This window comes from Cavia porcellus, unplaced genomic scaffold (genome assembly GCF_034190915.1).
Source record: "Cavia porcellus strain 051 isolate PalLab524CR breed Dunkin Hartley unplaced genomic scaffold, mCavPor4.1 scaffold_15, whole genome shotgun sequence".
In the NCBI taxonomy this organism is placed as follows: domain Eukaryota; kingdom Metazoa; phylum Chordata; class Mammalia; order Rodentia; family Caviidae; genus Cavia; species Cavia porcellus.
This window is the reverse complement of record NW_026947498.1, coordinates 3,020,420-3,092,508: the sequence shown is the minus strand read 5'-3', so window position 1 is coordinate 3,092,508 and position 72,089 is coordinate 3,020,420. Positions and strand designations below refer to the sequence as shown.

The window sequence follows — 72,089 nt, the reverse complement described above, 5'->3', positions numbered from 1 at the left end:
TCCCAGGACCTGCAGAAGTCCTCGCAGTGTCTCTAGCCCTCCTGCAAAAGAAAAACACTTCTGTCTCTGGAGAAGAACATGTATAGAGACAGTAACCCCCGTCTTTAACTTTCATATTGTAAAGAGACGCATTTTGACATTGATCAAAAAGGAAAACCCTGAGCTTTCTCCCTCCATTCAAAGTAGCTGCATTGAAATGTTGATGCCGTGAAGTCCCAGATCCATGCTCTCACAGTTCCTTTTAAGAATGTTCAGCAAGTCAAGAAAAAAAATTTACAAATAAATATAGAGCCTGTATCATTATACCCTTAGAAGGCTTCTGCAAGAAATGCTTAAAACATAGCCTTTGAGCTATATAGGTAAATAAAAGGAGAGAGAGACACGGAATGTGTTGACTGTGTATGGTTTGGGTCTTCCAGGAATACACATAGATCAGACACATTAGAGATTCCTTGGAGGACACACTTTAGAAGAAGCCACAGGTGGGAGAGCTACCAGACCACAGCATAGGTCTGACCCTGAGAAGGAAAGAGGGAAGTAGGCATGGGTAAGCAGACTCACCCCACAGCATGGTTTCAGGAGGTTCCAGCTAAGATCAGAAGGAATCCCTCATCTCTGTAATGGGCTGTCCTCATGATCCTATCATGCTCAACACCACCCACGTGTAGCTGTGGCAAGTGTGGTCTCCATGCAAACCCACTGCTCAGTACTTGTGCTGGCTGTGAACATGTGCCATGAGGCCAGATACATTCTAAATGTTCTCTTGAAATAACACACATGGCTTTTGGGGTTATGATTGGTATTATGAACGTATTTTACAGATGAAGAAATACATTTTGAGAAAGTTGAAAGACTCATAGTTTACTACTATCCAAGCAGGGACTTATTGTAATTGGATCCCAAGACTCTGCTATGTCTTGGACATGGCTTGACTGTGTCTCCAAAGGTTGTTGGTGTTGAGGTGATAGAACCCTAAAGATGTAAGACCTTCTGTGAGGTTATACCTTACAATAGATTATAAGAGCTCTGACCTGAATCAAGATGCATGTCGTTCTCATGGGACTCAGTTAGGTGCCAGGAGAGTGATCATCACAAAAAGAGCGAATATGCCTCTTTCTTTCTGTCCTGCTGCGTAAGCACTCCCTCCATGGCGATTCCATCTGCCCTACACCTCTCACCAGAGACCAAATTGATGAGGCCACCCAGTCTTCAAAGGCCCAGCCTATACAGTGTGAGATAAATTTATTTTCTTAATAAAGCACCCAGTGTTAAGCATTTTGTTACAATAAAACTTATTAAGATAATAAGCTACTCTCCCTGGTCATCAGAATCCTATATTGAAAATGAGAGCTGGAGTTGTCTTGATCCAGTGAGGTCAGAGTGTCAGACTCAGAGTAGTCAAGCAAGAAGAAATGACAGGAAATGCTCTCACAGTTAAGAGTTTCTAAGTGACACATTTACCAGAAGATGCAGCAGCTGAGGCCCCAACCCTTCACAGCCCTTCTGTCTGACACCTCCTGCCCACTCCTGACTCAATACTCAGATAAGGACCACCCAGCATCATGAGAAGTGTTGCAGAGAATGTTGCTCAAATGCAGCTCCTGTGGCAGAGGAAGAAATGCAGACTCCAACCCTGTGCCATGTGCAGACTGCAGAAAGCAGATTTCAGAGGCCCCTCCTGGTCTCAGCTCAGCGCCGCTAAGGAACCCATGTGTTTCCACGTTTGCGCTGCTGGATGGAAGCGCGTTATACTCACACGGCCCCTCTAAGACAATGAGATGCTCAAGGTGGCTGCTGAAAAATGAGAGCTTGTTCTTGCAAACTTGTGTTTGGCAAGCAAAGGAAGCTCTCTCTCCCCAACGTTAGGGAGAAATGGGAAGTACATTGGAAGTGCTGGCTGCCTGTTGCCTCTGGGAGAGATGAGGAAACGGTGAAAGCCACACAGTTTCAGCACACTGACTGACTCTCAGTTAAGGACAATTAAACACTAAAGAAACTGAAGCTACTTTGCAAACGCTTTTCCCAGATACCTTTAAGTGCTGTTAAAATAACAAGCAAAGGACAAAGGGGCTATGACTCTCTCCATGTGCAATTAGCTCACCTCCAAGTAATAAACCTATGGTGCCCAGTGATTGCCCTTCAACCCCAACTCTAATGAGAAGAGACAGGGCCAAGAAGGGACTTTGCAAACCAAGCCCCAGGACCATTCATCTCCACAGTCTCAGTTTCCATTGTACTCTTAAATTAACTACTGGAGCCTCAGCAGACTTGGCTCTCAGTGGGCAGCTGGCGGGTGGTGCAGAGTTCACAGTGTGTGGAGCACAGACAAGGTTGACCCTCACAGTCTTCACCTGAGAGTACCAGGTGCGTGCACAGGTGTGAAAGGGATGATGTCTACCCTGAAAATGCCAGGTATCGTGGTGACACAGATGTCCAGGGAGGAAGGGTCCTCTCCAGGGACAGAAGGGCACAGATGGTGAACAGGCTATGTGCAGGTGTCCAAATCATTCCTTTCTATTCAGGAGACAAAATAGGAATAATAGTTCTTTTAATTCTCTTTCCTAAGCAAATGAATATTCAAACTAAACTACAATGCAGTTGGGGGAAAATAAAGCCCTGTGACGGAGGCTGTGGGGCTGTGACAGCCTCGGGGGGAGCATCTGGGAGCCAGTGAACAAAAGCAACCCACACGCTCCTCAACCCTGTTGTCCATCTTCTGGGAATCAGTCCTGCATGGACACTGAGGAGGCAACACGTGTGCTGATGACTCACACACTTCACTGGTGGTGGCCGACAACAGGAAACACATTCAGATGTCCACCCAGAAAGGATCAGTTAAGTAAACTATTATGCAGCCATAAAGAGGAATGAGGAAGCTCCCTGCATACCAGCGTGAACAAGTTCCAGGACATTTTGTTAAGGGACTAAAAGTCAAGGGACAGAAGAGTGCGTGTAGAACATTACCTTTTCAGTAATGAGCAGAGATAAGAATTGTGTCATATTTGCTTGTGTTGAGATATATGTATTCTAGAAAGATACATAAAAATCTGTAAACAAAGATGTTATCTGTGGGCCAGGAGGAACCGGGTTGATGGGAAGGAGATAGAAGAAACAAAAACCTCTCCACTTTTATACTAGAAGCAAAGTGAATTTTTAGCATGCTAAAAATTTTGTTTTAACATGACTTCGCTGTCTTACATGATATTATACTGAATAAACAAATCCATAAAGACAAAAAGCAGATTCCTGGCCTCTAAGGGTTATATGAGAAGAGAGAAATGGAAAGCGACTAGTTAGTGGGTCAGGGTCTCCTTTTGGGGGACAATGTTTAGAACTAGAGAGTGCTGGTGGTCACACAGCATTGTGCATGAACTAAGTATCACTCCTGGTCAATTTTATGTTATGTGTATTTTACCACAATAAAAGAAAAGACGTGTGCTCCTTGCTAGCTTTCAAATTTCACAGACTTTCATTTGGGATCACTGTTAAGAATTTTGTCTTCTGCCCTTGAAATACATTCAGGAAGAAGCTCTGAATTCAGACGGGAGCCTCTAGAGAGTATTTCCAAGTCCTACTCATTCAAGAAGGCAGGAGTACAAATATTTGTTTCTGCTCCACGCATGAAGCTGCTTCCTAAAACTTGAAAGAGCAAGCTCCCAGGAATTCCCATTTCAAACCAGTTCATTAAAAGATAAAGGCCAGTGGTGAACGGTCACCACAGTTGCATGGGGGACCACAGGCTAAGGCACAAGGTTCCTGAGATACCAGATGCCAGACAAGGCAAGTGTATGAAGCTGTGACTGTCTCTGGTTCCCCAAGCCACCTGCTGCAGTGGCTGCTGGGAGAGGCCGAGGAAAATGTGATGCCACCGAGTGGATCCTAGGCAACCAAACACAGCCCCAGAGACAAGACATCTTTATTTTTAGGCCTTCCAACATCCATCTGTCAGAGCACGGAGCAGGTCCAAGTCTGTGTCACCGTGCTTGCTCTCCAAAAGGTTCCATTCCATACGAGACTGGGGGTTCACTGACTAGTTACCAGGTCATTGGCTAGACAGATGATTATCATTTGCTAAGCTATCTGAGGGATTAGGAGCAGAATCAGTCCATTTCAAAGGGAAAGGGAGTTGGATCAGATTCTAAGGGCTGGACCTATATCCTGGACTTACCAGCAACAATTAGTTTCTGGATATGAGTAGTGGAGAGGTTAGATTATAGAGAAAAACTTTTCAATATGTTATCTCATTATCCATCCTGTGAAGAAGGAATTCTTTCTATCTCATTGGCCAGGTACCAAATTCTAAGGATTTAGCTTCTCCAAGTTGTTGAGACTCCCTTTTCAGATATTAGCTTGAAATGCCTAACTCTTTTCAAGATGGAATTTCATCCCCTACAAGGGCATGAATGTGAGTGTGCATGTGTGTTTGTGTGTTTTCACCCTTTTCATGATGCTATCTGTCCTCTCTGTGATTCAGCCTGCTCACCCATAAAAGAGATGATAATGCTTACCTCATAGGATCACTGTCAGTCTCACATGAATAATGAATTTGAAGCCACAGCCCAGTGTCTAAAACTATCTTAGATCCATGTCAGCTAGTATTATTTCCCAAAACAATAATTGCTGCAAATTTCCAGGATGGTTAAATCAATAAATAAGTTGGATAGGTAAATTTAACCCATAAATGACACATTATTATATTTCAAATATTGAAGCACAATAAATAACCAGAAGCTGAATCCTCAACTAGATGATTTTTGTAGACAATCAGAAGCCCATTGGGGACTCTGCAGGCACCTGGTTAGGATCACCAATGTAGCGTTCACAGAAAGTGATCACAGAGAATTGACTGTTGCAATATGAACTTCCCCACCTCACCCCTCAGCTCACTGGGTGCTCAGAAGCCAGGCCTGCTCTCTCCATGAGGTACACATTCATGATTCAGTCTTCCGTTGCCATTTGCTGTTTGCTGAACTCTCTTCAAAGTTCAGAATCAGCTTGAAGCTCTTCTTTTAAAAGAACAGCTCGGCCCGAGGAGGCTGCCGAAGTGACATGTCAGGCTGTCCTGGGAGCGCTGTTTCCCAACTGCCTGAGTCATGCCAAATTGCTGGAGGCTTATACTGAAGTGAGCTCTGAAAATATTTCTTCTTGCCCTCACTACTGGACAGAAGTTTACAGAGTTGGTTACTAAGCACTGGGTCTAAGGTCAGCCATCCACTGCCTTCAGAGACTTTATTGGATCCTCAAGTGAATGGGGGAATTCAGTGACATAACTTCTCGTAAGAGAGGACAGAACTCTCCTCTATCCTGACCTGTCTCCTTACTGTTTCTAGAGCTCACCAGGCAGGCCTGTTCCCACCATCTGATTGCTAACAGTCTCCCCTTATTAATTTCCCAACCTTCCCTTTGCAGCCAAAATGTCCCAAGTTCACACTACCCTTGGTGTCCCTGTCAGAGTCAGCCAGTCGGTCATATTCTGTCTTACGTCTCAACGTAAGCTTGCATTTTCAATGCTGTGAGTCTCTGTCCTCTGTGAAGGAAAGAGCTATGTCCAATCTGCTCTTCAGATCCTAATGGTGCCCAATAGGAGAATGGGCCCTCAAGAATAAATGTGTGAGTGACTAAAAGAATCAAGTGTGATAGAAATCACTGCTCAGCATACAATCTTCTTTATATAAAAGATGATGAATTCTGAATTATTCCTCTAAAGTTTGACTTGGCATACCATAGATGATAGTTCTCAAACTCTCCCAAGCATCTACATTCCCTAGAGGACTTGAAAAAGTACATATTGTAAAGTTTCTCACTCAGTAATAAGACGTAATAGAGGTTTTTTGTTTCTAACAAGTTTCCAAACAGGGCTGATGCTGCTGGCCTAAGGACCACATTTCTGAGAACCCTGCTTTGATCCACGGTCATCAAATATGAATCAAGAGGTTAGAATAGTAACTCCAGCTCAGCAAAGGGATCTGGAATAAGTAGTTTAAGCTGTCTGGCTTCTTTGGCTGAAATTTGTCTTGTATGATTGTTAATTTCACTCTTATCTGTAAAGTTATCTGAGTACGAAAGTTCTAAAAGATCCTTCCTGTGTCATCTTCACTGCTGTAACCTTGATGAAATCTTAGGCAGTAAAGGAACTAATCAGAACAATGACCTCTCTTCAGTTCTTAGGCTCACAGAGTGGAGTTCCAGGTGATGCTGGTCCCTGAAAAAGGAATAAGGTACAGAAGAGGAAACTAAGGGCAGATAGCCCAGTGATTCAGGCAGCTGAAGCAGGTGGGCCAGATCTGAGTACAGAAGAGGAGACATCTGGGTTGTGATGCTATCCCTGGGCTCAAAGTCCTGGAGGTTTTTCAACAAGTGAGAGTGGCAGGACCTCGAGAACTCAGTGTTTGGCTCCACATCCAATGTCCCAAGAGAGCTGATCACCAGACCTCACAGCTGGTTATCATTCCCTGCCCTGCCTTTATGATGGTTCAAAATACTTTTTTAGATAGGTGGTGCATTTTGTTCTTTAACATCACTAAGCAGGGGTTTTCACTCAATAATGGAAGTTCCACTTATGATCAAGTAGGTGAAGAGGCTCCCACTTTCTTCACATAGGAGAGTTGCCAGGATTGGTTTTCTCCCTTCAGATGCTGACAAGCACCCATGTTCCCTGTGGCTACTTTCAGGAGAAAATGGTGCTTAAAATAAGCTATGCACTGAAAGACAGATACTTCATGACCTCACTCATATATGGAACCTAAAGCTGATCTCAAAGAGGATGAGAATAGAATTGTGGTTCCCAGAGTCTGAGGAGGAGAAATAAAAGGAAATAAAGCAAGATTGGTCCACACATACAAAGTTATTGTTAGGTGGAAGAAATTCTAGTATTCCCTTCCACACAATGGAAGTTAACAATAAAAGTAATTAACAATATTGTACTGGATACAATTTTCTCAATACATAGAAGAGAAGATTATGAATGTTTTCATCATAAAGATAAGTTATGAGGTAACAGGTAATCTGATTTCGTGTATCAAAACTTGAACTTGTACCCTATGAATATGTACATTTATTGTATGTTGTTATGGCTGTGTCTAGATGTCCCCTCAAAGTCTCATGTCGTCATTGATGGGTCTTTTTTAGAGCGGCTAGATCTAGAGTGTGTGACACTGAAATTGATTCATGGTGCAGTGCTAGGATCAAGGCAGTAGGATGAAGATGTGAGTGCTCCCTGCCCTAAATAGCCTGAATAAGATATAAAGGATACAAAGAGATGAGGGCATGTCTTACTGCTCTGCTGCCTTCTGCTCCCATGAACTGTTTTTTCTCTGCAATACCTATCTGCTGTGCTACCCTGCCTTCGAGCCACGTGACTATGGACTGAAATCTCTACAAACTGTTAGCTATATTAACCTTCCCTCTTTTGACTTTGAGTGTCAGATATTTTGTCTCAGCAATGAGAAAAGTAACCAAGACATGTGGCAATTAAAAATGTTTAAAAATTAGGACTTTGAAATCATTGATACTAACAATGTTTCATGCAAAAATTTCTCTTCCCTTTTGGGTAAAGACAAAATTCTAGAGCTTCAGCTGCTTTTTCTTTTCCAACCACTGCCAACCACTGAGACCAAAGCCCTGCTAGTTCTTAGGACAGTGTCTACCTGTCTTAGTTGCTTTTTACTTGTCACTGAGACAAAATACCTGATGCCCAAAGTTGGAAAAGGAAAAGTTTATTTCTTACAGTTTTGGGAGGTTTCAGTCCATACTCAGTTGGCTCCCAGGCAGGGTGGCAGGGCGGGGCCACAGTTCAGGGTGGTTGCTAACAGCAAGGCAGAAACTGGCAAGAGAGAGAGATACACCTTTTTCCTGCCATTACGTTGTATGTTGGTTCCACCCCTAAGCAGGTGTAGCACCGACACCAAGTGCTAGACAATGAACCAGTCACAAAAGCACATTGCAAATGCATGAAGCCTGGGGGCCACTGACATAAACCATGACACCAGCCAAGAGTCTTCCCTTCTTACTGTGTACCTTGGGACCTAGTGTCCTCAGCACATACCTTTTAAAAAACATATTCTTGAAAAATGCATCTGTGACAGTCATTGAGAGCCACCCAGATGAGTGGCAAAGCACACTTCTGTGTGTGACTGTGTGTGACTCTGGCTTGTGGAGGTACAGCCTGAATACGGGGTCTGGTTCCTGATCTTTTCCTCTGCTCACTTTCCCAGTCTCCATGAAGTAAACCACTTTCTTCCATTGTGCCCTTCCATCACAATGTTCCTGGGCCATACCGAATCCCTGAAACCATGAGCAAAACCAAACTCTTCTTCCTTTAAGTTACCGGTACTGTGTATTTGTTTCCAACAACATACAGCAGGCTAATACACTGTTTCTGGGAGGCGATTGTGTTGTTACTGTGAACTGTAAGTGAGCAAGTTAAAAGGAAGGTGGTTCCTCTTTTCTTAAAATGTTTTGTTAGGAACTTCTCATCTCTCTTCTGGAGCTTGAAAAGTTTCTCCACAAAGTAATGGAGAAAGTTAGTGGCTAACCAGATAACCGTCAACACAGGAGGATCTGCATCCCGCTTTGCTCTCCACTGTGTTCTCTCATATAATCCCAGGGTTTGTAGTGTGATTTCTCTCTGTGTTTATGGTCATTTTTAAGAGTGGCTCACAATGTAGATGAAAAACCAGCAATGCTAAAGGTGTGGAGACAGAAATAAGGCTTATGCTTTGCAAGGCCCTTCCCATGCTTTCCCAGCCAGAGGAAGTGAATCAGACTGTAATTGGGGCCCTGTGTCCAGGCTTGCTTGTGGCTTCAGAAGTGACCTGGCCCAGAGAGAACATCCACCCAGGCTTCCAGGTCAAGGGGCATTCATTGAGACAATTTCTCAGGCACAAAGGGCATCCAGGGGCAGAGTGGGATAACATTCAAAAGGTATTGGAGCAATACAGTTCCTCCTTAATGCTGTCTTGTTTTGTTTGTGGTACTGGGGATTGACTGCAGGCCCTTCACATTGAGCTACAGCCCCAGTTCATTTTTTTTTTTTTCATTTTTTATTTTGAGACAGGGTCTTACTAAGTTGCTAAATTGCCCAGGATGAGTTGCAACTTGCAGTCTTCCTGCCTCTGCCTCTCAGAGTACTGGAATTACAGGTGTATGACCAAACCCAGCTAACATTAGTTTTGTTTGTTTGACATGATCAAGATGACTTCACTTTCAGATCATCTTGCAGTCTCAAAAAGCCAGGTGTGATTCTGATTGTCTTAAAGAGCGCACATGGCTTGTTCCAGGTGTTCCTACCAGCACAATACCCAGATTTCCCATCCAGCTCCCTGCCCATCAGGCAAGCTGCTCTCAGAGATCTATTTCTCTGTCTTTCAAGAGGGCTGACCAGTTGCCATTCTTATTCCTGTGGGTAGAACTGTCTATGGTGCCAGTTGTTTCTGATAGAAAACATTTATTGACTCAAAAACCTAGACCCATTACCAGGGAGAATGCCTGATAAGCCTATTTGACCTAGTTTTTCTTTTTCTAAAAGTATAGTTACGTACATGCTTATCACAGTTCCAAGAACTGAGTAATAAAAAGCCCTTCAAAGATAGCCAATTGAGATTCAACAAAGTCATATGGGGACTTGCTCAAGGCCACATGGCTTTTTGCCTAGTGATCTTGAGTCACAATTAATGAAAATAACTGCCCCTACAGAAAGGAACTGCAGACCAGCCATGAGCTGATGAGAAAGGAAAAGTCAAGCTGTGGGGTTGGTCGTGAAGAAAGATCTACGCTGGTTGATCATCTCCACACTCATGAGGACCACCCTCATACACTCACCTGAATAAACCCCCCAGCTTCAGAAAATGTTTGAAAATCAGGGGAATGTTCTATCCCTGAATAACACTATTATTTTAAAAGTTCACTGGAAACAACAAACACTGTGGGACTACTGTCCCCAATAATTAATTGTCCAAATTAGTCCAAAATGTCCTGCAATGACTCCTTGGGCAAGTCAAGACAGTGCCAAGGCAGACCAATAGCTCATGTTTGCAGAACTAAGGCAATCACTATGTACACTTCCCCTTCGGTGCCCTATGGATTGCTCTGTTTATGAAATCTCCACTGCTTTCTGTTTTGCGTTTTTATTTTCTGCCCCACAAAGGCTATATTGTTCTTTCCTGCGATCCCTTGATTAAAATGCCAGGGATTGAGTAATCTTGCTGCTCTTAGCATGCTCAATCCTCCCCCGTTTCTTGAGCTCATCTACTTCAGCCTCTTTCTCCATTGCTCCTCAGAAGAGTACGTTGGAAGCCCAGGTCTGTGTGATACTTCTGATATTGCCGGACACATGTTAGGCGCATGAATGGTCTCCCGAAGACCTCAGGATGGATAGAGGGTGTTGAGTGCTGGATAGTCAGGAACTGTCATGGATAGTATGTATGTGGCTCCACAAAAATTAGCTTCAGGCATTAAAATTTAACCACACTGGGGCTGGGGATTTAGCTCAGCGGCTTAAGCGCCTGCCTTGCAAGCAGGGAGTTGTGAGTTCGATCCCTGGTACCGATAAAAAGGAAAAGGAAAAAAAGACAAAAAAAAAAAAAAAATTTAACCACACTGAGTCCTAGATATAAAGTTCTGCATTAGTTGTCAGACAGTGTGAGTGACAGCCAACCCCGTCAGCCTCCACCAAATAAGCCAGGAAGTCCTCTTGGTAGCCCAGAGGATGAGGACCACATATCTCAGGGTGGTAAATCACTTTTATGCTGCTCAGCCCAAAATGATTAGGGAAAGCCACAGGGTTTCACTGTAACAGGAAAGTCCAGTCTGGTGCTAAACACCCTTGAGCTGGTGCTAAGGCCTTGGGCCCTCAAAGGTAACATTTCTAACTTTACCTGTAAGTTTCAGTGCAATTCAGAAATGTCTCCTCTTTCAAATGGAAATGAACCTTCAGATTCCTCCAAAACACCTTCTTCACAGGAAAGTGGTATTGGCTGCCAGACAAGGCTACCCAAAGATGTCTCTAAGAGATGAAATGCATCCTTTAGCAAGGTATGGGGAGGGTCTGTCACACCTCCTCCATGTCGCCCATGGCAGAGTAAAGTGACCAGTGTTCTCTGCAGAGGGCTTCATGAACCAATTCAAATGCATCCTGCACTCACCAAGACTGTGTTGGATCTGGTTCCTAGGACAAGACAGGAGCATGCTCTTCTCTGCAGAATGCATAATAGGGAACCCCAAGCTCTGACAACTGTTCTCATTCATAAAGACCGAAATCATCTCATCTGTGAAGACATTGTGGCTGAAACTATAGATTCATTTCTCACCAAGGAAACTGCTCTCTCATTCAACCTTACCAAATGAAATAGCTCCTGAGAATAAAGTCAGTGAGCCTTGATTTATCTGTCTCAAAATAAAACAGGAACATCATTTTGTTCCCAGGATTTAAAAACCCAAGAATTGGAAAGAATAATGATATTACGTTATTTAACATCTCTCACTAGGACATGGTTTCCTGGAGAAATCCAGCAAACAAACCCAAATCTGAAAGGTGGTTCCCCCTCTAGCACTTTGCAGCATGAGATACTTATGATTTACTCAGAAGTGGCCTTGTAAGAAAGCCAGGGATCATGGTGTAGTTACCCAGGCTGCACAGAGAACTGAGTGCCAAGAAGAAGAGGACTTTGCTGTTAAAAAAAAATATATATCAAGCTACTCCCTTGGCTGAGAAGTCTGAGGCTTGAGGGCTAGATTTCTGGCTTTCTGTTATCTACTATGGGGCTGTCCACTGTGCAAAATAAGGCTTCATTTGGTCCTTGGTGACAAGTCCAGTGGTACATTTTTGCTTTCATTCCACTACTCAGTGTTCCTATTTTGATAATGATTTCACTTTCTCATGGTTTGAAATTCATGAGTCTAGGATTCCTGAGTGTCCCAAAATATAACTAAGAGAAATCAAAGATATCGTTCTAGCATCTCTTGCCACTTGGAAGACTATGGTAGGTTTGTATGGATTATCTAAGAAAATGCACGACCAAAACCTGGACAATAAAAGCCACATCAAGACATGAAACTGCCCAGGAGACACTGACAGTCATGCGAACTGAAAGGCAAAGAGAATAGGAAAGAGTTGAGGTGCTTTGTTTTGTTTTTCTAACCCCCACGCATCTTCTCTCAGAATACTTCTTTCTGTTTTACCCCAAAGATACCTTTTCTATCACAGGAAAAATATTGACCTTTCTTGTTATGAATTTGTGCAATTACATTTTGGGCTGAATGCACAGAAGGCCAATGGGGAGACATCTGGCCATCTGTCCAATGAGGAGCAAAACCGTAACAATGTCCTTCATTGACCACCAACAAAAGAATACTTCTTTATGCCCCACCCTGTCTTCCCACCCTTTGGCAAAGCCTGAGTAAATAGGTACATTTGCTGCCAGGGCTTGACGGTCAACAAACACTTGCTTGTCAGTAGAACCTGGGAACTGAGTCAAGTGGACTTCTCAGAAACACCATACCTTCCTGCTCTACCATGTTTGATCCTTGGGATTAGGAGTGAAATTGTCTTCAGGACGCTTGCCAAGAAAATAGGTAGCAAATAGTCAACGCTGTAGTATGGCTTGTGCCACCTAGTGCCTTGATGATAGCATGGAGGGGACTTCCTTTGGAATGACCTGGCTCATCCATGACAGGAGAACTCTTAAGTTGGCTCCTACTACACCCGGGCCTTGATGTAATGCTGCATAATCCCCAAATCTTTAGGGTGATTAGGACCTATGAGTAGATAAAATATTACTAATATAATTAAACTATATTATATGGCAAAAAAAAGGAAAAAGATTTCAGATATGTAATTAAAGTTTCCAATCAGTAGACTTTACTTTAAGGGCTTTACCTTGTATAGCTCTGACTTTGTCAATTGACTTTTAGTTGATCAAAGAGGCAAATATCCCGGTCAGAGGAGGGAGAATGCAGAAAGACAGCTCAGACATTCTCCTACTGTCCTTGAAGAGGGAAACTGTCAAGAATGGAGACAGCCATGTGGCAGGGAAGGACAGGTCACCTCAGAACTGAAAGCCTTCATCTTACAATCATACGAAAGTGAATTCTATAGCAACCAGTGACCTATGGAGCAAACCTAGAGCCTTACATGAGAATCGCAGTCTGGAAGACCCTGAACAAGAAGTATAGAGTGGAATGTGAGACTCCAGATTCCTGGAACCCCAGGTAATAAACACATGTTGTGTTGAGTCAGAAAGTTTGTGGTCATTTGTTACACAGCATAGAAAACAAATACATTATCCTAGGAATTACAGAGAGGAAACATGTTTATATTTTCCCCCATAGTTGCTTCATGTCCATGTTCTCTATACACAGTTCTCCTTCTCGAGGTGGATGCAACAAGCCAGGCTTGCTTTATAGATAGATGCAACAGTCCATGGCATGGATGAAGGGAGGTAGGTGAAAGTTCCTCTGAAAGCTCCTAAAATCTTCTCTTCTGGCTGTTGGAATTAAACACTTAATCATGTGGCAATGTCATATGTATTCTTCACAAAAGAAACCCATCATACCTGTCCTGAGTGATTAATCTTTGCTTCACATTAGATGGTTAGAGAATTATACATTGCTGATTTAGTTACAGGCTGCACAGACATCTTTGATATGTGAATGGCTCCATCAGAAAACAAAATATCCTCCCAAATCCCTAACGAAGATGGCAAAGGATGTCTGAACTCAGAATAAGACCCAGATCACAGGTATATTTCTGCACAGGGAGACAATAAGTATTGCTACTGGGGCCACACCTGCCTCTCTGGCTCAAATTGTAGAACCTAGTTGAGAACTACATGGAAGATTATGTCAGGCAATCCCTAAGCATTTGAGATGCAGAAATTGAGGTCCAAGGGGGTCAGCTGCCTTTCCCAAGGCCACCTAGATAGATGTGACAGAAGAATGATCAAAACCCAAGTCTTTCAACCACTACCCACCTGGTTACTTTTCCTTTAGTGCAAAATGAGCCAAGTCCTGCCTGTTGGTTAAATTACCAACTCCTGCAGGACACCAGGCTTAGGTCTTGTCCCAGCCGAAACCCAGCGTCCCTGCTCTGCCCAGCATGGCACAAACCTGCCCAGATGCCTTGATTTTCTTCTCATTTTAGTCGTGCCATCACCTCTAGCGTCTCCTATTGCTCAAAGCTGCATGACTCAGACATTCTGAGATACAAACCTCACCGAGTGTCTTAGTTTCCTGTGGCTGCAGTACAAAAATACCACAAACGGGGTGGCTTACAACAATAGCAATTTATTATTCTGTCACTATTCTGGACACCAGAAGTCTCAAATCAAGATGTCAGCCGGACCAGACTTCCCAGGGGTGGCCAGAAATCCCTGCATTCCGTGGCTTGCCACTGAATCCCTCCTGTCTCTTACTCTGTCTTCACAAGGCCTCTTACCTGTGTGTGCCTGTGGCTTTTCTTTTAATGAAGTTGGCACGCTCATATTGGATTTTGTCCACCTTTATCCCATTTGACATCATTTGAGTTTTAACTAAATACATTACAAAGACCTTATTACCAAACCAAGTCACATCCCAAGACTCTGAGTGGTGATGAAACTTGAGGGGACACTGTTTGACCCGCAACATTGGGTTTTATGTGTACACTCACAGCTAACTTACCCAACTTCTTCAGGAGTAGAGCAATTTGTATACACAGTTCTGTCCAAACCTCCTCTTCCCTAATGCTACTGTAACCAGGACCTAGAAATTAAAATTAAGCTAGAAATAATATTGGAAAGTCTCTAGCTAGTGGCTGTTTACAGTTCCTGCTGTACAAGAGAATCACCTGGGATGACTTCAAAACCACCAGTGTCCAAGCCCAAGGCCAGACGCCGTGATGTGGTCAGTCAAAGTTATGGCCTGGAAATTGGTCGATTCCAAACTTCTCAGGTGGTTCTCTTGAAATCCCACAAACCAGGCCAAACCCTCAGTGTTCAGATGAAAGACACGGGGCAGAAAAGCGTGACCTCAGCCCCGCCCCTCCACTGACAGCCACCTCCTCCTCCCAGTCGTAAGCTGCCAGCTCTCTGAATGTTCTTCTTTCCTCACATGATGGACGCCCCCAAAGTCCTCAGAATGAAGTCCTCAGGGGGCTTACAACCTCCCCAAATGGGGGAGAAGTAAGTGCTCAGTGACCACAGAGCAGTAGCGCATGTGGGAAGACACTCCACGGCTGTCCCACCCTGCTGGTGAACCACTGACATATGCCAGGACCTCTGAGATGACCGGCCTTGGGCAGGCTCTGTAAACTGCGCAGTGCTGTGCAGATGTGTGTTACCGCTTTTCTGGTAGTGTCTTGGGCAACTTTGTAAAATCCCCGAAGTGCGTATGTTACCCATTTGCCCATTTGGTTTTCATTGTATGAAGTTTTCGGGGTCTCTCCAGCCACTGCTCTATTTTCCCACTGAAAGTAACACTTTTAAAAAGCAGAAACATTTTTGTTTACTTCTAATGGATCTGGGTATATATCATATTGAATATAACAAATTCTTTCAAGCCAACAAACAATGCCCACATATTCACCAGAGAGGACAGCCCTGATGCCTGAGCCACCACTAAACGATCCCTAAATTTTCTTTCAAACAATGCTCTGCTTTGCAACCAACGAGTCGTTTTGAGCTCAAAACAAACAAGCACACACTAGAGAAAGGTAGAAGCAAGAGAGGCCCTGCCACTCAGGACTTCCTTAGTTTTAGACAGCTTCTCCTTCCTCTGGGCTCTGCAAGCACAGGAGAGCCCAAGACCACAGGGAGAGGGAATCATGTGACCTGCCTGGGCCTGTACCACCCCAGCCCATGACAGATTTAGAAATCGAGCAACTAAGGACCTTGTTAAAATAACTTGCAGTGTGGTTCAATGAAAAAGGCCTGGGACTCAGTTCCCAGAATCCCTCAAAACAAACAAATAAGAAAATTAAAAGAAAACTCCCAGTTTTCTTGGACTTTTAATTCAGCCCACACTTTCAGGAAAATGTCCAAATAATAAGAGAACTGCTCCAGGCATTTTGAATACTTGGGCACATAAAATGGCAGGAGAAGGACGGCTGGGCAGTACTACCCAGGGGCACAGGTGAGCCTGGAAGCCTCTCATCTCCTCCCTTGCGCCAACCCCAAGCAAGACAAGCGGTAATTTCCTAAAAAGTCCGCTGGGTTGCATACCTGTGGCCAGCACCATCACCATCCCCACTCCTGCCCCAGGCTCTCCTTCTCTCCCTGCATGCACAAATGTGCACACACACCTCCAGTCCTGTTCCTGGAGCCTCCCAAGTCTGCCTCTTTCTTGTTTAGTTTAGCTAGTTCATTTCCCGGACAGGAAAATGTGCACAGAGCCTCCCTGGTCATGCCACCTAGTCCAGGCCGTTCCAAACCTGAAGACAGGTAGTGAGGTGCCCTTCTTCAGCAAGAATGCATTCAAGAAGTCAGCCCTGCAGCAGCCAGCCAGGAGCCTGCAGACAGCTGGGCTTCAATTAATAGAAGCTGAGTGTGACGCTGTGACAACCCAGTCACAGATGGTCACAATACAGTTATTACGCTCTCTTCTCAGTCAGCGAAGTAGCCTAGCTGCGAAATGGGTGATTGTGGCCTGGCTGGCTAGAAACACCCAATGTCCAGCTGCCTGACTACCTGGAATACAGTCACAGGGTACAGTCTAATGGATGGCTTTGTTAACTGGCAATAGATTTGGGAACAGTACAGTCAGCAGAGGGACTGGGTTCCAGACCCATGGGTGTCCAATAAATAGGATATTTGTTCCCCCATCAGCAGGAGCCTCGTTCCCCTTCTCAAACCTCACAGTCTGTGCCTCCTTTCTTATGTAAGGAGCAAGCCAAAGGTTCCTTGCAATTCCTGGACTCTATGAAGCAGGGCCCATCTGCACCCCCTTCACCCACGCACATACCTCTCTCTCCTTTTGCAAACAGAAAATGGGTCAGAGCATAGCTAGAGCGAGCTGTGTTCATGTTTGAAGTGACAAGGAGCTTCTTGTCCTCGAAGGTGCTTCTAGGGCAAGACTGACAGTCCTAGGACAGAGCAGGGTCTCTCTCCCTTGAGGGAGGAAACACGACCCAGTACCTGGCTGTGGTCTTCCTGGAAGCCAGGGCTGAGTCCAGGGCTTAGCCCGGGCTAGGATCCATTTCACACTTTGCTTCTCTGACCCTGCAAGGCCACCTTTGACATGTAAGTGAGGTACCCCAGGATGTCACCCTGAGGGCTGGGTTAGGTTTGGATGAAATCCTCAGCCTGAGTCTGCGTCGGACTAGATGCATCAACCCGACTGTTGGGGTGTAGGTCCAAAATGGCCCCCAAAACCTCAAGAGTTTGAGGGGCAATGAAATTACAGAGGTGATGTAGCTGGCTTGCTGCTAAGAAATGGGGTCATTTGGAAAAATTAGGTCACTGGATGGGGCGACCAGTGCCACCCACTCTCCTGACTACCTTGATGTGAGCAGCTCTTCCTCCTTATGCCCCTCCTTTAAGCTGTGGGCGTTTGGTAATGCATGTTAGTGATGAAAAAGGTGACTAAGAGACCAGTGAACAAGCACTTCAAGTTCTGTTTTCTTAAGTGCAGAGTAGCAGAAGGTGATTTGAGGCTCATCCCGTTCCAAAGGGGTGGGAGGGAGCGCCACCTAGTGGTAAAAAGGAGGAACTTCCCTAGGTGCACCAGGGGTGGTTTTAGAGACGCGCATGCTTGATCTGCTTTTCCAGTTCTCAGGGTCTCCTGTAAACATTGTACAACCGAAAACGGCGACTCCGACCAGATGAACGGGGCCCAGGATAACGCTGTTGATCCAGCACGGAGTTGCCAAACTCGGTGTACTGGACAGACACCTGGATCATCCCTGGAGACCTGGACAGCCCACGGAGACTGCCTAGAGGGCATAGTTGAATGGTCCTGACCACCATATCAAGGAGAGTGTTTTATTGTAGGGAATCAGGAATTCAGAGTGTAACTCCCTCCCACCACTGCAAGAAACACTGAAGTCTTTACAAGTTCATGAACACACACCCTGTCCATTTTAATAACTTATGTTTACAATTGTTATGCAATAAAAAGAGTAAATACCAGAGAAATTCATTTGCATGAAGCCATCTACCATGCAGATTTTGCAGAGAATCTCCAAAAACACCCACCATGTTCCCATTTCCCAGATGAGAGGAGTGAGGCCAAGGGGTTAAATGATCATTCAGACAAGTCAGAGTTATGGGGCAGGGATTAGGACCCTACGTCTTCTGAAGTTATTTTTTTAGTACTGAAGGTTTGTGATACACAATGAATAGATTCATTGTGGCGAGGATGAAGGGACCATCATGTGAATTAGATCCCACTGGTAGCTCACCCCACTTTAATTCCTTAAATACATTTTGTATCTTAGTCTTTTTAAATCTCCCATTTTTCTCTTCCCTTCCTTTGTTCTCCCTCCATCCCTAAATCCTCTTCCCATCCCTCAAAGTTCTTCCTGTTTCTTATCATCTATCTTTTATTTTGTTCTGAAAGTAACTTATACTTGGGACTTCTTGTGCAGGAGAAACCATGCAATATTTAACCTTTTGTGTCTGAAGACTTTGCTGTTGTTTCCTTTTTGTTTTCTTATACATCAAACAGTTTCAAAAATTCTTTAAGTGAAGAAGTCATTGATGCATGAAATTTGTTAGTCCTTGATATCAGAAAGGAAAAGCAAAGAAAGGCAAAACCAGGAGAATCCTGAGCATGGACTCTCCCTCCGTCTGGGGCCTGCAATTACTCCACGGTAGGTATTCTGGGTATTCTGGACCCTGAGTGAATCCAAAAGATTAGTAGACTCTTACAAGGCTCCAGCAAGGGTTGATTTTGCATTATAAAAGGTGAGAGCTTCAGAAAAGGACATAAGCTAGATTTACAAGCCTTAGCCCCCTGGAGGAATGGCTTTGCAAGGAGCCCAGCAGTCCAGCGGTGGCTGCCATGGGAGGGCCACATTGTTTGTCTTCTCACCAGGAGATCAAGGACCCCGACAGAAGGGGACCAAGGGAGAGTTGAGAGCAAGAGGTGTAGTCAAGGAAAGTGACTTCTCTTTGAGAGGGTTGTTACAGCCAGCTGAAATGGCCTAATGCCTGTAAAGAGGGGACAGTGGGTTACAGCTCCCCTAAAGGATGAAGGGACCATCATGTGAATTAGATCCTACTGGTAGCTCACCCCACTTTAATTCCTTCAATACACAGCTTCTACCTCACTTGTGTGGCTCCACACTTTTGAACAGTTTCTCCTGGACCGTGATTTGACCTGGCCACCTCCACCAGCTTAGACTCAGATAAGGACAGCTATAAACACTCCTTAATAAATGACCTCTTTGAGCAAGAGTTGACAAAGATTCAGCTGGCATCTCTGCAATGGGAACAATGACTTTGCTAAATCAAGGCTACAATGGCATGTACTATCATTCCTGGTCCCTGGGCACACAGAGCAGGGGATTTCTGGTGCCCTGGACCTATAATTCCGCAGTGAACAATGCAGTCAAGCACTCTGGGATCAGGGGCCACTTACCTGTATAGCTTTGTAAAGTGGCCACATCCAGAAGTATGGTAACGCCTTGAGCCAAAATTCAAAGTTCAAATGGGAAATTGGCTGAACAGTCCAAAATTAAATCACTCTGGGGACTAAGGTCACTTTGTAATGTGAACAAACATCTCCTTAACTTATCCATTTTATGTATTTCACAGTTTCTCTTAACTGTACAATAAAAGAAAGGTTGGGATTTTCTCCTAAAAAATTAAATAAAAGTTATTCTTCTAGAATCCTTCCAAAGTTTTGCTATGAAGGTGAGGACTGAGGAGTCCAGGCAATAAAGTGAATTATTGGTCACTGCTAGAGGACAGTGAAAGGGATCCCGAGGGCAAGCCCTCGCAGGGTGTGTGTGCAGGTGTGTGGACGTGTGTGGATGCGAATCTGGCGAGTGCGCCTGTAAGTAAATTCTGTGTATGTCTGAATACGTGGGGTGTGTGTGAGTGCTGTGAATCTGTTCACCAGGGGAGTGGAGGCCTTTCACTCCTGGAGGTAGATCTGCCCACCGGAAATCATCTTTGCGACCTCTGGTCTCTACAAGTCCCTTCCCAGGCTAAATTCTGTCTCTTTGTGCCTACTTTCTGGGCAACATCCCGAAGCCTAATGGAATGCTCCCAAGTTATTTTCAGCCTGGTACGGGAGGCTGCGTAGGAGGAAAGGTTAGCACTGTTGTCCTGTTAATTTCCTAGTTATCTGGCATCTTCAGTGTTGAGAAAGCAGAAGGCACTCTTTCCCGTCCCAGAGCTTTTCACGCAGCTCCCAAAGAGATGCATCCCTGCCCATATTTGCATTCTCTATGGTGTGCTTTGAAGACCAAATATTTGTACATTGTGTTTTAAAACTGTGCTTGAATAAAGATGTTAAACAGAACAGCAGAACAGCCTCAGGGTATTTTTCACCTCCCCACACAGATGTGGCTCTTGGCAGGCTAGAAAGTGAGCTTGAGGAGGGGCCTGGGAGAGGCTGGGGTGGGACTCAGAGGGGGGTCAGGGGTTCTCGAGAGCAGGGGCAGGGCTGCGGGAACCTGTGCTCAACATGAGAAGCAGCTTCCCTATAACCACAGGTAACAGCACACAGGCGGCAGGGACACGGGCAGGTCACACATGTGTGCTCAGGCCTCTGCAAGCTTTGGTAGAGTGCTGAGCCTCAATAATGGATACTTCTAACTCAGCCGGTTCACGTCTGGCTCAAATCTGCCATTGCTATGTTAACAGCAGCCCATAGGGGTTTTTGTTGTTGTTTGTTTTCTTAGAGCTAAAATGGAAAATCCAAAGGGGAGAGAGAGATTGAGATGCTTCCACTTATATGTTTTCATAATTCATTTAATTTTTAAGGCACACAGCATTTCTGATCATTTTAACATCTAAAAATACAAAATCGGTGCTGGTAACACCTGGTTGTCTACTCATTCACCAAGTTTAAGTGTAACCTTATAAAATGAGATTTAAAAACCTGACTCTTAAACAGATGTGTCACAGCATGGACCCCAGTGAGACGGGAGAGACGACACCTCCAAACCTGCATGGTTGACAGGGCGGGAAGGCTGCGGCCATTAATCTGCAGCATCCAGGAAGTAGCAAAGAAAGCGGCACCTTATCAATGACTCTGTTTCCTGACAAGGCATTTTCACCACATTCCAGGGTTGCCGCTGTTGGTGTGTTTTACTCGCTTTCAAACCAATCGCCCATTTTGCAGATGTGTGAACAGAGAATGAGCATTTTAGCTTCATCTGACTCTGCAGAAGAAGGCTTTCTGTGAGGTGCCTGTGAATGTCAAGGACAAACCTGGGAGGTCTTGAGGAGTGGCCGAGCAGCCTCACCTCTTCTCCCGGTCTGGGGGTGGAGCCCAGCATCAGCTCCCACACACAACTGTGATGCAGGTGGGTGACACGGTTGGAGGAGAAAAAGCCACAGATAGACCAGAAACTCTTTGAGTCAATCTTTTCCATTTCCGCCCTCATGGGACCATTTACCAGAACTGCCCACGATAGTCACCATGCATTTCATCTCCCTGGGTTTTTCCAGCCCAACCACTAAATGAGATGAAAGAGCAAAGCGGCAGCGATGACTGGGCAAAGGCATCACCACCATCATCATTGTCATCGGAGAACAGCAAGACTGGACCTTCGCGAGAGCAGCCCAGAGAAAGAACCAAGGCGTGCATGGTTCACATTTCAGCGCAGGCCAGCCCTGTGGGGGGTCCCTCTGGAGGCACAGACTGCATGAGAGGGGTGGGAAAAGAGAGAGCATCAGACAGGAAGCCGGGACCAAAGGCTCAGGTGCACCCCTCCTCCGGTGCCCTTGCTGGAACCAGAGGCAGAGGCAGCTCCGAGGTGGTGACCAGGTAGGTGGCTGGCTTCATCACAGGGGCTCCCAGGGGACCCCAAGGCTCTGCACACTCTGCATGCCCCGGTCTCTTTAGAGCAGCTGTGTAGGGCTGACCATTTTTCTTTGTTTAGGTCCTCTGTGGATGGATAGCCAGGCACTACCAAGAGGTCCCTCTTCCAGTCCACTATAACATCCACACAGACGATGCAACTGGCATAGTGCAACTGTATTTGTGCTCACACAGCAGACTCAAGACTTGGAAGACATTTGCCAACCAATTACCAGTGATCAAGTGGGATAAAATTGTAGGCGATTTTTGTTTCTTGCTCTTATCTCTCTGATACTGTTTTAAAACCAGTATCTATCACTATAATTATAACAAGTGTTTACATTTTGAAAAAAAAAAAGCCTAAGCTAATATTTAAGGGTAGAAAACAGGCCATGTGTGATTATTAAACCTGTCAAAGACAGACCCAAGTTTTTTAAAATGGAAGGAACTAAACCCAAACCTAATTGGCTTTGAAGCTTAAACTGCAAACCACACACCCCAAATACCACAGACTGTGACATCAGTGAGTGTCAAAAACTCAGTTTACATACAGTAGGCAACTGGTGATAACAGATACCAGCTGAGCTGACATATGACTGGGCCATGTGTCATTTGGTATTTAATGAGGCTACTGGCGTTACTTTGCAAAAGAGGGTCGGCGCTGCAGGAGACACACAGAATGCGCTCTTTTTGCAGCTCATTTAGTTGAGAAATAAAACAGGAGCGCTCCAGCCTCACTTCATCCTTTTGGCAACATCGGAGTACGCATGCTCAATCTCCCGGTCAGCTGGACAGGTGTTTGTGAACTCATCCCTCGCATAAGCATTGTCCAAATATCTCCAGAGGCCAGTCATTTCAGGAGGAAATTCAAAATCTCTGTATTTCTTGGCCACGATCTGAAAGCGAAGAGGAAATGACCAGTGAAGGTAAAATCCACACATGCAGGCAGTCACATCAAACAATCCATTCTTTCGAGGCACACAGCTCAAGCCTGATGCCATCCTATAGTCATCTGGGCTATCCATGGTGACATTTTGACTTTGCATAAGGGTCATCATGGAGACAGAAAACAGTGATAAAGTGGCAGGACTCAAAACAGTAGTTCCACACAATCCTGCTCCCAGGTTACCCCCGATGACCCCCGGGTCCCACTGGCACAGATGTGCCCATACTCTGTGGACTTCCACATGGGTTCCTTGCAGATTTCTTTTCAGGCAGTTGTCTTTAATGCTACTGTGGATCCAGTCCATAAGGAATCAAGGTGACACTTCAGTGTAGATTCTATGGGGCTCTCTTTCCTGCTCACTGAGTCTCACCTCCCACAGCCCTGAACACTGTGCAGGTTATTCCTGCAGACTCCCATCATCCTAGCACGCTGCAGTCATGTGAATGTGGCCCTACTCTGCTGAAGGACAGACTCACAGGCAAGAAGACACTGCCTCACCAGGGTGGAGACGGCGGGTGGAAGGAAAGGGCCATGGGATGTGGACCTCAGGAGAACCTTGGCAGGTGTGCGAAGTGGCAGGGAGCAGTAGGGGAATTAGTCACGGGGGAAGGTGCATGGTGTTTGTCAGGCTGCCATGAGCAAGCATCACTACAGGATGACTTAGAACAACAGAAATGTGCTCCTCCACTGTCCTGGCAGCCAGAAATTCAAACTCCAGCTGTCAGCAGTGCCCTGGGAAGGTGCTCCGGAAGGGTGTGTCAGGCCTCCCTCCTAGCTCCTTGCAGTCCTTTGGTTTGCAGAAGCTCTGTCCATGGCACCCTTCCTGCATGCCCATTTGGTCTTGGACTCCCCCTTTTTTCACTTCATCTTACCTGTCTGCAGCTGCAAAGACCCCAGCCTCAAGTGAAGTCACACTCTGGGGTGCAGGGTGAGGACCTTCACATGCAAAACTGGGGTGCAGTAAGGCCCAGTTAAATCTGTAAAAGGAACCTATGGCCATAAAGGCCAGTTCTGCTTTGTCACCTCCTGTCCCCCTGTCCCCAGGATGCCTGCATGAAGTGGGCACTAGACTCACCACGGGTCAGGCCCTCAGGATTTGTTTCTCAGGTTTTGGAGGATGGCAGCCATGGATGCAGGGTGGCAGCAAATTAGGACTGAATGACTTTTAGAAAGTCTTCAAATTGGCTTAACAGCTTTTGCCTAAATCCCAAAGGAGGGATTACTGAGGTGGATCTTTGGTCTACGTTTGCCTAGGTGACTTTTGTCTACCTTTTTATTTCTAAGTTACATTCCTAAGTATACGTTCCTCCTATAGCTGAACCTTGTATTTACATTATATTTTCTCAACAGTTGCTTTGTTTTCTGTCTTTCTGAGCATGTGTGCATGTTTCCCTTCCTGGTACCTTAGAAGGTGTATGGTTTGTCTTAACTCTTCCAGTGATTTCCTATACAATTTAAGATAACAGGAATTCTCTATTTCTTAATTTATCAATTTTAGTTGCTATCTGTTGTCCTAATGGTGATAGAGAAGGAAATTTGTATATCTATACTCCTTTCTTCTCCCAGATCCTCCTCTCAAGATTATTTTATAAGGGGTAATCAAAATATTTAAATTTTTAAACTACATTATAGTAAAAGACACATTGTCAAAATTCCTCTCAAAATTCTCTCCTTCTCTAGAAACATATTTATATGCTTTCTCGAGCAGTTCCACAGTCCTCTTTCATGAGCATTGTTACAAGATACGATCAAAAATATGGTGAAGGCTTCTGCTCTATGTGCCATCCAAAAAAAAGGCAGGCTCGTGTCAGCGCTACTGGCTGTGTTCTGATGGCTTTCATAGGTGGATTTGGCCATGGGGCTGCTGGCTCTTCCCTAGAGTCAAGGTGACCATGAAAAGTAAACATTTTGTATCAGTTTGGGGTATCAAGGCACCCATCACAGCCCAGCAAATCATACAAGTGAGGATCTTGGAATTGCTTCTGAAAGTGGCAGGAATGTCAGCATAATTCCGTGCTGTCTCGGAGATGCCATCTGCCCGCATCGTTTCAGAAAGGGAGTAAGTAGCTTGAAGAGGCGGGGATTTCATGGGGGTCTCTTACGGTACTAATTTCCTTTTATTTAGCCATACTCTGTATTTTTTGATCATACCTCATGTTCTGACCCTTTTCAGTTCCTGTGATGTTTGGTCTTAATACTAAATTAGACTCAAATAAGTTCTCATCCATCACCTGTCCTTTCCTAGCACGGATTTCTCTGGTCCTGGGTTCTTATTTAGATGACCATCCTCTTGCTTTACCATACAGCAAGTTTATTTTTTAAAACAGTGCAGGGGTGCTGACTGTACTGACACGAGGTGACTTGGTAGGGGCTTTAATTTGCCAGCATGTAAAACTGTCACATCATGTACCCTTTCCTTTAATTCTCTGTGGACATTAAACCACTATTTCATGAATTTTAATATTATGAAGATGCCTAGGGGCAGTTTGAATCAATTCCCTGTATAGTGGGTTATGTCTTATTGTTACTGTCATGACTGTTGTGTGGGTATTGTTGCCTGGATGTCTGCTATCATTTGGAGATGGACTGAATGTGTTCCTCAGAAGGTCATGTATCAGAGGTGTAGACCTCAGTGGAGGGACCTTAAAAAGCCAAGGCCAGGTGTGGGGGGAGTCACCAGGTCTCTGCCGTTGGGAGAGACTGAGGTGGTTCTCTTAGAACCTAGTTAGTTCTCTCCAGAAGGCTGATATAGACAAGCACGATCAGCTCCACCCTGCTCACTGGCCTCTTGCCCACAATCTCTCTCACACAGGCTGCCACCATCTGCCATCTGCCGTGAGAGGTAACCCAATGCCATACCATGCCCTTGACCCTCCAAGACTATGGCTAAATACTTCTTTGCCTCATCTAGCACCCAGCCTCAAGTATTTCCTTATAGTAATGGAATACACAACAATCCAATACTCAAAGAATTTTTTTAAATTCTCAAATCTCGGTATTCAATATATCTTAAGTGTTACTTGTTCCTAAATATGTCATATCATTTAAATCAGACGTTTGGTTCTTTCTTTATTAAAATAATTTGCCCTTTTCAACTTCCCTTTTTAAAAATTTTCCCTTCCTTGTTCTTTTTCCTGGAATCTCTTTAATCGTCTATATCTCTTCAATTCTCCTCTATTTTAGATGATTCTTTTCAGGTTTCACCTCTAAATCATTACTAGCTTCTCCAAGATCTTTTTCTGCTTCTTGCTATTCTCTAGGAGAACTTTCACTTTTGCAATTATTTCATTTGTTTTTTCTTATTTCCCGAAGCTCCTCCAGTCCGATTTCCACCCCTTGTGGTGCTATGCTTTTCAACACCTTGTGTTTGCTCTTCGGCTTTTTCTGGAGAGGCCGGTGTCCTCCTTCATTTCCTGAGGCTGCAGACAGCTCTAGGGCTCCTTGTCTCCCCGAACAGCTCTCCCTGCCAGGCGTACTTCCCATCTGCCTTCTGCTCTGTACTTCTTGCTTCTCTTGTCTGTCCTCTTTCCTCCTCCCATTTTCACCATATCGATCCACACAGAGGACCCACTTTGCATTTTTCCAGTTATTAATAATATTTTAATGAAGAAGACATATTTGGCCCATAATTTGCTTTAAAAAACAGAAGGGGTTGGAAATGTGGACCAGAGGTTACAACACTTGCTTACCATGAGTAAGGCCTGGAATTTAATTTCCAGAATCACAAAAAAAAAAAGAGAGAGTGAGACAGAGCAGATGGCAGACGGATTTGGATTCTAACCCTGAAGCACCCACTCACCTAACACTGCTCCCTGCTCTGTCCAGGGTCACAATCAGCTAAGGGCATGTAGGTTAGGATCAGGGCATGCTTCCCTCCAAGGCTCACAGATAAGCTGATGACCATGGCTAAAAATGAGCTCGGGCAGTTCATCGTCTCTCTTGACTGGTTGGGAGTTATTTCCACTCCCTGTTCAGCAGCTATGAAGCAGAATGCCTTTTGCCTTTGCTTCTCGCATCCCCTCTCCCCTGCCTGTCCTTCAGTATGCTTAGATGAGGGACTTGGTCACAGATATAAAGATGGCACCTCTGCATCCACCCACACCCCACATTCTCTCTCTAAAGACCCCAACTAAAAAGTGACCTCTACGGAGATGTTCCCTGGTCCCTTCATACCCACTGCTTGTCCAAGTCCTCAAATAACAAAGTCTGGCTTGAGCATTGCAAGGTTGTGTTATTTACTTTTTGAGAAGCACGCACTTTGCTAAAGACACACAGAACTGTGCACCGGCCCCGTGACAGCCCACACTGGACGCAGTTTTTCAGCTGTCAACCAGGTTGTTGATCTATCATCTCCTTGTAGTTTTATGAAAGATGAAGCAAATGCTCTATTTTGTAGACTGCTCTTCCCTGAGTTTTAGGAAGAAGAATAATTACAGATCCCTTTACGCTTTTGTCTTTTACCATAATTCCCTTGGATTGGCCCCCATTGCACTTCAGAAGTTCCCTATCCTGGATAACCCTTAAGCAGTTAGGTAGCCGGAGTGCTAAATGGCTTTGAGGATTTTGCTGCTTGGTCTCATACTGGCGGCATGAAGTGCTTTATCTTACTCTGAGACTTATTCCTTCTGTTAAAATGCAAAGAAGTCTTTTTCATAGGATCTAAACAAGTGGTCATTGGTGCTGCATAGCTGGGACCTTTCTCTTGTGGATCCTCGACCCCCATGCACCTCCACGATTCTCCACTGCTCAGAGCAAACACAAAAGCACTCAAGGAAAAAGACTAAGCCAAAACACTCTGATATAAATATCCCATTGGGAAATGGCTCCCGAATTTAGCCGATTTTGAAGAGCTGAGATGTTTTCATGAAATTTTGAATGTTGGCAGCATCATGAAGGATTGTGTTTCAACTGGTATCCCTCAGGCACAACGGGGAAGAGAGAAAAAAGATTCAAGGATGGAGAGAGAAAGACGGTAGAAAGAAGAATTGCAGGAAGAGAAATGCAAGGTTGTAGCACAGAGTGACCAGGAAGGGCTGACAACCAGGAGCTACAGTGCTATAGACTGTGGGCCTGATATGGAATTTCCTTTTTAAAATATATATTAGTGTTTGTTAATTTTACAAAATATTAGGTTCACTGAAAGAGCAAATAAGAGCCAAAGTGTACAATAATTATTGTGTAAGGGTAAGAAACTGTTCAAAAGGGAAAGGTTACTGGGATAGGGGGAAAGAGGAAAAAAGGAAGAAAAAAGGAAAAAGATATAAATTTGTATGCATATACATAAGACAGCTAAGATGACTATCCTACTAAGTCTATTAGTTCTTGGAAAAGAAAAGTTAATACTCATGTGATTAGATCCATTTTGCATGTCTGTATCTGATCATCTAAGCAACTCTTTTGAAGACAACAATATACAATATAACAACCATTGTTACATTTCTATCGTCTTGTTTTGAAAGCCTATGTTGTTATTGTTTTGAGTGTGTTGTTGGTGGTGGTGGTCTCTTTTGCTTTTTGTTTTCCCTTTCTGTGTCTTTTTTTCTTTTAAATAAAAAAATAAAATATTAGGCTTCACTTTGTGTAATACATTTTGATCATCTCCTGCCCCGTCACCTTCCTATACCAGGCTCCTCCTTTTCCCTTTCTTACTTTCTCAAAATTGTCTCCCTCCTACTTTCATGTCATCTTCCACATATAAAGGAGAAAACACGAGGCTCGCCTTTCTGAGGCTGGCTTATTTTGCTTACCATGATGCTCTCCGCTTCCATCTATTTTCCCCTAAATGGCACAATTTTGTGTGGTTAAATAACACTCACTGTGTATACACAGCACGTTTTTGTTACGCACTCTCCTGCTGAGGAACATTCAGACTGGTTCCACATCAGGTTACTGTGAACTGCACCACACAAAACAAGGGTATGCAGTCACCAATGTGTGATTTTTTAGAGGCCAGTTAAACATGCCACTAGAGCACCTCGTCCTTGATTTGTACTTTCCTGTCTCTCCTGTCACACCTGCTCTTATCTCAAGGATGTAGCTTAGAACTTGGTTGGGTCTTAATAATCAAGATGCACCAGAACAAGGCACAGTGTCTTCCTGTGGTATCTGAGTTATCAAGGACTCTGCAGTAGTGACAAGGACAGTACAAGTGCTGGGCCACCTTCCTGGGACTGCCATCTCTGGAAAGGGCTGTGTTTATCTCTACAGTTCTTACCAACAGACTGAGTCCTCATTTTAATAGACTCAAAATCCATCCATCCTCCCCGAGGACCTGCGAATTTCTTCAAGCTGCTTTCAGACTTTCCTGAAGGCTTCTGAGAGCAGGTTTAGAAAACCAGCAGTGAGGACAGTGGATGGGGCAGTTCCACAGCTATTCCATGAGAACTGGAGCCATCATGCTGTGTATCTGAAACCTGGCACTTGGCTGCCTCAAACAGAAATGAGCTAGTTTTTAATTCGAGAGTCTGCATTTCAGACTGTTTAAATGTCTGACTCAACCACAAGTCAAGATAGAATGAAACAAAGCCTCATTCATGCATTCTGCATTGGTGTCAGGAAGAGAGACCAACCTTTATAATGTGCAGCTTGGGTAGGAGGTTACAGTCCGCCAGCGTGAGCTCATCCCCATCCAAGAACTTCCTGCCTGAAACAGAGACGTCCTCCAGGCTGCTGGCATCTATTTCATCAGGCAGAGGGCTGTTTAAGTAAATGTCCAGCTTCTTCAGGGCCCGCAACAGATTCTTTTCATAAACTAACACAGAAAGGCAAGACGTTACCAAGAGTGACCATGCCCGTGAGTGCCACTTGTCCCTAGAGTGAACAAAGGAATGAATGCTACCCCTTCTATCCTGAGAGGTGACCAGCCAGCAGCGCGTGCAGGGAGCCAAGGCTGCGGATACAGCAGATCTGAGTAGGGACTCACTTCCTGGAGGACTGTTCCTGCTGTCTACACAACACTGCTGCTGCTAGGACTCTTCTACTTCTTCAAAAAATATGTATGGACACTTAGAATGAGAGCAGTGTGGGTAGAAGCATCTTTAAAATCTCTTGAGGCACATCTGGAGCTACCTCAGTGATGAAAATTTTCCCCTAAGTATTGTTTTCTGGATTCCCAACTTCTAGAAGGATACAGTGTCTTGAAGTTACGTGCAGACTCAAGTTGAAGGTACTTTTTTCCTTATTTCTTGGTTCTCATCTCTACTCTCTCTGAATTTCCAGGTTTTTATAAGCAGCCACTTAGAAGAACATGTAGCAACCGAAAACAGAGAGGTGGGAGGTACTCACCCTCATTTGCATCCTTCTTGGTGTTTTTAATAAATGCTGAGAATTTGGCAAACACATCATTTCCTGCAGAGTTAGATTCAGGGTGTTGGGTCCCCAGCTTCGGGTACCTTGAGAAGTTCAAAGTTGGAGTGTCACAGAGAAGCAGTGTTTGAGTTAAGTAAACCCATGGGGAAAACTGTCCTTCTTTAGGTAAATGTAAAAACAAAAACCTCTCCTTGATTATTTTCCTGTTTTTATTCTTCGAAGTTAGGAAGCAATGTGATTTGGGAGAATATTCTGGATGGAGAGGTTTTGTCTTATTGATGACCAGGCCTAGGTTTCAGAGCAGCAGGTTGTAACCTCCTCCCTGGTTTATTGAAGGTGATGGTTTGGAAGGGTCCTTCCGAGTCCCACAGTCCATGGGACCTGACCCCTGTGCCATCGCACCTCCTCCCTGCCTCCTGCCACCCCACTCTAGCTGCTTGGCCACAGGTGCATAACAGGGAAGTCCAGACCACCTTCAGGCAAGGCTTCTAGCCTGGGCCTAGCTTCCTGCAGCCCATCCCAGGGGACAAGAAACACAGGAAGCACTGAGGCTTCAGGAAGCCAAACACACAGGTAAGAGCTCCCAAATGGTCTGTTCCCCAGGCGAAGGCACCGACCATCTTGCGCACCTTGGTGTTAGACGGCCTACCTCGGGGGTGCTAACTTCTCCTCCAAGAACTCCTCAATCTTGTTCACATCTGTCTTGACCTCACCATCAAAAGTCATAAAAGGTGGGTTTGTTCCAGGAGCCAGGTTTTGCAGGTCTGAGGGTTTCCTGCATAGGAGTGGACAGAGACCGTCTTTGTGGGCAGCCTGGAAGATTCGCATTCAATCCCAAAGCCTAGCAGTGTCCTCCCCCTTACAGATATGACCGTTGACAATTTCAGAGTACACTTTGGGTTTGCAGAAGGGTGACTTGTGATGAAAGTACAGATGTGCTTTAACAACTTGTGGGTTGGATTCGTGTTTTTATGGCTCTTTTTTGTGCAGATAGAGAAAAAAATATAAACTCTCCCAGTCTTATGAGCCAGAAGCAGTGCTCAGATGGGTTTCTGAAAGGTTCACAGCTGACCTGGGACAGCAGGTTCCTTATGGCCACCAACTCCTCCTCCTTCTGACCACAAGACATCCGCTCCTGTGACTTCACTAGGGGACCCACAGTGAGGTTTCACCTCAGACTTCTGGCCACTGGATATGCCCATAACATGGCCCATGGGCCATAGGGGTTTGTATGTTTGTGTGCTTGTATGTGTAGGTATATGTGGGGAATTAGATCCAGTTGTTTCAATTCTGCCAAAGTCTTACCTTTTCAGATCCACAGTCGTGACATTAAATATAACACCCTTTAGCCAGAGAATCATAAAGAGACGCTGAGAAAATGGACAGTTTCCAATACTCTCACCATCATAGCCAGCCTACAAATGGAAAAAGAGATCCTTATCTGCGCCAGTCCCACAGTTATGCACTCCAGACACCACAATGCGCACACAAAATCACTGCAAATCTCTATGAATGGCGAGGGCACTGTAAATAGCCTTCTGGGGCCATTTAACTGAGAATTCATGCCAGGCTGGAGGTGGTCGTGGAGGAGGGAGGAGGAAACGCACACGTACTCACACATACACATGTGGGTGTACCACATGGAATCTTTCCTCATCCTTTCTTACCCAGCAGGACACCACTTCCTTCCAGCATCTGAGTAGCAGTTAAGAGGGAAAGAGTGACCGGAGGGAACTCTTGCTAGGTGTAGGGGTACATGCCTATAATTCCAGCACTCTGAAGGCTGAGGCAGGAGGAGTGCTGTGCTCAAAACCAGCCTGGGCTACAAAGTGAGCTAATGCCACTAAATTATATAGTCAGATACTGTCTTAAAAAGCCAAAGAAGAAGGAGGAGGAGAAAGAGGAGAAGGAGGAGAAACTCTTCATTACCAAAGCTAAAAAGAAAGGCATTCCTTTTCCCTCTCTATCGCTTGATCTTGTTTCAAAGTAGATCAGCTGATTATTCAGCGGGGGGGGGGAGAGAGAGAGAGAGAGAGAGCTCATCTCTAGGAGTCTGTATCATGCTGGTCTATAGTGTTTTAGTTTACACGAGTTCTAACATCCTTGGACCCACAAAACTTGTTTCCCCTTCTTCTGAATCACAAGGGGTGATATAAAGGCAAGAGAGGGAACACTTGAGTCTAGAAAGTGTGTCATAACACAGCTGGCATCCAGGATGCAGCCCTGAAGAACTAGTAATACGCCCCACAAGAACACAATCTCCCTGAGTGCTGGGGTTACGGTGTCATCACACCCAGCTCTGCCATTATTATGTGATTTTGAGTGATATGTCTCATGCCCGATGTGCAGTGTGAGAGCTCAGACCCTGCAGGCAATGACTGAACGCAGTGCAAGGGAGGTACAGGGAGTTTGAACTCTGCCTTCTGCACCTGCCACGCAGGGTCAGCCCAACAGAAATTCAAAGCCCACATGCATCAGACCTTCTGAGTGCTGGTGCAACTTGGCAAGTAAAACATTGATTGCTAATAAAAGTGCTTTTGCCTGTCTACACCTAACATGTACCTGTCACGAAGTAGCCAGGTAAGTCTTCTTATTTCATTGTTAAATTTAAGCTTGTTATATTATTTAGTAGAATAATTTAATAAGTCAAAGTTTAAAAAATAACAGAAGTTCTATTTATATATAGGATCTATTTATAGGAAACATATAAGGATCTATACATAGTAAACATTTTATATACTTCCTAAGATAATTACTCTTCAGTCAATGCATCCCAGGCAATGTGTCCAAAGAGTTGGACAGCTACGATGTAACAGTCCCTTTCTGCTGTCCCAAAGCAGGTCTCATCCACTCATACATAAAACACAGGCACAGAAATGTTCAGAACAATTGTCCTCCATTCCTGGGGATCTCGGCAGAAGTGAAAGACAGGTGTTGGATGACAGCAGAGATATCTGGGGGATTTGAAATTCCTAGTACAAGGGCTGATGAGATAAAGCTAACTAAGAACATTCCAACATCTTTCTTTCCCTTCTCATCCCTCCACACCCCCAGATCTCTGACAAGGCTTCGTGCCTAATCACATGTTGCTCAAAAGGCAGTGAGGTGGCCTGGATGTATCCTCAAAGCCTGCTATGGTGTGGGTGGAGCGTGTCTCCCAGAGGTTCGTGTGCTGGAAGCCTGGCCACTAGGGGCAGCAATGTTGGGAGATCACATGGAACTTCAAGAAGTACTTAGAGACCTCATGTTGGGAGGCCACATGAAACTCCCAGATACTTAGAGACCTCACAGATGATGACTGAGTCACTGGGGGTTTAGCCCTCAGAGTTCATTTCTACCTCATGCAATCTAAAGAAAGTCAGGAAGAAAGCACCGTTATAATACAGACTAAGAGAAGGATACGGGGAAGAAAGTGGACCACTGATTTGGAAACTGAAAGGGGCAAACAGATGGCCAAAGCACACTGGACAACATGATGAGTGCCCTGGAGGGAATTCTCTGACTTATGGGTTCTTCAGTCACATTTGCAGGTTATGAATCAATTAAAAGACAAAATACCATGAATGACTGATCCTAAAAATGAAGAGGATAAGCAACAGACAACTTAAGTCTTAAAAGACTCAATCACCCTCCTCACCCAAGAGAAACCCAAGCAACCAATAAGCACGTGAAAAAGTTCTCAACATAAGTAGGCACCAGAGCAATGCAAACTGAAGCCACAGGGAAATGCTAACAACACTCACAAGCATGGCTATAATTAAAAAGTCTGACAGTACCAAGGATAGGCAAGAGTGCACAGCAACTGGCATTCCCACGTACTGCAGAAAAGAGTGAAAATCAGTGTAGCTTCTTGGGAAACTGTCCAGTGGCTCTCTACACAGCTAAACACACATTTTTTTTATGACACAGCAATTCCACTCCCAACAGAAATGAGTGCTTATGGGCACCACATGACACTGATGCAAATATTCTTAGCAGCTTTACACTAGCCTGAAAGCAACCTAGATCCCATCACAGTGAAATGAATAAGTCAGTCATGGTTTATTCAGGCAGTAGTTTACTATAAAAAAAATAAAAAAGAATTAGCCACTACTACTGTGGATGCATTATACATACATAGTGTTTAAGAGACAGAAATCAGATTCAAAAGTCTTGTACAACTTAATTGTAAGTGGAGTGTAAACAAAGGGACATTCCTCTATGTTTATGGAAGTCAGACGAGCAGTTGCCCTGATATAATGGTCTATATCTAGATATCCCACCAAAATCTCATGTTCTCATGGTGGAGCTTTTGGGAGGTCAATGAATTATGGGGACCCTATAGCTGGCTTGCTGTTAGCAGGTAAGGTATGGTCAGAAGAGGCAGATCACTTGGGGACATGACCCCATCTCTCTTTGCTCTCTCTGCTTCCTGGCCACCACAAAGGAAGCAGCTTTTCCTCCACCAAGGCTCTCCGCCATTCTGTTTCTTCTTGGGAACCTGCCAACTATGAACTGAAACATAAACCAAAATAAACCTCTCCTCTTGTGGGTGTCAGGTATTGTGTCCCAACAATGAGAAAGTAACTAAGACAGATCTTGATATCACAGAAATGAAGTCACTGCTGTAATGCTACCTGATCATGTGGTTTAGAAGCCTTTGAAACTAGTTCTTTGGGGAATTTGGAAAGATTTGGACATGTCAGCTAAAGAATCCCTAAAATTCTCTGAACTGAGCTTGGTGAGAGATTCTGGTCAGAGCTCAGAAGACCAGAATGCAGGTAGAAAAGCAATAGGTAAAGTTAGGGTCAGGTTTCAGTTGGAAACAAAGAGTGCATTGGCAGTTGGATTTGGGGCCATGTGTGTTATCCTCTGGAAGAATATTTGTCTACATTTTTCTCATGTCCTGAGTCTTTGCAGAAGACTGAGATTAAGAGCAATGGATTAATTCATCTGACAGAGAAAATGTCAAGGCAGCCCAACATTTAAGCTGTGGCATGAGTACTGCAGGTTTTTTTTTTCCACTTCTATGATGAGAATCAAGAGCCAATGGTACAGCTGAGTGATTTTAAAAGTTTTAATTTTCTACAGAAAAGAAGTTTCTGTAATGTTTTGGTAGAGGAGAGCTTACGTGCTAAGAAGATTATCATTAAAAAGAAGCCAAGTACTTTATAACAGGGAAATCTGGAATATACGCTGGAAATTAGCAAAACTTCACCTTTCAGAAGTTCCAGGGTATGAAACTGAAAGACTGCTTTGAGGAGAGAGTCCCATAGCACACTACACAAGAAAGGCCACTTAGATTGATTCCTTGGGGTTTGTTTCCCAGTGCCTCAGCCAGGCACTCAGAGGCCTCTGCAGCCATGAGTCTGGCTCCTCCTTGGGCTGACAGCAGACCTTGGTGTCATCTACATGGTGTTGATTTTATAGATATACAGAAGGCAAAAGCTATGCAGTCATGGTGGCTTCTACCCAGATTCCAGAAGAAGGCAATGTGTTCCTGAGTAGGCGGTGCATGAAACTATAAAAATAAAACTAAAAGTACAGGGGAGAGTCCAGAAAGGTAGAGATGCCAGAAAAATGGAACATATGAAGCTACAGGAAGCCAACACAAAAGCCAACACAAAAGAGATGTCATGACAGCTGCAACTAGCAATGCTGTCGGGATGAGGCTACCACCCAAGGCCTTTGTAGTTTACATCTTTGCCTTAGGTACTGGACACAGAGCTATAGGTTTTAATGCTTTTCTGCAGACTTGCAGGTAAGAGTCTGCTTTGAGACTCAGAGGAGACTTTGGACTTGGACTTTTCAGTAATGCTGTAACTAGTAGGACTTAAACAACTCTTAGAGAGCAACTAAACTGCATTTTGATTAAAGAGATGTGCGTGAGCCTTTTTTTGGTCCATGGGACAAATATCTAGATGTCCCCAAGAGCCTCCTGTGCTCATCACTGGAGTTTTTGGAAGGCGAATTAACGAGGGGGGCACTATGGCTGACTTGCTGTGAGGAGCAGGGTCCCTGGCTGTCCATATCTCCCTTCTCACCTCTTCCTTTCCATCTCTCAGCTTCCTGGCTAGATAATAGGAGAACAGGAGTAGCTTTTCCTCCACTGCACCCCTCCACCGTGGTGTTTCTTCTTTAGAGCTGGCTGACTATGGTCTGAAATGTGAGCCAAAACAAATCTCTCATCTTTTTAAATTATGGGTGTTGAATAAGTTTGTCCCAGTGACAACAAAACAACCAAGATATTTGAGGAGATGGGAATTGTCCAGAAAAAAACAGAGGAAACTTCTGGGTTATGAACATGTTCTATATCTGATCTGGGTGGTGTTATACAGAGATAATTCACTGACAGTGTCTTTAAGTTTGAGTATGCTCAATATAAGTTCTGCCTCAAATCAAAACAAAAGGCAGTAAAAGTATTAATTCCCTTAAAAATAGGGTCAAATTCAGGTGATCTTGCAGGGACCCAGGAATCTAAATGGTTTATAAGCTTGTCCAAAGTGATATAATGCCAGCTATGTGATCAGGGAACACGATCAGAAGAATATGCTTAGATGAACATCAGGCAAAAAGTGAGGCTGGTACACCTCTTGTAAGATAGAGTTGAGTGAACCCCCTAGTGGGACAATCTATTGACTATAAGACTCTCTAATTAATAAATAGCTCCATAAACATGGAGATAGGCCTGGACTTAATTCACATAAAAAGACACCAACAGAACAGATCAGCATCTTTGGAGTGTCCTAAGCCCTTCACCTGGGATTTACTACACACACACACACACACACACACACACACACACACACACAGAAAGAGAGAGAGAGAGAGAGAGAGAGACAGAGAGAGAGACAGAGAGAGAGACAGAGAGAGAGACAGAGAGACAGAGAGAGAGAGAGAGAGACAGAGAGAGAGAGAGACAGAGAGACAGACAGAGAGAGAGAGAGAGAGAGAGAGAGAGAGAGAGAGAGACCACTGCTACCCTTCTAGCTCTGTACCCTGGAGCCCGCATTTATTTGTCTGTCTGCCTATTAGTGAGGAGGGGCTGAAAATTCCCCCCAGGTGGAGTCAGTGAAGTCACTGGGAGCCCATGGGTGGGGAGGGGAACAGCTATACACAGGCATCCAAGCTGTCATAATGGCTCTGCCACAGATGGACCCTGAGATGTGCCCTGCCTCACCTACCTGGCCCTTGCTGCCCAGGGTTCCACCCCTTGGGGCCCTTGGAAGGCTGTGCCATCTCCTCACTCTCTGTCCTGGCACCAGAGCTACACACAGCTGCCAGAGCTGGCTGCCTGGGATCCCTCATCAGCCATGGCCCTTTCTTCACCGCTGCAGGTTGGGGCACAGTCAGCCAAGCGAAGCAGCAACAGAAAAAGGAAAGCACAAGGACACACTGCCACCACATAGCTCGGCCAGTCCTGACTTGCCCCAAGGCTCTGAAACCTCTTATTTTCTAACAGCTATGCTAAGCACAGTGAAGGCTAAAGGGAGTTCTGCAGAGCAGGGCGACTGTTCTCCTCTGGCCCCTTTTGAATCTAGCCATGACTCATGCTGAATGCACCTAGAGCCCTGCTGAGCCCTGTGCGTCCTGCTCTGAGGGAGGGCCTCTAGAAAAGGCCACCTGGACACCCATCTCAGGGCCTGGAAGGGGCCTCTGCAGCCACGCTTCCCACTGTGCCATCTGGAGAACAATCAGGCCACGCAGCTCTCTCTGCCTCCCTCTGTCTCTTTAATGCCCTCAAATTCCAATCAGCACTGAGTCTTGCCAGCTACTTCTTGAAGAGGAAGAAAGGTGCTCCAGTAATAAATTGCTACACACAAACACACACACACACACACACACACACACACACACACACACACACACAAATAAGGCTTTGTCTTCTGGCTCTGTCAAAATTTAAACTTTATGGGCTTCTTTGGGGCTCCCTGACCAGGTGAAACATCTGGCCAGAGGCTGGGACAAGGCGGTACATGGCTACTGAGCGGACAGCTTAGAAGACAATGGCAAGAGTTTCAATCACACATTTTCCCCATGTGCCTTTAACCGAAATGTTGACCCCTGGTGCCTGGTGAACTGAAGGCTGCTACACATTCTGGAAGAATCAGCCCGCTGCCCCCGCTCCCAATAAAACAGGGTTTACATATCCAGTGTTGCCTCATCCTAAATTGCTCCAGATTTTTTTTTCTGTCTCAGTCTGTTGTAAATGAGGGGGTTACGGGAACATGGTGGGAGGGACAAGGACGCCTTGCTGCCTAATTCTATTACTTTAATGCGCTGCAGTGCTAGGATGTGCCAGCAAAAATAAAGGCAAGGATACGCCACCTCCGTGGGCCATTATTGAGCAGTAATGGGAACGGATGGTCTTGGCTGTGTTCGTAACAGACAAGATGAGAGGATAATACACAGATATTAGGGGTGGGTAACTGACACTGTCGCCATAATTGGGATGCTCCAGCCTATGAAGTTTTATTTCCCAATGCTGATAATTCTCTCCAGCTAATTGCACTCCACGCTGAAATTTCTCAGCAGGGTTCTCAGCCTTCAGGGGGAGTTTTTGTATGGACACATTTCTGATAAAATCCAATTAAGCAGTTTGAGAGATCAGAATGTCATTCATTTCCAGCAAGGATCTAGGTACTTGGTTAACCCAGGATGGCAGGACTGCCTATTAAATCTGATTCTTTGGAGCATTTGCTACAGCAGCTCTCAAAAGCAGAATGTGGGATGCCTATGATATATTCTGAAAATCCACACCACTTTGAGGACAGCAGTAATTTGGCTGGGTCGGGGCCTGCACCCACTCTCTAAACAGAGCCCCCAAAGTGTGTATGGGAAGGGAAAGGTTCAAAAGGTGATGTAAGGTCAGCTGTTCATTTTGCCTTGGGTCTATTTAAATCAGAACCTCTCCCTACCTACCTTCCACGCTTACTCCATTCGGAATTTTGAAATAGATTGTTTTTTTATATTTCCTGTATTTTTGCTTCAGGCAAATGCCCTCTCCTTTGACGCCACCCACAAGGCCACCTTCCACAAGACCTACTCCCTGCCCACAACTGCCTTTAAAGGACCAAAGGAACTTGATGGGGTGATGATGTCTCAGAATATACTTGGCACCTCCTCAGCAACCAACCTTCTCCTTCCTCCCAGGGGAGTGTAAACCTGTCGTCTTGATTTCCCACCTTCTTGGCTCAGACTTCATTTTTCTAGAAAGTTCTATGCAGGCTTATGTGGCAGCCAGACTGTGCAAAGTAAGCGCCTTATTTTTCCCAATTACAATGTGGGGGACAGAGGGAAGACAAAGGAAGAGGTGATGAGAGTCAGCATTGTTCTCGCTGTTCTTTTTCAAATGACTGTCACCAAGGCAGTAGGATGTGCATTCCAAGCACAAGGAAGCCTTCTGCTCTTTGCAGGACAGGAAAGAAGATTTGGAGTCTGGTAGGGGAATCAGAGGGAGATACGGCTCCACCGCAGTGAAGAAGGGAAAGTCAGTGAGGCCTGATGGCCTGCTGGTTCCAATGTTCCAGAGTGAGTTTGGACTGAATAAAACCACCGCTACAGAGAGGAGCTAAGAGAAGCCTCAGGCGGTGTGTCACAGTCAGCTCCCTTCAGAGAGGACCCGGGGCCCAGCAAACCAGCCAGGGTTCTCTCTGGTACAGCTGTCTCTGCCCATTTTCAGCTGCTCTAATGAAATATTAGACTGAGTGATTTACAAAGATTCTTGCTGCACCCTAGCATGGTGGAGAGCATCACATGGCCAGAGATGGAGACAGAGATAGAGATAGAGACAAGGAGAGAGAGAGAGTGCTTTCATGACCAGTCCCCTAGTCTATGCCATGATAACATTTCCATTAAGGGTGAAGCCCTTATGACCTAAGGACCTCTTAAAGGTCCCACTTCCCATGAAGCCGAGATGCACACTTGCAGTTTCTGCAATCTGGGAAGCTGAGGCAGGAGGATTGCAAGTTTGTGCCAAGCCCGGGCAACTTAATGACTTAGAGAGACACTGTCTCAAAATTTAAAAAGCTGTTAAAGGGTAGGAGATGTAGCTCAATGCAAAGGCCTCAGGTCTGGTCCTTAGGAGATGGGAGAAAAATAGCAACATGAGAGGACATTTCAATTACAGCAGCATTGACCCAAGGGAAGGCTGAGAGTACACAGCTCCAAAGCGTTCAAGGGACTCAGACAGGAAATGACTGCCTTCCTCCACATCTCACCTACTACCCCAAATTCCTCCCTGTGGTCTTTGGCAACAGCCTCACACACTTCAGAAACTGGCATTTGAATGCAGCCAAGCACAGAGGTCTCAGCCCTCAAGTCCAAGAGTCATCCCTCCTGGACTCCGGGTGAGCTTGCTCTTTCCCGGGACTCGTCATGGAGGTCGTGGGTCCTTTCTAAAGAACACTGGATTCTACCACAGATGTATCAGCCCGGGGGTCTGATTAACCTCTGCACAGCGTGCACGCTCTGTGAACTCACCCCTGGGGAGCCTGAGGCCTGTGAGTGTGTGCCAGGGCCAGGGTTTGTAAATGGGTAACATGGAAAGTCAGTGCACATCGGGCCTTCAGCCTGCACCCCCATCTCCGTACCGTGGCACAGGCAGGACCAGGGAGACTGCCCAGTCCCTGGGAGTGGGCCTGGCATGAGGGGTGGGGACAGTCATCTCGGATGACTGGGAGTGGTGGGGTCTCTTTAACCCACCTCTCTTTGTTAGGGCTGCTCCCAAAACCACAGGAGCTGCAGGCACATGGGAAACACCAGGAAAACGACCACAGGTCTGCGTGTGACTGTGACAAAGAGCCAGAGCCTGGCGCACCCCAGACAGTGCTTCACGGTTTGTCCCTGAACTTTCTTTTCAGAGTCACTATCCCTGCACACTTTCCCTGTCTGAAACTCAGAGTGTCACTGCTAAGAGATCATCTAGCAACAGTCACATTGGAATAGAGGGAAGGGACCACCAAAAGATAGGACAGCAAGATATACAGCAAGCTGGCTGCATCTTTCAGAAGCCAGGTGTCCCCCGCACCCCTGGTTTAACAGTGATGACTTAACAGACAATGTTTAAAAACAACCATTAAAAATAACTCCACTCTGAGTAATTCTACAAGCTAGAAAACTGTAACTCTCCCCACACACCTAAGCCAGCGCTTCTATATTTAAGTAGCAGCAAGTTTCTCTGAGACAGCTTGGTCAAGGGAAGAGGAGAGGCCCAGGAGAGGCCAGGAACTCGGGCCTCACTACCAACTAATCCTGTGGCCCTGGGCAGCTCTAGCTTCCCCCAAGCCTGGGTTTTCCTGTTTGAAAAAAACTGGAGCTAAAGCCCCCACGTACTTGAATACATGGGGCACCCGATAAATGTAGCTATTAATGTCATTATCGTCATTAGTCTTCCAAACACAGGCAAAGCAGAACAGACAATTATAGATTTAGGGTACTTTTTAACCAGCCTCAATTAGTGTGATTTTCCTGCCAAATGGTATAATCCTGAGAGAAACGTTGACCTTTTGTTTTTTTCTTAATCTCTCTCCCTCTTTCAAAATATAAACATCTTATCCTGACTCTAAGTAAAGATGAAGAACTAAAGTTCTTTCCCTAATCGGAGAGCACACAGATCTTCAGGCCGCCCTGGCCTCGTATTTGTGCCAGGGAGCCACACCAACCTCTTGGTTAAGGCTGTGGAGAGAGATCATCTGGGGGGGCTGACCACGGTGGGGCTCATGAGCTCCAGGGAAAACACAGCCCCAAACTGCTCCCAGGGAAACGGTGGGTCTCCTTCCTGGCTTCTGAGTTGGGCTAAGGGAGCCTTAAGGGGACGGGTATCTTTGATCCACCTTCAGCATCAGGAGAGTGATTTCCCAGGAATGAGAGGAAAAAGCCACCAAAGCCCACCTGGACAGTGGTTTAACATGAGAATGAGAAAGGTTTTGAAGGACATTGGCCTTCAGAGAGAATCAAGTTCTATGGTGAAATTTTAAAGCTGATCATGGCACTCCGTGACTACCTACTCTGATTTCAGCATGGTACTAAATAATGGATGGCTAATACCAGATTCAGTCTTCTCAAAATCTTATATATATATATATATCTCCTTATTCTTCCCATTTCACAGATGAGGAAATTGAGGCCCAATGATGTGTTAAACAACCTACCTGAAGATGCAAACAGTACTAGCTGAATACATTTCTGTCTTGTTCTCCCACACCAGACCAGCTCCATGTGCTCACAATGGAAACCAGACCCTTCCCAGCCCTCTCCCTGGGGGTCAGGGCTTCCCTAGCACAGCCAAGCTGCTTTGAATCCACTCTTTCCTAGGATCACTGTCCACGGCTGCCCTCACCACGGCAAGCTGCACACAGCTCTCCTCTGTCTGCATGAGATCTCCTGTCCCTCTGAGCCCGGGCACTGTCCACCCTATGAGACACTGCTTTCCCTGGCTCGCCCTGGTGGAGGCTTATCTAAGTCTGCGCTGGAATTGATTGCTCCCAGGCAATGTGATTTGGGCAGGTGACCCAGCCCGCCGGGGACTCTCCCTCCCGAGGCACGACACACGGCTCACAGCACCCACGCCCCGGTGCTGGGACAGTTCACTGAGATGTTACCCTTGAGCCGCGCAGACCGAGGCCGGGAGGACGCCTGGTACCCGGATGCGCCCCTCCTGCTCCTGCTCCGCGCTCTCATCTTCCTCCCCTCCCTTCCTTCCTTTCCGCTACCCTTCCTCTTGTCCTTTCTTTCTTCCCTCTCTTTCTCTCCCTCCTCCCTCCTCCTCACTTCTTCTCTGCTGTCCTCCTCCTTTCTGCCCTTTTTCCTTTCCTCCCTGCCTTCTTTTCTTCCTTCCTCCTTCCCTTTCTTCCTTTCTTTCTCCCTTCTCCACTCCTTCCTTCTTTCCTTCCTTTCCTCCTCCACCGCTCTCTCCGTTCTCTTCTGCCCCTTCCCTTCCCTTCCCTTCCCACCTTCCTATATCTTGTATCCACCCATCGAGCCAGCTGTTCTCCTCCAAGCTGCCCTTTTTGGGGCCAACTGCAAGGTTATTAATGATCCCATGTCACCTTCCCAGAACTCTCCCACGCCCTGCTGCCATGTAAGTACCTAGTTTTCCCTTTATGCCCTTTCTAAGACTCCCTGCTCTCTCCTCTTCTGAGTCTCTGCTGACAACAGCACTGGTTCTGCCTAGTGTATCACCCAGCTGGTCCTAAAAGTTTCCTGTTGGTGACCTTCCTTTTTGGCACCGTGTTACCCTTCCCCAGCGTCTCTGCCGCACCGGCCACGGTTCACCTATTATAGTCCCCCTGACTCCAGGGCAGACCTCTGCTCGCCTCCACTGGAACCTCACAGGTGAATCTGTGGTCTGACGACCACACTGTGGTGCCTGCAACACCCGGTACCTGACCTCTCCTGGGAGGGGAACAAGCAGGGCAAAGTTCCATGGAGATGCAGGAAGAGGGCAAGCCGGGGACTCCCCCAAGTCTACACAGAGCTGGCTCTTAGCCAGGGAGAAGGTGTCCCTGCCCTGGCTGTCAGGCCACCTGCAGGGAAGCCTACTGCTCTGCTTGACCCCAGCAGCAGGGGAAATTGGAGGTGAGTTCAGGTGGCCAACGTCTCCCAGAACCCCCATCCCAGGGTGCCAGACACTGTGGACCAGACAGTACCCCTGGAGGGGCCAACACCAGTACCTCCTTATTTTTGAACTTCTAAATTGGTTTCTCTTTGATCTTCCATACCACTTTTGGGATTAAAAAGACAAAGTCAAACCTCTGTCCAAGTCGAGCAGGAAGACCTTCTGGGCACCCCCCAGCCATTGGCAGCCAGTGAGAGCTAGGTGCCCTGCTGCCCCAAATGCGTGTCTCCTCCGGGAATTTCGGGTTGAAAGATCAGTATCAGTTCACACACATTACCTCAGAATTTAGCCCCCACCTGTCTTTATAAAAAGAAGATTCATAATTAGATGCATCTTCTCAAAATAATATCCCTGAGGCCGTAAGAAGGCTAAGGCTCCAGCTCTGTGTTTTACAAATGTGATTATGAACCAAAAAAAAAAAAAAAAAAACCTACATTGCAAAATAATAATGATAATAATGATAATGATAATGATGGTGACAGCAGCTAACACATGCATAGCATTTACTGTCCTGCTTGTTGTTCCAAGTATTTTACTTATATTAAACTCAATTAATCCTAATAACTACCCTATCAGATGTAGGTGCTATCGCTGTCTCCACTTACACATGAGAAAACACCAAGAGGTGGAGAAACTCGCCGGGGGCTACACCACAGGATTCGAACCCGGGTAGTCGGCTAGAACCACCCCAACTTCATCCATCCCTGGCTGAACAAAGGGGGCTCCTGCTTCCCTCCACAGGGTCCTCCCCAGAGTCATGGGCATGCTGTTTTGTTTCTCCAGTCGCTGTGCAGTTACAACCAGAGATGGTTTGCAGGACTCTTAATGATAAAGACAAGAGAACAGATCTTAGAAGCAGGTTAAAAAGTACCCATGACACAATGGTAGGGCCAAAAAATAGACCTGGTTGAGATTATCCAACATGTGCGCCTTCTGTGCTGGGGAAGTAAGAAGACATTTCACAGAACTGCTGGGCAACTTCGGTGGTCACACGCAGCATTTTTGCAAGAAATCAAGGTGACAATGAAGTTGATTTTGCATCGTCCATTCCCGCCCCTGGAGTGCAATGAGTCCTTCTGCCTGATTAACAACAGACCTCACCCCCTACGCTGGCACCAGGCAGGGCTGGCATCCACCTGTAGGAACTGGGGAGTCCTGCAAAGCTTCAGACCTGGCTGGACCACACCAACCTCTGCTTCCAATGGGGCCAGGCAGATTTGTCAAATCTGCTCAAATGCAGGCCAACCCCGCCCTGAATAACGTGATTTGTGTCTCCAGCTAAAAGGGTCCAGGTCTAGATTTGGTAAAGTGGGTAAAGCCAATGCTTGCACTCGTGCTGAGTAGTTTTCAATAAAAAGTCTTCACAGAATGCTGAGCACCAACTAAGGCCACTTATTAGGGTAGAAAAAAGACTTTCAGACTTGCTCTAAATGAATCAGCAAAAGCCAACAGAGCAAACCCAGAGCAGTCAGGAAAACAGCCACAAATTCTCCTTCTAAACAAGTCTATCCATGCCCCCAGCCTTCTATGACAATGACAAAATGTGAGAGAACACACCTTAGACTATTTTCTGGTACAGTAGGCAGCATGTTGGGCCTCCCAAAGATGTCCAATTCCTGATCTGCAGCACCTGTGGATACGCTGTTTTGCATGGTAAAAACATCACAAATGATATCAAAGTTATGGGTTTTGAATCAGAAAGATTACTCTGGATGATCAAGTGGGCCCAGTAATCACATGAGTCCCTAAAAGTGAGATCCTTTCCCAGCTATAGTCAGGAAAGTTTGACTGGGCAGGGAAGTATGGATAGATGGAGAATGTCTTCCGAAGGCCTTGTGAGCTCAGAGGTGCAGATTTTGGAAGTGACAGAGGTGCTCCACCTGAAGTGGGATCTGGTCAGCAGAGATGGTCACCGAGCGCATGATCTGCAGGGTGTATCACCTCCCTGGCTTCTCCATCCTCTCGATGTTTCCTGGCCACTATGACACAAGGAGCTTCCATCTGCCCAGACCCTTCCACCGTGCCTTTCCTGCCTTGGAGCTGGCTGACCATGGTCTGAACCCTCTAAAATTCATGAGATAAAATAAACCTCTCCTCCTTTAAGTGGCAGGTGGCAGGTGTTAGGTCTCATTCAAGAGGGAAGTGACCAAGACAGGAACAATGCTCCGAGAGGTGGAGAGGTGAGATGTTACCAGCTGAGAAGACAGAGGAAGGGGCCGGGAGGCAAGGAGTGCAGGCAGCCTCCAGCAGCAGGTGAGAATGTGGACTCTCCCCCAGAGCCTCCAGAAAGAATCAGCCCTCCGATGCCCTAATTTTAGTGCAGCAAGATGCACTGAAAGCCTCATGGTTGTGACCAACGGAACTGTAACATAGTGAATTATTTCGGTTTGGTTTGGTTTGGTTTGGTTTGGTTGGTTTTTATGGTACTGAGGATCTGCAGCCCTTTATTTTTTTTGTATTTTGAGACAGGATCTTGCTAAGTTGCACAGATGCAACTCTAATGTTCACTCTGCCTGCTTCAGCCTTTTCAGTGCTGGGATTAAAAGAACTTGAGTTGTTTTAAGCCTCCAAGTTTGCTGCAGTTTGTCACAAAAGCAAGAGAAAACTCACAGCTCAATCCCTGCATGGGAATTGTAAACATTCTCCAAAACCGTTCAGCAGGTCATCTGGAAATCAGCCACAAAGGGGGAGAAACCCTGAAGCAGGTGATGCTCAATTTTTTTTTTCTAGAACATTTCTGCATGGAGGTACTTTGCGCGTGTGCCAGGGGTTTGCACAGACACCACCCACGAAGCCAAGCCAAGCCCCAAGTCTTCTGTGTCTACTCCTGATCTCCAGCTGCTGTTTTGACCTGGAGCACAGGGAGGCCTGCTCATTCCTCCCCGTCTCCCTTGGGGTCCCTGCCTCTGGAGGACCAGCCCCAGATGGAGCACTGGAGTGGGATCCAGAAAGCCTTCCCACAACTTTTTAATTTGGCAAGACTCATCTGGCCAAAAATTGAACAGGGCAAGTCTCAGATCTGCACCTGAAGAGATTTTGCTTCTTTTTATCTTAGTTCTTCACTAAACTTTCCAGAACCTGGCTTCAAATGTCAAGCTGTGGGAACATTTCAAGAGGCCGTTAGTGCTCCCTAGTGGTCATCAGATGCACTTTCAAATTTACTTCCCTTTAACAACATCCACCTGTAATCAAGTTTGGATGGAAAATGTCACTGGTAGTTAGCTTCTGCAAGGAACTAAACCTTCCAGATCTACCCAAGACCTGGAGGTTTCCTGCCACATAGGATTTCCAGTTCTCAAAATAGGTAAGTCTGGGAAAACTAGACGAATCATTCTCCCTGACCCTGACAAGCCTCCTGGACCTTAGGGAATACTCCCGTAGGTAGTACTCAGACACTAAACCCCAACACAGCTGGTGCCTGCGTACTGTGCCTTTAGACATGCATCTTTCTGGGCGTGATGGTACACACCTGTAAGCTCAGCTGCATGGGGGATGAGGCAAGAGGATGGCAAGTTCGAGACCATCCTGGGAAAATTAGTGAGACCTGATCTGAAAATAAAAAGCAAAAAGGGTTGGGGAGGTAATCAGTGGCCTGAGTTTGATTCCCAGTATTGCAAATGGAGTGGGGATCTTAATTTTAAGTTAGCAGCTAGGCAGTGTATACTAAGCCTACGTTAGGAAAATAATAATTTAAGTTCTATAAATTATTTCTTTACCTTTTTTGAAGAACTGGTGGTGGGAGAACTGGGAGGAAACACAGTGGGTGAAAGAAGAGGGTTACCCCATACAGGGGACACAGGAGATGGAACAGAGGTGACCCTAATTATCTCCAAGGTATTAAAATCCACCTTTCTCACGTTGTTCAGAATTCTCTAGCTCTTCTGTAAACCTCCTAGGGAAAAGGTTTCTTCCTAGAAGTGAAAGTGGGTACCTGCTTGCTCTTCATTTTCCTTTGTGAAGTTTACAGCTGTAAAGGAGGCCTGGAGCTACCTATTAACAAAACGCAGGACCTTAAACACACTCTGGTTGTCTTCAGTGACCAATATGAATGTTCTCTGCAGCTGAAAGCTGGGAACTCTATAGAACTTTCCTCATATAGAAACAAGGCAGTAAATCATAAATACCTTAAGGATTCATAAGATAGGATTTAGGGCAAGCATGTGAATTTTAGAATGCTTCCCTTTTAATATTAAAGGATGATGGAAATCACAGGCTTGGTGGTTTACTTTTCAGGTGATTGCCTATATAGTACAATTTGAAGATTTGAAGTAATCTACTTGTCTAAACATATCCCCACTTGCTTTCTACAAAAGCTCATATCCCAGAAAGCTATCTTTTAAAAAGCTGCAGTCTGTCAAGTGGAGTGTGACTTTCTCAAAGCCAATCTTCAAGAGGCCAACAGCTCCAGTGCCCACTAACCTTCCCAGGAGGTGACAACCTTGCTTATTCCACTAGCCATAAACCAAAAGGCATATTTTTGAGACTTTTCCACATCTTCCTACAAGTGATACCTTATGTCAGCCCTCTCAGAGGACCCAAGAGAGATTATCAGGGGCAAGGTCCCAAGATTAAAGAATGCACATTTGCAAGACATCAGCAACAACAGCAGGCAGCATGGAGCAGAGCAGAGCACAAGAATGCAAGAGCCAGAGCAAGAGCCACCTGCATCTTTATTGTATAATTCTTATACAGGTTGTTCCACATATTTACATTCTTGTAAAGTGCGTAACTAGTCATGGTTACATAACTGCATCCCCCTGCACACCTGCACCAGACAAGCAGTCATGTGCTCAGATGTCTTTAGACACACCCCTGAACTTTGAAGCAGTCTGAGTGATTCCGCACACCTTTCCACAGGTCTGCTCAATAAGCAAGGTCAGGTGAATGCTCTTGTCTTCTCCACAAACTTCATGTTGCAAAGGTGCATCAGTTGGCTCGTGCCCAAAACATTTCAGGTGGTTTTGAGAGCCATAATAATTGCTACAGCTGGTCACCATAACTACAAAATAAATGTGTAGTCTAAAATTAAAACACAATACTGAAAAATAGCAACGTAGGAGATGAAGTAATTTGGTTTCCAAACCGAGTTCTGAAGAAATCTTTTGGGTCATGTGTTCACTGAAAACTTGTGCTTCATTTTAAAGGGCAACTAGAACAAGAGCCATTTCTGGTCAGTTAGGTAATTAGTGTCTCCCGCCATTGTCTTGCCTTGTAAAAGAACTTCTGCAACAGCAAACACATGAACAGCAAAGACAGAAATGCATGTAAAGGAGACAGAGGACTGACTGGATGATGTACTGTGGGGTGACAGGTTACATCAGCAGTCCAGTGGTATGGGGCTTTTATTAGAATGCACACTTACTAACCTCTGCCAAATAGCTTCATGTCTGAGAGCTGCATCATATTAACCTGCTGATATCTCCCCTATGCTGCCTTTTCTGTGGCCATGAAGATGAAGATAAGATTGCTTTACTAAACCCAAGCCTCAGATTTCACAGGCATTGGGCTCAAAGCAAATGGCATTTTGGTTTGAAGGCTGTCACTTTGTTCAGTGAGACGAGACGAAAGAACCAGGAGTACAAAATATCATTTTATGTCTAAAATATGGAAAGTGCACTTTAAGCTTAAAAAAAAGAAAGGAAAATCGGAACTAGAATTTTTAAAAAGCATATAGTTTAGGAAACTCACTAAATTTTACTAGAACTATGTTTCAAGGGCTGACTGTTCCAGTCGTAAACAACTAGATTTCACTTTGCATTTCTTCATAGTCACTGAATCCTTACAAGTTCAAATGTTTCTGGATCACAGATAATTAGTTAGCTAAACTTGAAAGTTCTTTAACACTGATGGTTCTACTCTACAGATGTTAGCAATTTAAATGGAGCGCTTTTAGGATATTTCAGGCCCTGGATTTATCTGGAAACTTCACCTTCCCCCATTTCCCACTCAGGCCTGGCTGGGACAATGTAAGGGGAAGGCCCCTGGCCCAAGGCCCAAAGGAGTCAGCTGCTCTCCAAAATGGAGAAACACACTGGCTGGCCCAGGCAAACACCCAAGCTTTACCAGCAGGAAGTCTCTTCTATGCCCCGTGTCTTCTTTGGCAAGTTGTGTAACTCCCTCCTACTCTCAGCCCTGGGAAAAGAGAAAACAGGGATCAGCTGTTCGAGGATCCTAGCCCTGACCCAGCCTGAGAACACCTTCTTAGCCTTCCCACGGCCGTCAGGTATGGAGGCACATGCCCCTAAAGCCATTTCTCCAGAGGCTGAGGCGGCAGAGTCCCTGAGAGTTTGAGCCAGTCAGTGTTACAAGGTGCCTTTAAGGCCAGTGAGACTTTGATTCAAAAGAGAATTCCCACACCCAAGTGGAGGAGCAAAACATGTACACTCCTGTTTTCAGAAGGGCCATTATGTAATCAAAAACCCATGTCCCTAACAGGCAAAACTGAAAAAAAAATAATTATTTTATGAGTTTTGTAAAACTTAAGACTCACTGAATCAATGAATGAAGGTAAGAATCAATCAATCACCAATTACCCTCCAAACCAATCAGCACTCCGGGACACCATGAATGCAAATGTTCCATGTTCTAGATGTGAAACAATGTCCTTGAGGTTGAAGATATGGTGGCAATGAGCAAGAGGAAAGGGCTGCCCTGGAAGGAGTTGGGTTCTAGAGTTTCACCCACTTTTTGCTACTCCAGACCTAGTTTTGAGTTCCCATTACACTGAGAGCATTCTGAAATCCCACCTCCAGTGCTGGGTGTCAGAGCAATACGGAGCCTAAACTCACTTCACAAATCATTCCTTGTGAATAAGGTACACAATTTTAAGGAGTTTTTAATTCTTTGCATTTTTATTCAAATGCAATTCATGTAGGATTAATAAATGGTACTCAACAAACCTCAAACGATTAATCTACCAAATCCACCACCATAAGCTATGCAATAAGATTCTAGTCCTGAAAAATCTAAACTAGAGGCTTAAAACAAAACTTCTCATCCTGAAACATGATGTACTGATACTGTTGATGATTATTAATAAGCAGCCTACAGTCCTTTATACCTAAACCCTAAGGAATATATTATAGACCTTAAAATGGAAACATGCGTCTGACCTTTTCAAAAAAGCTTCCTAATCCTAAATATATTCGCAAGTATGTATAGCATTTATTCATTTCAGCTGTTATAACAACTAATTTATCAGTAGTGGGATTAAGTGGTCAACCCGTAGAGCTTAATTACAGAACCACACAGCTCCCGGCTTTAAAGTCTGGCTAACGGCTTAGTGATGTGGGCGCTCACTGTTCGCAGCAGGTAGACTGAAGTGGTAGAAGTTACGTGAACAAATGAAATGACGCTTACCACATTGTCTCATATATGAATTATGCTTGAAAAATGCCAGGGCTATTTTTAATCCTGATTTAATAATATGGCCCAATACCAACTGAAGCATTTGCGTGGAGATGAAAAGCTTATTTCCTTGTAGAATTCTCATGAGGAATTATTACAACAAAGGAACATCTTGTTCTGGAAAGCCTCCTTAATAACGCGGCCTGCTGTTATACACCCCAGTTGGTTTATGTTCTTGAATGACAGAGTATTCCAATCCCTACAGTGATTCGAAAGGGGAAAATGCAGCAGCAAGTGAACAGACTGACAGGAGAGACTCCCCTTCTGCACTCGGTTCCCTCTAACTGCCTAAACTTTCTATGCTCCCACCGTGGCCCTGCCTTCACACTTACCCAGATTTCCCCATTGTAAACAAAAGTTACATGACATGTCTCAGTCACCAAGTGCCATGTAACAAGCTACCCCAGATTTAGCCCTCCAAAATGCCACTTCCTGACATCTCATAATTTTGCAAGTCAGGAATTTATCAAAGTTTTCCTGAGTGATCTTTCTATCCTGTGCAGCACTGACAAAGTTCACTCAGTTGTACTCAGCTGGTGGATGGGCTGGGAGATCACACAGGTCATCCAGCATCTTGCAGGCATCTTGCAGCCAAGAGTGCTGAATGGAGCATCTACAGGGGACTTCTTCCGCATGGTAACTTCAGCATGGTCAGTGAAGCTATGCATTCTTTCATGAAAAAAAATCCATCTGACATCATTCATGCCATTATTCTACTGATTACTAAGAGTTACAAAGGTCAAGTCATATTCTGAGGGAAGAAATGGGAAGCCAGTTCTTAATGACAACCACGCTAAACAATGTGCTGGCATTTTAGATGTACTATGCTATATGATTCCAAGGTGTGCCCAGGTGTTCAAATCATCCTTGAAATAGTTAAAGAAATCATTAGCAGTGTCTAAAGATATCACAGTCATTCTTTATATCAGTGATGGACTGAGCCTCATATTTGTAGTACTTACTTTGCCAAACCTAAATACCTTGAGCAACTTTTATTGCTGTTCTTTCAATTCAAAGAATCATAACACATTGATTAAATGGCAGTGAGCAAAGAATGTTTCCTTCTGTACCTGATGTGCTAATACCTCGAAGCTTTCTTAGGCTTTGAATTGTTAAGAGTTAAGTGACACAAAGAAGCCACCGAATGTAACTCAAAACTTCATCCAGTCTGTTCATGGGAACAGAATTGAAAGCATCTGACCTGGAGTTAAAACAAAGTGAACAGAGTTGGGAGAAAGATTACATCTTTCCAGACCTCTTTGAAGTTGCCTCCAGAGCTCTGACACGAAAAACACCAACAAGTGTTAATTTTCCTCACTTAACTAGAAAGTCTGGTGTCCCCAGATCTCCCAACCAATGACACCTTCAAAGCACATGATGGCTGTAATGTGCCTAGTGTTTCAGACACTGTGTGGCCACTGTCCTAATGGCCCCTGTATGGCACAAACCAGGGAAAAGAATGTCCTCCTGCTCTGGTTCCTCACCCTGCATGCCACTGTAGCTACAGTGGGACAGAGATCCTGCTGGAGACACTACTAGGCTGCACGAAGAGGTCCTGCCTACTACACTAAGCAGCCTAAGCCCCTGGAAGATGAGAAGAATATAAGCATTGGGGAGAATGGCACCAGCTCTTCTCTGCCCCTCAGCCACTAACCACCTTCTCCGGCAGACAGCCCCACTGTGTGGAAGGCAGAAGGAGGCGGGTTTATGAAAGAGGCCCCGATTATCATTCTTCTCCAGGACAAGTCCACACATTCAGAAACAAAGAGGGAATCCTGAGATGTACATATATTTGATGGGCACCGTGCAGATTCGCCTTTGTAAAACCAGAGATGACAGAAATGAGAGGTAATTCAGACCACTGCGCACTGCCTGTCCTGCCCTGACCCTGGTGCTCTAACGATGGTACTCTAACTCTTTCTCCACACCACTCTGCTTTTCAACTCCCTCACTAAAGTCTCCTGCCACTGACACAGTACGTATAAAAATGATTTTTCCCATGCCATATTTTTTTGTCTTTTTGAGACAAGGTCTCACTATGCAGTTCTGGGTGGCCTTGAGCTCACTCTGTAGCTGGTCTCCAACCCACAACCATCCTCCTTGCCTCAACCTCCTGAGTGCTGGGATTACACAGTGTGCCACCACGCCTGGCTATTACATATTATTTTATTAGCTAACTTGCTGTCCTCAGACATAAGCCAACATCTGTAGATATAATTTAATTTGGAAAACATTGCTGGTCTAGGTGAAAAATGTAATGGGATAGATGATTTCCATTCTAGAGAACATAATTAAAAACGAGTTAAGCCAGTCTGTTTAGCTGCCGCGTCTGGCCATAGGTCTGCAGAGGAGGAGCTGGGCAGATCTGGGGTGCCCTCACTGGCCTCTCTGCGTGTCTGGAGGACTCTGGATATCTGCGCCCAGACTGCTGGAGTTCCCTCAGGCTTCCAGGTGCAGTGAAGGAGAGAGGTGGGTTTGAGGCTTCCACATCAGCCTCCCCATTCCCGGCTTCACTTGGAGACCTGCTGAGCTCCCGATAGGTGGGCTGGCCCACACTACCAGCCTAGCCCAGCCTGTTTAGCTGCCGCGCCTGGCCATAGGCCTGCAGAGGAGGAGCTGGGCAGATCTGGGGTGCCCTCACCGGCCTCTCTGCGTGTCTGGAGGACTCTGGATATCTGCACCCAGACTGCTGGAGTTCCCTCAGGCTTCCAGGTGCAGTGAAGGGGAGAGGTGGGTTTGAGGCTTCCACATCAGCCTCCCCATTCCCGGCTTCATTTGGAGACCTGCTGAGCTCCCGATAGGTGGGCTGGCCCACACTACCAGCCTAGCCCAGCCTGTTTAGCTGCCGCGCCTGGCCATTGGTCTGCAGAGGAGGAGCTGGGCAGATTTGGGGTGCCTGCATCGGCCTCTCCATGTGTCTGGAGGACTGTGGATATCTCTGCAACCAGGGAGGGTCCACAGGTTCCTGAAGCACTGCGGCCTGTGGTGAGTACCCTAACTCGGCTGCGATTGAAGAACTGTGGAGCTTCCAAGGGGCAGGTGGGCGCACAGTGTCCCTGAGGCCCAGCTTGTCTGGAACTGCGGAGTTCTGAGCAGGCAGAGGAGGGCCACTGGTTCTGTAGGCCTAATGGCTTGGGGTAGCGTGGCGCCAGAGTCTCAGTAGCTCCAAACATAGAAGGGGATTTTCAACAGATCCTGAGGAAGCTTTCAAATAACACTTGAAACACAGAAATATAGGAAAATGACAAAACGAAAGACCAAATTACAACCTCAAACCTCCAGCCCATCTCAAGAAACCCTAGGAGCGATGTATATAGAAGAAAATATATCCCATCCACCTCATATATCGGACACAATAGCCACTGAAATTGACAAGCAACTCCAGGAAACTTTAAAGAAATTCAAACTCGAAATAATCTCCCAGATAAAAGAAGAAATGATAAAAGAAATGAAAGAGATTCTAAATATATCTAAAGAAAACACAGATAAAAAATTGGAGGAACTAAACAAAAAGATAGAATCCCTAGACGAGCAATATAAGAAACAAACAGAATACATAATGCAGATGCACAGAGATATACAGGAAATAAAAAACTCCACTGAAAGTTGTAAAAACCGCCTTAATGAAAGTGAAGATAGAATTTCAGACCTTGAAGACAGGATTGCAGCTAGTGAACAGGAAAGGAAAGATCTTTTGAAAATAACAAGGAACCAGGAAACAACAATTCAACAACTGCAAGACGATGCAAAGAAGAATAACATAAGAATGATAGTGATTAATGAAAGAGAGGGAGACAACATGAAGGATGTCAGGAGGATATTTAGAGAAGTAATAGCTGAAAATTTCCCAGGCATGAGATCAGAAACTGACATCAGGATCAGTGAAGCATATAGAACTCCAAACAGTCATAACCAAAATAAAACTACACCCAGACATATAATAATCACCATCCCAGAAATCCAACACAAGAATAGATTATTAAAAGCTGTCAGAGAGAAAAGACAAATCACTTATAAAGGAAAACCTATCAGAATCACAGCAGACTTCTCAGCACAAACGATAAAGTCAAGAAGAGCATGGAGTGAAGTATTCCAGATCCTAAAGCAAAATGATTTCCAACCGAGACTGATATATCCTGCAAAACTATCATTCAAAATAGATGGTGCAATACGATACTTCCATGACAAAGAACAGCTGAAGAACTTCATGAACACCAAACCAACCCTGCAAAAAATATTGAAAGACAGTTTAGATACACAAAGGAAAAAACCACTAAGCAAAGCAAATAATTAAACAGAACCGAAAGATAAAGATGCAACAGCAGAGAGATAACATTCCTACAATTAACCAGCATTTAACAGTAATAACCATTAATGTAAATGGTCTCAATGCACCAATCAAAAGAAACAGACTAGCAGAATGGATCAAGAAACAAAATCCAACCATATGCTGTTTACAGGAATCCCATCTAACCCAGAAAGATACTCACAGACTGAAAGTCAAAGGATGGAAAACAATTCTTCATGCAGCAGGAATCCAAAAAAAGGCAGGAGTAGCCATTCTGTTTGCAGACAACGTGAACTTTAAACCAACAATGACCATAAAGGACAAAGAAGGTCACTACATACTCGTAAGGGGAAAACTCCAAGAGGAAGAGATAACTATCTTAAATATATACGCACCAAACTCCAGAGCACCCAGTTATATAAAACAATTATTAACAGAAATGAAAACTCAAATTATCAGTAACACAATTGTAACAGGAGACCTTAATACACCACTGACACCAAGGGACAGATCAACCAGACAGAAAATGAGCAGAGAAATAACAGAACTGAATCACACCTGTGAACAAATGGGTTTGATAGACATATACAGAATGTTCCACCCAACAACATCAGAATACACATTCTTCTCAGCAGTACATGGATCATTTTCTAAAATAGACCATATATTAGCTCACAGAACATATTTAAGCAAATGCAAAAGAGTTGAAATCATCCCTTGCATATTATCGGATCATAGCGCTCTGAAATTAGAAATTAATGACAAAGGATACTGCAAAAATTCTGCAAACACATGGAAACTAAATAACACACTCTTGAGTAATCAGTGGGTCACAGAAGAAATTAAAGAAGAAATTAAACAATACCTAAAAGAAAATGAAAATGCAGATACAACTTACCGGAATCTGTGGGATGCAATGAAAGCCGTTCTGAGAGGAAAATTTATTGCACTGAGTTCCCACATCAGGAAAACAGAACGAATACAAATAAATAACTTGATGCTACACCTCAAACAACTAGAAAAAGAAGAGCAAGTCAAGCCCAAAGCCAAAAGAAGAGAGGAAATTATAAAAATCAGAGCAGAAATCAATGCAATAGAGACTAAGAAAACAATCCAAAGAATCAACGAATCAAAGAGTTGGTTCTTTGAAAGAATAAATAAAATCGATAAGCCCCTAGCCAACCTTATTAAAAAAAGGAAAGAAAAAGCTCAAATTCATGCAATAAGAAATGAAAAAGGAGAAATCACTACAGACCCAATAGAAATACAGAGGATCATCAACACCTATTTCGAAAACCTCTACTCTCAAAAGTTTGATAACACAGAAGAAATAGACAGATTCTTAGAAGCATATGAAGTACCAAAGCTAGATCAAGAGGATATAAAACTGTTGAATAACCCAATCTCTGCTAATGAAATTGAGAATGTAATTGGGTCCTTGCCCACCAAGAAGAGCCCAGGCCCAGATGGATTCACTGCAGAATTCTACAAGAAATATAAAGAAGACCTAATGCCGACACTCCTCAAACTATTCAATGAAATTGAAAGGGAAGCAATCCTTCCTAAGTCATTCCTGGAAGCAAATATTACTCTAGTACCAAAACCTGAGAAAGACCCAACTATAAAAGAGAACTATAGACCGATCTCCCTAATGAACACAGATGCAAAAATCCTCAATAAAATATTGGCAAATAGGATCCAGCAAATCATCAAGAAGATTATACACCATGACCAAGTGGGATTCATCCCAGGAATGCAAGGATGGTTCAACATACGCAAATCAATAAATGTAATCCACCAAATCAATAAAGCCAAAAATAAGAATCACATGATCATCTCTATAGATGCAGAAAAAGCCTTCGATAAGGTCCAACACTTATTCATGATAAGAACTTTACAGAAAATTGGAATAAATGGTCTTTACCTCAATATAATAAAGGCCATTTATGACAAACCAACAGCCAGCATCATACTAAATGGCCAAAAATTGAAAGCCTTTACTTTAAAATCGGGTACAAGACAAGGATGTCCTTTATCACCACTCCTATTTAATATAGTACTGGAAGTACTAGCCAGAGCAATTAGGCAAGAAAGAGAAATAAAAGGGGTAAAGATAGGAAAAGAAGAAGTTAAATTATCATTGTTTGCAGATGACATGATACTCTACATAGAAGACCCCCTAAACTCCATTGAAATACTCTTAGATACAATAAATAAATTCAGTAATGTGGCTGGATACAAAATCAGTACTCAGAAATCAATAGCATTCCTATACACGAACAACAAAATTACAGAGAGGGAAATAAGAGAAACTGGACTATTCACATTAGCAAGCAAAAAAATGAAATATTTAGGAATTACTTTTATGAAAGAAGTGAAAGACTTATACAGTGAAAATTATAATACACTGAAAAAGGAAATTGAAGATGATCTCAGAAAATGGAAAGACATCCCTTGCTCATGGATAGGAAGAACAAACATTGTGAAAATGGCCATTCTCCCAAAACTGTTATACAGATTCAATGCAATCCCAATAGAAATACCATCAACATACCTTATAGATCTAGAGAAATCACTCCTAAATTTCATCTGGAACCAGAAGAGACCTAGAATCGCAAAGGCAATTCTAAGCAGCAAAGACAAAGCAGGAGGCATCACAATCCCTGACTTGAAGTTATACTACAAAGCAACAGTAGTAAAATCAACATGGTATTGGAATCAAAACAGAGCTGAAGATCAGTGGAATAGATTAGAAGATACAACCACAACTACGAACACACTCAACCACCTTATTTTTGATAAAGGAGCCAAGCAGGTTCACTGGAAGAACAACAGTCTCTTTAATAAATGGTGCTGGAAAAACTGGCTCTCCATTTGCCGAAAACTAAAGCTACACCCATGTCTATCACCATGTACTAAATTAAAATCTAAATGGGTCAAAGATCTGAATATTAAAACAGAAACACTAAATCTATTGGAAGACAAAATAGGTAGAAACCTTGGAGACATAGGAGTAGGTAAAGAATTCATGAACAGGACTCAAACCGCACAGGAAATACTTCCCAGAATCAATAACTGGGACCACATCTTATTAAAAAGTTTCTGCATGTCAAAAGAAATCTCCAGCATAGTGAAAAGAAAACCCACAAACTGGGAAAAGATTTTAGTGAACTCTCTCTCAGACAAGGGCCTCTTGTCTAAAACATATAAAGAATTAAAGAAACTCAGACCTCCGAAATTCAAAGATCCAATCCAAAAATGGGCATCTGAGATGAATATGCAATTCTCAGATGAAGAAATGCAAATGGCAAATAAATACATGAAAAAATGCTCATCATCATTGGTCATTAGAGAAATGCAAATTAAAACCACACTGAGATACCATCTCACTCCTGAAAGAATGGCCAGGATCAAGAAAACCGACAACAAATGCTGGAGAGGCTGTGGGGAAAAAGGAACTCTCCTGCACTGCTGGTGGGAGTGTAGACTGGTACAGCCTTTGTGGAGATCTGTCTGGAGATTTCTCAAAAAGTTGGGACTGGAAATCCCATTTATTCCAGCTATTCCACTTCTAGGCATATTCCCAGAAGAACTGAAAGCATCATACCACAGTGATATATGTGCACCTATGTTTATAGCAGCACAATTTGTAATCACCAGATCTTGGAAACAACCCAAGTGCCCATCAACTGAGGAATGGATAAAAAAGTTGTGGTATTTCTATACAATGGAGTATTATTCAGCTATAAAGAAGGATCACATTGAGATATTTATCAATAAATGGGCGCAGCTTGAGACCATACTCATTAGTGAAATAAATCAATCTCGCATGTGTGAATACCGAATAGTTTCCCTAATGTAAATAATGATTCAAATATATAAAAATATGTGGTAATCATGATTCCCCATTAGGTGGCCTTGAAGCCTTATAAAGTTTTCACTCATTAATTAGAAAGGCTTTATTCTGGGCTTCTTGATATGAAAATATTTGAAGCTAGAGTATATGAAGTTTTATCCAAATATTTCAAGGAAAAAGACACTATGGTAACTACTATTAAGTCAGGTTATAAGGTGGTGAAGTACTAGGTTGTTGAAACAGTCATGCTGTGACCTCTATTGTTATATTGTTATGTCCTGTTTTATCTCAATCTCCCCCTTATTGTTTCAAAAAAAATTATTTAGTCATTTCTTATGTTTGTCTTAATTAAAGAAAAAATTCAAAAAAATTAGGATATATAAATAGTAACTCTTTTCGATTTCCTATTAACTTGTTTTGAAGTCCTGTAGTACTCCCACGATCTTGTTTTGACTGATTAGACTCTGTTCCATTCTATATGATAGTATCAAGTTTGAAGACATAGGCAACTACTTTGAAGACAATAAGATTCACTAAGATACCCATTCTGGTTTGACTATTGTCTTCTTTGGAAGTCCTGTAATGTTTACAATGCCTAAGTTTTATTGGTCTTGTTCTGTACTGTTTTGTCCAACTTTATAATATCTAATAAGATAGACAATTCTTTTTAAGGAAACAAGGGACAACGTTGATAACCATTGTTGATAAACTTGTACTCTGTTCTACACCATGTGCTATGTCTATCCTTGGTATTGACTGACAGCTTTGTTTTGCCATATTTGACTGTATTCTTCCCCCCCCCCCAAAGAAAGTAATAAGCACTAAGGAGTAATAAAATCCAAGATGTGTAAATTTTGTTGTAAAAAAGAGAGGGAAAAAAAAAAAAGAAAAAGAGCTCTAACGGATATAACAGCAAGTGTGTTTGGGGGTGTTAAATAGCTGACTTTATCAATGTTTTTGGAACATTGAACACAGCTGTTTGCAGTCTCCCTGTTTGAATGTCCACCTTGTGTTCTTTGATACTGCGATTTGAGTAACTATTTTCAAGAAGATAGTGTGTAATCTACTAGCAGGTAATTTCTTACTGTTATGTTTTTTTGTTTGGTTTTGTTTTGTTTTGTTTTGTTTTGTAGTTCTGTATTGCGTGTACCCTTACATCGCTTTGGTTTGTTTTGTGTTTTTCTCTTTTTCCTCTTAAATAAAAAAAAAAAAAAAAAACAAAAAAAACAAAAAAAAAAACGAGTTAAGGCCTGATGCCTCGTGTGAGAGCCATGCTTCTATGTGGCTGTCATTTATGTGTCCCTCCATGGTACAGAAGGATAGATAAATCTGTTCATCTTTTGACAGACAGGTCATCCTCAGAATCAGAGATCAAGAGCCCAAATCTCTCCCTGCTATAGTTTGGATCTGAAATAGCCCCCTTGGGGCCCTGTGGTAAAGGGTTATCCCCCAGAGTGGAGCTGTCAGGAGAAGTGGAGACTGACAGGAGCTCTCTGGGTCACTGGGGTGTGCCCTTGAAATGGGCTGTGGGACTCTGACCGTCTTCTTGCCCTCTTTTTTGGCTTCCTGACCATGACATAGACAGTTTTGTTTCACCACATGTGTCTCACCATGATGGGCTGCTTCACACAGGCCCAAAGGCAATGGGACCAACTGGTCTTGGACGGGAACCTCCAAAACTGTGAGCCAAAATTAACCTGATAGAGACCACTATGAAGCGGCTCTGAGCAGGATTTTATATTAATCATTTGGCTCTGTGTATTTACTTGTGAGTCTGTCCAAGGCCTAGATCCTCTGTCTGGAGATGGGCAATGGACTTACAGTAAGTGAAACTGGTCCTGGCTGAGGCCTGTAATGGCTTGTGATGCCGGGATGCCTCAAAGGACAGGATGAAGTTACAGCTGAGGATGCCTGACCCCCACCCCAATTAACTAAATAAAGACTGTAGCTGCAAGTATTTCACTCCTGTAGTGGAAGTCAACTTGGGGACTTTCTGGTAAGATACTTATAAATTAACAGTCTGTTACTTAGAGAAGTCCTTCTCCCAAGGTCCTGCTCAGTTTCCCACATTTTATACTCTAACCTCTTCCTGGGTTTGAAAACTGGATAAATACAGGCAGCCCACAGATCTTTATCTCAGCTCTCAAATTCTGCTAGAAGGCTTTGATCCTCCTGGAACCGTAAAATCATACCACTTGTGTCTTTTATTTAAGCCTTCACTGTCCCCTCATTTTGGAGGTTGTGGGTCTGGTCAGTCTGCAATAACTGGTGCATGCACAGGGACAGAATATTACTGGGGATACAGATGCTCTTCAGAGAAAAGTGCTGTCAACTGACAGCCACAGTTGATACCCAAAATAAGGACTGGGATAGATTCGCTGATGCTATAGAACAATTAAATCCATTTGTGTATCTGAAGGTTCACTTTTGGTTTTATATTGGAATTGGTGCATTCAGTGTCTTTATAATTTCACCCATTAAAGTGTGTCAAAGAGGATTCATAACCCCAGTGACAATTAGAGGCCATGCAGCCATGGCTGACCTTGCTCTAGGAAGACCTGTGGGAAACCACATACATGGATGACTCTCCTTGAAGGAAGAGCAATTAGCTCCATTTTGGATGAGAGTGGCCTTATCCCCATGTGTTGATATGCACAGAGCTGGAAAGGCTATTTCTTTGTCCCTTCAATTGGATTTAAGCACTGTGAATTGGGCTGGCTGAGGAGCTGGTGTGTAATCTTGAGGCAAGGTGACAATCACTGTTTCTCTGCCCAGTGACTCCCAAAAAACATGGTCGAGTTGGGCAGGATGAAGAGCTGTACTCCAAGCTGTTGGCTCTGTCTGAGCCTCAAGGTAAGAGGCTATGTCTTCCCAGGGTTCAAAAGATTGTATATCAGAGCTGAAGAAACAACCCCCAAATATTAGATACTTCTCGGTGTAATGCGAAGATTACTCTCTCTGCGTACCTTTCCCTCTGTATATTGCAGGTGATCTCAGGTCTCCTACCTAGCCCAGCTCACGGCACTCACATATTTCCTACCACTTTCACTGTCACTCATCCCTGAGCCACTCCCCTCAGGGAGAATTAGTAAAACCCAGCTCGGGCGCTGCTCTGGACTTTTCTTCCAGTGAACTTCATGCCGGCTGAACTTAGAACCCCTTGACTCCCCATAACTATACTCATGTCTTAGTGTCTTTATTCTCACATTAGGCTGCACTGGAAGTGGTAGATTGGAATTAACTTATCGGAATTCCAGTAACTTTTCCATGGGATTACAAACAAAAACTTCCCAGACTGAGATGAGGACCAGGAAGGGCTTTCTCTGTATAAACCTTTTTCCTTTATATGTCAGTTAGCTCAGGAGTGTGTTACAGCACAGCGTGAAGCTGACAGACACACCTCGTGACAGAGGCACTGCTAGCCATCAGCCTGCCAGCTCCAGTGGCCCCACTCTAGCCCCCTGTTCCCCCCTCTTTATGCTATCCCTCTCCACGTCCCTCTCCAGATTGAAGCTCCAACCTGCAGCAGCTACATCTGTCCCCATCACTGTTATGCACAATGCCTGATGCTTGGCAGGTAATCCATAAGTATTTGTTTTAAGTATAGGCTTGGGTCTCAGACACCAGGGAGTAGATTGGGAAAACTGAAAAGCAACTTTTACTTCTGCCCACATCAGTAGACTCAACTTCCCCGTGAACAAACAAGCACAGAAAGAAAGACAAGCAGTGAGTGGAAGGCAGAGTCCACAAACCTAGTAAAAGTCTGCAATTAAAGAGAATATTTTCAATATAGTTTTTCTTATATACCCATCTAGCAATAGATGGGATCCTTGTAAGCTGAATCCTTATATATATCAAAACAGTCTGTGGTTTGCAACTACTAAATCCTGCTACATCAGAAACTTTCAATTGTTCTTTCCAACCTATCTGTGATAGTTAAGTATCCATTTCTTCACCCTATTCAGCAAATACAATCCATGGATAACTTTCCTGCTCCTCCAAAATTCACTGGGCCTCTGTAAAGAGATTTGTATAAAGAGAACTCTCTGTGAGTTCTGGTCCATGCCTTCAGCAGTTGGAAACATAAATAGAACACCTAGCTAGGAGATAACCTTAGAGTATTTGATATTACTACATCACAGATGATATTTTTATAATGATTTTGATTTGTGAGTATCAAATTTACTTCAGTAGATCACACACCAGATCAAAGTGATCCACCCACAGCTTCAGATGGGATCATGCGGGCGTGAAGTGACCTCACTCCTCACACCGTTCAAACTCTGTGCTGTAAGATAGAGTTAAATTATGAAAGTGCCCGTACTTGATAAAGCATACCTGCTAATTAAAAGGCAAAGAAGAAATTTAAGGCTGGAAACACCTAATCCATCAGGATTTAAGAAGTTATAGGATATAACGCACAACAGGGCATTTAAAGATTCTAGTAAACAAAGGTGAAGATTGCAAGAGCGTTATCACAGAGCATGCTTCATTTTCCCATGTATCAGTTACAAGAAGCTACTAAGACAAAAAGACTGAGTCACCCAGTGCCAACAGTCAACACGTTCCCATGAAAATAAGGGCAGTATGCATTACACTTAAAACTGCAAAAACCACCCTGAGGTTGTAGGTGTACAGAAACAGGTGGCACACTGGATTTGACCTGCAAGCCACAGTGTGCTTACCACCGGTTTAAGTCAACCCTGTCATCCCATTTCCCTGTGCGTGAGAAAAGTTTAGAAGTGTGGTGCATAGAAGTCACCTCCAGGTAACGGGACAGAAGGAAAAACCTACTGCCAGCACTCTGGGGTGGAGTTTTCCCCCTGAGGAAAGAGGAAAAGGTGAAGAAGAAAGCCCCTGTCTCTTCCTCCCATCTGCCTAATTCCTCCTTTGGTAATCTGACACTGAGCACATCTGACTCTGGAGACTAAGGCAGCATCTTTTGATGACAGATGGAGACAAAACACACAGTCAGGCTATGCCCCGGGGGGCACAGGCACATTTTTTTGTTTGTTTGTTTGTTTTGTCTTTTTCGGTACCAGGGATCAAACTCATGACTACCTTTTGTTTTTGATCCTCTTGTTACTGATAACCTATGAATCACAGCTTCACACACTGTGATGCCATTTTCCCCAAAATTAAAAACAATAGGGTAACACCAACCTGGGCAACAGTATGGAGCAAGTTAAAAAAACAACAACAACAAAAAAAAAAAAAAAAAAAAAAAACACTCAAGAAATTGCCTTAAATCCAAGGCTGAGAAAATTTCATAGCAGCATTAAGTAAAATAGATTTTTTTTTACCAAAGTACTAACATCTTCAAATTAAAAATGTTGATTTGAAAAGGAGTCAGAAGGTCTCTCAATGCAAAAAGGAGCCCAGCTGTAAGAGCTTGATGCTGTCTCCCTGCAGGAGAATGGACTCCAGAGAGCCTGTGGTGTCATCTGGAAGTTGTTCATTTGCACAAAAATGTCTCACCAGGGTATATAGCTTAGCTCAGTGTTACAATGCCTGCCTGGAGTTTGAGTCCAGGCACAAAAAAAGAAAAATAGAGAGAGAAGGAAGAAAGGAAGGAAGGAAGGAAGGAAGGAAGAAAGGAAGGAAGGAAGGAAAGAAAGGAAGTAAAGAAAGAAAGAAAGAGGAAAAGGAAGTATCTCCCCAACACTAGGACCATCTGGGAGTACCAGACAGAAAAACAGCAAGAAAATCAGTATTAAAAAAAAGAGATGCTGGGGCTGGGGATATAGCTCAACAGCAAATCGCCTGCCTGGTAAGCACAAGGTTTTGCGTTCAATCCCTAGTACCAAAAAGAAAAAGAAAAAGAGAAGAAATTTGAACTTTCACTTCCTCAGTTCTCAGGGGGAAAAAAATTTGCGCTAAATGCAGCAAAAGCTCAAATCACAGACAGCCCATTTTAGAAAATCTTCAAGAATTTGTACCAGGGTTTAACCAGGGCTCCCACTCTCTATGGAGCAAAAAGGAAAATAATGTATTGCTAAATACAGCTAAATTGATAACAAGTATCTTGCTGTGTCTTTGGGACCTCCTGCTGCATGCTCATACAGCCACCTCTCCTCCTTCCCCTCCTCCTCCTCCTCCCCCTTCTCCTCCTCATGCCTCCTTCCCTTCTTACCAGCAGTAATAATGACTAATAATGACTGAAGTGCCAAAAACAACATGGCCTGTGTCATGCCAGCTCCCAGCCCAGTGGCTGTGTTAGGTATGCCCGCCATATCATGTTCCTCAACGTCCATCCACATGCCAGGTGGTAAGCTTGGGGAGGGCAAGGCATTGCTCGTTGCTATGGTTTCAATCATCCTCCAGATGTTCCTGTGATGTAAACTTGATCTCCAAATTCACAAGATGATGATATTCAAAGATGGAGCCTTTGGGAGGTTGTTAGGGTTAGATGAGGCCATAAGGGTGGGGTACCTATCATGGTGTTAGTAGCCTCATTAGAAAGAGGAGCTTGCCCATTAGTTAGATGCCAAATACATGTCCAACTGCTCTTGCACTTTGTAGACTCCAAAACCATAAAGAAAGTAAAATGCTATTCCTTATAAATTTCCAGGCATTGGGTATTCCATTATAGCATCAGAAAATAGACTGTAACTAATCAATGTGCTCTCAGACATTAGCACAGTGCCCCCCACACAGGATGACATACAGACAGAGTGAGAAGATTGACCTGCAGTGCAAGTGTCACCCGAACCTTAGCACGGACCAAAGCCAGGGCTCTCCCCATCCCTCCAAATCCTCGGCTTTGTGCCAATATCAAAAATGACCAAGCCCATTTACACATTTACATCACCCACTGTAGTATTTCTGAAGGTGTCCTGTTTGTCTTTAATGCTCACAGAGACAGTGCACAGCACAGTACACTGTGCACCTCAGCAAAAAAGGCTGGCCCTGTGAAACCAAGGACAGAAAGAATGCTGGATGTGAGGAAGAGGGACTTGTACTGAAGTCCAGAAGGTGGCCCATGAGCAAAAGCAGGACAGAGCAAGAGGCCCTCAAAGACCTAAACATCACAGCCCCACTCTGACACTCTCACAAAGGGATGCTGGACAGAGATAACAAGGAAACAGGCTTGTGTCCAGGTTTTGCTTCTCACTGGCCATCACTCTGAATCCATCAATTCTCTACCTTCCCACCTACCTAAAATCACCAGAAAAGTACCAGCTGAGGGCCCACTGGGAGTCACTGCAGTCCCCAGCACTGAGGTTAGAGGTCAGCACACCTATGTCCCTAGTGTAGTGGGAGGGGGCAATCAGTACCACATGCAAACGTACACACCCATGTCTGTATGTAAACCATTGCCAAAATCACATGTCAAGTAACCATGTGCTTATTTCATTTATGTAAGTTACAAACAAGTTTTCAAACATAATCAGAAAACAAGCCATAAAAAATAAGATGTTAGAGGAGAACTAAAGTTACATAAGTGTTATCTTTGCTCACTTTCCTTCAGAACATGGACCTCCCACATAGTTAGTAAAGTCACATCTCTGTTCCAGGCTCCTGGGAGACTGGGACCCACACCACAGGTCTCAGTGTGCTCCCTCCAGGTCAAACATGCCCAGCAGGGAAGCTTACTGGTCTACCAGAAGCTACAGCCTATTGAAGCTGTCACCTACTGATCTACCAAGAATTACTAAGATGCTAATCCTGGCATGTTTTTGTTCCTTTAGTTTTTTGGTTGGTTGTTGTTGTTCTGCTTTGTCTTGTTTTGTTAACATTTCTGGCTGACAATGCTTATTCAAAGTTTATGCCTTTCTGGAGTTTTACTTTGTTCCATCAAAGCTCAGCTTCATTTCTTTGGAAAACCCAAGTATAATATCAAGGCAAGCTCATGAAACTCAGCAGCAAGTAGTTCAACAAGAACCCTGCAAAACACCATTGAAGAAATGCTAAATCCTAGCCCAGGAATATTTAGAGACACATTGTAGTGATCACCCTAAGGCATAGCTCTGTAAGCTCAGTGCTGCAGCTATACCATAGAAAACCTACCTTAAGCATTTGCCCTAATGGGTTTGCAAAGCCCAGGTGAGCTGTCTAGCGTGGAAAACAGAAGTCACCTAAAATGGAGCCCAAGAAGGAATCCAGGCGAGGTTAAATCTAGCAAAGGAATCAGATATTACAAACTCGGAACCAGGCAGCATGGTGTATGCCTGGAATCCCAGCACTCTGCAAAGCTGAGAAGACCATGCTGCAAACCCAGAGCGGGAAATTTAGCAATTTAGCAAGACCCTCTTTCCAAAAAAAGGTTGGAGTTTGCCCTGGATGCAATCTCTGGTGAGAAGAAGAAAGAAGAAGAAGGAGAAGAAGAAGGAGAAGAAGAAGAAGAAGAAGAAGAAGAAGAAGAAGAAGAAGAAGAAGAAGAAGAAGAAGAAGAAGAAGAAGGCTACTTGAAAGATCAGCAGCATAGATTTTATGTTTGTTTTATTAAGACTTTTCATTTTTGTTTCTTTGTCTTTAAAGAGAATGATCAGTAGGCTCAGAAGAAAGTGAAATGCCTTACTAAGATGAGGCACCTTTAAAAGACCCTCCGTAGTTAACCAACCTTATAGTTTGGAGATGTATTTATTTCCCTACAGGAAAAAGGTATCGGTAACTGGTCACCATGTCAACTAGCAAGTACAAAACATGGGTGAGGTGCCATATTATGCCCCTGGCCTTTGCTAATGACACTTACTACTATCAAGCAGTATTTCTGAGAAGATAAGGGGGTTGGTTTGGTTTGGTTTGGTTTGGTTTGGTTTGGTTCAGTTCGGTTTTTTACTTTGCCTAACACTCTTACCCCTAGAGAATGGAGGTCATTAGGTACCTAGAGGAACAGCACAGTGGAATGGGCAGGGAACTTCTGTCCAGAATCAGTGGAAGCTCTTGTGAGTCATGCAGAAGCACCAGCTCTTCCACGGTGCTTACTCAGCCAGGCACCACTCTTGGGGCTTCATATAACCTATTCTTGAGTTCTCCCCCGAAGCTTAAGGCCAGGTACTGTGAGTGCACCAGGTTAATCATTAAGACTACAAAGGTACAGAAAGGTTAAATAACTTACCCAAGGTCACACAGCAAGAAAGTACAGAGCCAGGATTTGATTCCAGACCTACTGGCTCTAACATCTATATTCTGGATCAACGCATTACACTGCAACCAGCCAACTACCCAGTCTTTGGCTGCAGTGCAGCCCACCCTAGAGACATAATGATGAACTTGTAAGAGACAAAGCATACAGAAGCCCCTCAGGACGGATGAAGTCCACACTTAATTGTAGACATGTGATAGATAACCAGGCAAGAGCAGGAATGGGGCAAGGAGGATGGTGCAGAGCTTACAAAATTTCCAAGCAGAAAGGAATGCAGTTCCATGTTTCCCTTAAACAGAAAGCACTTTGCTATGGCTGGCATGGCAGTACCATGGTGACGTAGAGCCGGGACCCCAACAATGCCAAGAAAAGGCCAGAGTGATAGGAGACAGGAATAACTAAGCCAAAGGCTGTGGCTGGCTCCAAAATGTGGGTTTACCTGCAAATGAAGTAACCAACTGAAGAACTGTTCATTAAGAAACAAAATGGCCAGGTCTTTTTCCTGCCTCCCTAGTTGTTTCCAAGAAACTTGGTGGAACAGGACCCAGCATCTCCGTGCAGGAGGCAGGGCTTCTGGTGAGGAAGCTGTTACTGCTGTCATACAAAGTCCTTCACACAAATCATGAAGCCATTGGACCACAGCAATGGGACATTTCTTCAACCAACCAGATCTGGAGCCGCCCGGCAGCAGGTACTCCAATTCCTTCCAGGATCTCTAAGAGGGCTGTACCCTCAGGAGACATCCCAAAGGTCACTGTGCACTGTCGCAGGGTCTCCAAAATGCTAGGAACAGCCACTCTCTCACTAATGAAGAAACACCCACCTCTCCCCCCACCCAGCCCTGGTCACTCAGACAGTTCTTAAAATTCTAAAGGTAATTACTTTAGAAGCTTTTTTTCTTTTTTTACAACTTACTAGGATTTGTCTACATCTCAGCCCAGGAGATTTAGGTCATAACTGGCTTCTATAAACCAGAAAGGATTTGGGAAGGATTACGATTTAATGTGCAATGCACATTCTTGACCTTATTATCCCCGACCCCTTGGCTTTAGGCACAGGTCTTCAGAAAGGGCTTGCTTTCTGTTTGTTCTTTCTTTCTTTTTTCCTTCCTTCTTTTTTTCCTTCCTTCCTTCTTTCTTTCTTTCTTTCTTTCACAAAGCTTTCGGTATGAGAGGCTGCTGGGATTTGGTCACCTATTTTTGATGCTTTGTAAAAAGGTCTACGCAAACTGAAAACATCCAGGTCTCTCCAGAGTGGGGCACAAGTTGAAATCACTGCTCCCTTCTCAACAGAAGTGAGGATAAGTACACTGTCACACAGACACCTGATGTTTGAGTCACCAGCATCCGGCACTGCTCCAACGAAAAGGTTAAAAAAAAAAAAAAGCATTCAACAAAAAATGATCGCGTTTCAATCAACAAGCTTCCACTTTCCTCTCAAACGCGCATCACCTGCTCTAAAACCGGAATGCCTTTCGGGAACTGATATGCTGGCGGGCTCTGAGTCTCAGGATAGTTTTCACACTGAAACTACCTGTTCGCATTTTCTTTTTCTCATCAAGAATTAACGCTTCCTTTGGTAAAACTCCTTTGAACACCAATTGGGTGCGTCGGTTTGTTTTGTTTTGTTTTGTTTCCACTTAGTTCATTCTTTATCCACTTGTACACCCGAGGGGCCCAGTTAGGATTTTCAGGACAAAGGACAGTGGAACGCGGGTCCCACACCCTCACCCCAATCTCCTGCATTCCACACCGTCAGGCGTTCCCCCAAATGCTCCAAAGCTCTTGAAACCCTGTCCACCCTCCAGCAGGTAGAAGCACCTGGGGACAGTCAGTGCGGGCGTGGGTGGGGGCGGAGAAGGCTCAGGATGGAAGGGTGTCCTGAGACCCGGGAGCGGTGACCTTTACCTTGACGAAGAGGGTGATGTCGTGCTCCTGTCCCGGGTCCCCTTCCTGAGCCGCCTCGCTGTCCTCCTCGCGGCCGTTCACTGGCGTGGAAGGCGCAGCTTCGTCCGCAGCCTCGTCGGCGCCCTGGGCGCTGCCCTCCTCCGCCAGGTGGTTGCTGAGCTGGGGCTCGGGGTCCTCGTCCCCAGGGGACCCGGCCGCCTCCCCATCTCTGCTGCCGTCGGGGGGCTGCTCTTCGCCCCCCAGAGCAGCTTCCTGGCTGGGTCTCTCGGGGCTCCGCTCTCCCTTCCCTTCTTCCTCCTCCCCCGTCCCGCCGCCAGTCCCCTCCCGGAGCTCTCCTGGGTCACCGTTCGCACCAGCATCTTGTGCCCTCGCGTCCCTCGGGACCACATCCTGCGACCCTTCTGCCCCCGGAGACCCAGTCTCCAAGGCTGCGGCCGCCGCGTCCCGCCCCGCACCCTCCCTGCGCTCCTCCGGGCCGGGCTCCGCGCTCTCCTGGGGCCGGGGCTGGGGGTCACCTTCCCCTGCGTCCTGCGGCTCATCCTCCGCTCCAGGTGCCCCTCCCGCGTCCATGCCTTCCCCTACCGGGCCCTGCGCGTCTACGCTGAACCCCGGTGGCTTCTCCAGCCCGCACTCTGCTTCCTCGTGCGCCGCCGGAGCCGCGGCGTCCCCGGGGCCACTCTGAGCCTCCCCTGAGCCCTCTTCCACCTGCTGGGCGCCGCCCGCCTCCTCCCCAGCCGGGGGCTCCTCGGTGCCGTCCTGGGTCCCCTCCCCGGTCTCTTCCTCGGCCTCAGCCGAGTCCTGCACCCCGCCGTGGCCCTGCGCCTCTGCCCCCGGGTCCCCTCCCTCGCTCGCGCGCCCCGCGTCGCCCTCCTCCTCTTCCAGCGCGCGCGTCCCCTCGCCGCTGGGCACCGCTGCGGTGCCCTCGCCGGCCTCCGGTCCCTCTGCTTCGGATCCCGCAGCCGGAACCGCTGGGTCCTCAGACGGCCCCTGGGAGCCCGGAGCGCCCCCCTCGGGCTCGGCAGCCTCAGCCATGGCTCTAGATCCCCTTCCCTGACCGGAGCCTCTTCCTTGACCAGGCTCAATGGCTCAGGGGCGAGGGGCGAGGTGCGGGGGTCGCTGTGTCTCCCCCTGGAGGACGCCCCACTCCGGGCTCTGGCGAAGAGCTTTGGCGCAGAGCGAAATCGCTCAGCCCAGACTTAAGGTATTTGGGTTCCTCCTCCCTCTCTCCTGCTTCTTCGCCCACTGCCTGGAGGTGCAGAGCCAGGCTGGACAGGCTGCGGTCCTCTGCTCCCTTTGAAGTGTCCGGCCACTAGCTGTAATCTAGAGGGCCAACTCTGTGCCCTGGGGCTTGGGCGGGGTTTGTTCCCCCTCCTTGCCCAGTGTTTGGGTGGCCTGGGAGCCTGGCCAATGGTAGCCTTTCTGTGGCTCTTGCGGATTTTCATAAAAAGAGTCTGGTTCCACTGGCTGTTTGGGCGTTTGGAACAGCTTCAAATTTCAGAGTCATTTACACACCATCAGGCACTCAAGTACCTAATTCCCACCTTATCCCGAAAGTGAAACATTAAACTCCACACCCGACTACACATGTTTAGTGAGCCTCGTGACCAATCGCAGGGTATAAATCCTTGGAGCGGGGAGGTGAGACCTGTGGCCTCCTGTTTCTCCAGGACCCTCCTGACACGTTTCAGAGGTCCCGGTGTAGAAGCAAAAAGGAGCCAAACGGGATTTTCTGATCACACAAGGGCAC

The 72,089-nt window shown here is 44.9% G+C and overlaps 1 protein-coding gene across 1 annotated transcript; it reads right to left on the bottom strand.

The window, feature by feature from the left end:
• Positions 1–20,870: 20,870 nt before the first annotated feature.
• Clic6 (chloride intracellular channel 6) lies at positions 20,871–71,669 on the bottom strand. The gene is made up of 6 exons (XM_023560768.2): positions 70,343–71,669; positions 31,505–31,614; positions 30,849–30,974; positions 30,176–30,282; positions 29,461–29,642; positions 20,871–22,841 (listed from the first exon to the last, which is right to left on the bottom strand). The coding sequence occupies exons 1-6, from the start codon at positions 71,372–71,374 to the stop codon at positions 22,680–22,682; spliced, it is 1,719 nt and encodes a 572-aa protein (XP_023416536.2). The 5' UTR covers positions 71,375–71,669; the 3' UTR covers positions 20,871–22,679.
• Between the last annotated feature and the right edge of the window lie 420 nt (positions 71,670–72,089).

Bases quoted from the DNA above. Each gene is read 5' to 3' on its own strand.
- Clic6 (XM_023560768.2), bottom strand. From the start codon at position 71,374: ATGGCTGAGGCTGCCGAGCCCGAGGGGGGCGCTCCGGGCTCCCAGGGG. The intron at 30,975-31,504 runs GTAAGACTTTGG...ACTCCTATGCAG, and splicing joins ACGACTGTGGATCTGAAAAG to GAAACCCTCAGACCTGCAAA. The intron at 29,643-30,175 runs GTGAGTACCTCC...TTTCTGTGTTAG, and splicing joins CAAGAAGGATGCAAATGAGG to TTTATGAAAAGAATCTGTTG.